Below are 59,301 nucleotides of genomic sequence, written 5' to 3' on the forward strand. Positions count from 1 at the left end.
CGCTTGGACAAAGCAACATTCTCTTTTGATATTTTGCCGCTTGTAGACGGCTATAGTCATACGGTATTTGTGTTGCTGCTTTTTTTAGTTGCTGTTCGTAATTCGGTGTTCCAGTGGAAAGCAACCGTTTGTAGTCTGTAAAAAAAAAAAAACGACATCACAAATCATTCAATATGCTTGGATGAATTGGGCCGCCCCTCTTGACACGCCCCTAAACAAACCGACCAACCACAAGTCAGAAACTATTTACAACCAGTTGTATTGGTTTGGTACGCTCAAGAGTCATTTGGACTTCGCCATATTTCCCACACTCACAAAACCATCTGCTAAACATAAATAGTAGTGACTTGCCAATTTGCTCACACAATAGTGGTTTAGATTTCGCCATGTTTAATGACGTCGTTCCTTACGCTGTGCACACGCTGGGTGATGTCACACACCACTTACTGTTCAGTCGCGAACAGCGTGTGCCTTGGACCTATGGAATATCAAGTTAAAACAGGAACTATAGCTGTTTCGCAGTAGCTGAAATTTGCCTGCACGGTCATTTTTGTAGACCTGTATGGATGTTTTTTTAATGTCGGCCACATAATTATGTGGTGGGTGTTTTTTTCCTTACGAAAACGTTTTGCTGGTTAATACATCTTACTTAATGCTCTGTGTAACCATTTCCTTGAGAATATAAAGTAAATTCAATTGCGGCACGGACAAAGCGTTTTCCTCGTTGTTGAAAACTTGCTTTAAGTACAACACCGTCGGCGAATCAATTATTTGAAATATGTTTGATTGGCATGTTGAGCAAAAAATTACGAAACACACATTACCCAACTATATATTTACGTTTTGTAGAACATGTACTGGGCTTTCCAGTTAACTTGATAAACCGTTTTCACGCTTAAAAAACGATACAGCTTGGCCAAATTAAATTGTTCTTTTTACCTGAATTTAATTAAATCATGCGAAGGTTTCATGACACCTAGAAACGTTCACATTTGATGTTGTCGGTTTTGGGGGAGAAATTTGATGTTTCGCCATACTTGAAATTAGAGTCGCAACCCTAAAATCTTCTATGACGTCATATAACACGCTCGAATGACGTTCATACCCATACTTGCTGTAACACACCTCCAACACACCCAACTAACCAACCAACCACATTTGTCAGCTGCTTCTTGATGGTTAGGCCTTAACAACCATTGTTGTCACATTGGGAACACCCCTTGCCACACATTACCTAACCGACCAATCCGCATGGAGTATGGTTTGGACTTTAGTCGGCGCCGAAGAGGGAACTAGGTTAAATTTATCGCTGGAACGTGGAAAGTTTTATCGTCGGAGTTATTTTGTTTAGTAAATAATGCGAAGTCATGCGTCCTATAGACCAGGGATGGGGAATCTGTGGCCCACTTTGTTTTCAGGGTGGCCCGTGCTAAAGTAATTTTTTAAGGTTTCCAGGACAGTAACAATTACTATATGTGTGTGAACAAATATTACTTTATGCAAATTTTGACGAATGAATTCAACCTTCCGTATTTAATATTGACGTCAATATCCATTGACGTCAATATCCATAAAATTGCCTAACATTAAACACTTGCTATATTACCGTGTAAAAGTGTTTCTAAAGTGTCCAACGCAGCAACAATTAATAAATGTGTACGAACAAATATTGCTTTGAGTTGACATGCTTTTTTGACGGATTGTCTTAAGCCTTCCTCATTAAACATTATAATGACTTTTGCCAAACACATACTATATTTTCGAACTCATGTAGCTGGCTATAGTCATGTTGTGCAATTCATTATATGCACATAGTACCAAGTGTCCTAGCTAGACCAATGCATTGTAACTTGTAACACGTAATGTGTTATAACCTGCCATAAACATTACTTTGAAGCACTGTTTGCTTGTTTAAAAAGTTAGAAACATTGTTATGCCATGCGGATAGTGTTACATCGCAACTGAACCGTTGGACATTTTGCGTTTCGAAACAGAGAATTAACTAAATGTACTCAGCACATCAAAAAAAAGAAAAAAAAGGTTTGGTGAACCCGATTGGGCAAATCAAATATTTTTTTTAAAGTAGAGTGCCTAAATGGCATACTTTTTCAGCTTACTTTCAATGTGTTGCTATTGACAACGCCACTAAATTTCACAAGCACAGGCTTCTGGTGTTTATTTTTTAAAAGAGCAAACACGAAACAGTAGAAATAAAGTGTAAGCGGAATAAGCAGAAGCATCGGAATAAATATAAAAGCTTAAATATAATGCTCCAATAAAGAAAAGGACAATATCCAGTATTGTGTCGGAAGAGCATTCGTCAAACTGGTTTCACCATTTTTCGCCTTTTACATGACAAAGAAGTGGTGAGCTGCAAGTGATACGATGCCAGGATATTGTTGTGATAACGCCCCTTTTCGTAACGCTCCTTGTCACAACGCCCCTTTTGCCACCAATGACAAGCAGCGAGGCACTTTGGACTTTGGCAATAGGAAGTGAGTCACAGGTTGTTGCGTAAGAAAAAAGCGCCGAAAGTGAGGGGTAGTGTCGTAAAGTTTGATCTATCTAAACAAACCCCGTAAACTATATGACAGCAAAACGTTATAAGAATATCAAGCCCCATACAGAAGTAGGTATCATTTTGAACGTTTCGAATACCTCTCCTTTATTCATTGTCAACATAGTGAGAAGGCACTGATTGAAAGTGTATATATACTGCTGAGACAGACGTCAGAAAGAAGGAAACAAACAAAGAGTTATTCACAACGTTCAAAATGACACCTACTTCAGTATGGGCTTTGATATTCTTATTACGTCTTACTACAACCTTTAAACAATATGCTCCAAAGTATATGAAAGCAAAAAGTAGCAACATAATAAATACGCGAGCAATGTGTGTTATCGAAGTTGTCGATTCGGAATGCACGATACAGGGTTGGCACCGCGACGAAAAGGCCTTTGTGGTTAAACAGTAATCCTCTTTCAGTAGAACTGTATTATTCAACTAGGCACGTATAGTAATAAACAGCAGTCGGATTGAGGAAGACCTCGGTGATAAATAAAAAAAGGAAAAACACAAAGAACATTGCAGTGTGGCCGCAAGTAGCCGGTTTATTAATTTTGACACGTGATACCGTGCAGACATAGCAGGAAAAAGCATCAAAGGTCACAATAGTTTACAGTCTTGTGAAAAACGCGTATTTACACCGCCGGCCGTCTTGCGGTGAATTGCCAAGTCTGAATTATGCTGTTCAAATACTTCTGCAACGAACAAAACACTTCGGCCACGCCTCATTCTGCGTGTACAGCTTCATTATCAGCGTTCGCGACAAGATGTGTATATGAATATGTAAACCAACAATGCCATACAATACAGCACCAACGTTGCGAAACAAACCTTCTGAATTTGTTTTTTGTTTGGATGGCAAACCAATGCGTACGAACAGCGTACAACTTTGTTATCGTAAAGGCAAGAGTGAATCGTATATTTACTGGACGGTTAATGTTTGTTCGCAGCACCGACGTTAATAACATACCGAACCATAGAAGCCATACGGTACGTTTTTCCACACATTCCTCTTCTCGCCTTGGTTGATTGGTCGCGAGTTATTTTCTCCAATCGGAATCTAGACACGCACTTATCCACATAGACGCTTGTAAATCGTTCCAAACGGGTTTATATTGAAATGCCTTCGCCCGGCCTTTTGGTTTAGCGTTGTCGGTCACATTCGTCCACTATGTTAATTGCGTATCTGGCTTGCCAACCCGGGACCTTTGCCACTAGTGCTAAGTCCAGTTCTTGTGCGACCAACAGATGGTTTTCGTTCAGGTATTCGAAGATTTCGTCCAGTGCAGACGGCCCCTTTCTTTCCCTGATGATTTGATACACGTCGAAGAGAAACCGTGCAGTGTCGTCTACAATTAAACAAAATTGTTCGATAAAAAATAAATCGATTGACACTTTTTCAAATAGTACTTTCCTAAAATCAAAGTTGGGGTAGGAATCTACTCTGGAGTCGACGGAGTCGACTTATCTGCTTTGGTTTGAGTCGGACTCAGACTAAGACAACCTATAAGAATATACGAGTCTGGAGTTCGATCTGCACATGACCAGCACCAGTTTACAAACGATAAGGTCGAAAGGTGAAATAGCATATTTCCTCTATATCAACGCATTGTACACCCTTTTATGGGTGGATTGTGTTTGTTTGGTATTAACTCTATTTTGAGTAAATAGCTGAAATACAGGCTGTCGAGTAGAGGTCGGACTCGGCACTGTTTTATCTTTATCCCGTGTCTTTGCGTTATGTATTTAATCCAACCACGCGTGATGAATCTGCAGCAGTACAAAACTGTACAAAACTGACCCGTTTTATGGGTTTGTTAAGCAAAGCAACACAGATGCCGAAAATTTGCTTGGGTTTTAAAAATTAAAGGGAAAATTTGGAAAAAAATTATTTCCTCGCTTGAGTAACGTTAATCTAATCCGCACAAATGTAAAAGCTTTTGTTTTGTTTTCGTCTATAAATGAAAAGAAAATAATAGGAAAAATAATTACGTTTGTGTTTATTCTCCAAGTCTCCGAGTCGTGTTGGCGAAATTGAAAAGTTCACTGCTAGAGTGTGGACTTGTCTGCTCGTGATTTGGATGCTTTCATTATCTTCAATGTTTATGAAAAAAAGTCCCGCTTGGTCGACTGTAAGAAAGTTAGATTTCAAAGTTAGACTTTGTTAATGTGAGCGTGTGGCAAAATGGGTGGTGTAAAAATAAAAAAAAAACATTTAAGTTTACGGTAAACATTTTGCCGTTAATCAGTAATTTTGCACCACCAAAAACTATAGCTTTTAATAATGACTTTGACCAGTGTTACATGTTCTTCTTCGAGTTATTGAAATTTGGGGTCGTGGTTAAGTTGTGCTGGCCTATTTTACTTTAACAGTATATTCAGAAGAAAAACGATGCTGAAACGCGGTCAAGCTAAATAGCTGTCCTCGCGACAACCGTTATCAAATTACTCCACTTACGTATTTTTGTTAGTTGGTCTAATCTCTGGGCATTTTCTCCTGTTGGAATTGGATTGTATACTGGCTGCTGACGTCCAGCTGGCGGGTCTTCGACGTTCTGCAAGCGTAACAGAGATGGTTCACATAGTGAATTTCAAAACGAAAACAAAAATGAAACGTAATCAAGGTTTTACTGTTCAAAACGGTAAAAATGCGAGGTAATTTTTGCAGGTTTCGAAATGCAGTTTTTATCATAACATTGTAAAGGGTTTTATTTACAGGAACTTATGTATGACGTAAGACTTGAGGTTTTGTTTTGACGTGCAGTTCTCAAAACATTCAAACGTTAAACGTATATTTAATGCCTGCACATGATTGCCATTAAATTAAAATATGCACTCGCCAGTTGGGCGAATATTTACCAATGAGTAACACTTGTCCAGACGAAATAAAGCTCGTAAAACAATGGCACGTTTTTTTCATGCTACTATAGTTGATTTTTAGTATGTTTAGCCTCGATTTTCAACCGGACAATTGAATGCCTGCGACTTTTACTCTATGTGATGCGCAAAGCGCGTATCTTTAGCAGTTTACGCGAATGTTTGCCTTCATTCTTCGTTTGGGTTTAACATAATTACCAAATGAAGTTCACAAGTCTGATAACAACAAGCAATGCTTGCTTAAGGTCACTCACCAGATGGGTGAGTGGTTATTAAATCAGCTTGTCACTAACCCTGCTGTTTCTATAATGAGTTTTTGGATTGCTTTATTTGATAATAGTTTTTGGGATTGCTTTATTTGATAATATTTTTTTATTTTTCGACAGAAGCAAACACTTGTCTTTGCTGATCTTATAGGTTTACATTTAGTTTGATGTCGAATGAAACTTACCCTAGGAGTTCGAGTTCTACGCTGGCATTTTCTTTTCTTGTTGTATTTGTACCTTATAAACACCACAACCAAGGCCACCACAGCAACAATCGCTAAAACTACGATCGCAACCTTCCACCCTGTAAAAGACCGCAATCAAATACTGGGTTAATTAATACGCAGCTATCGACAGACTTTAACACCTTGGACTTTTAAAGGTTTGCAAATTAAGTTTAAATTCAAACTACAGGAAAAAAATCGTAATTTGGTGTAAAAGTGCCATGAACCAACTATGCTTCAGATTTAGACCTAAAAATTTCCAAGCCTAAATTTTGTTCTCTCGGTTTTGATGTCAGGTTGTGTTATAAGTTTAAATCCTAATTGATAGTATGTGATGCTCATTTTAAGCACATCGAGTTCTATTTTGAACTTACCATTTTTGAGTTTTTTGTAGTCCTATTAAAAAACGAATATACCTATAGTTGACCACTTACTCAATTTGATTAAAGGTAAATCTACTCTAAAGCACATTGGTTGGATGTTGTAGTAAGACGCAATAAGAATATCAATGCCCAACAGAGGTAGGGAGCATTTTGAACGTTTCAAAATTTTTTTTAAACGCTTCTGTATGGGCTTGATATTCATATTCTTAATTTAACTCTAATTGTGTTGTTGATTTTCCAAGCATTAAAAGTGTGGTAAAACTTACATTCTATTGGATTCCCTTTGTTTAGTTGGTCGATCACATCACTGCTGTCGGTTGTCGTGCCATTCATTCTAAAACAGTGACCAAAATACAACGAGGTGAAGTCATTGACATGGTTTTGGAAACATTAGGCGTGGACAATTAAACAGGTCGAAAAAACGGCATCGAATGCAGAAGTGCATGATGAAATATTGGGCATGCCACGGCAAGCCACGGTCGCCAGAGCAATTGACCCAGAGTACGCCCGAGACAGGTGACCGAAGGTAACCCCTGCAGGAAAGCGTGGCGCGTGATGCGACTGACTCTGAGCAGATTTACAGGCCCCAATCACTTGTAAGTCGCATTTTAAAACAACATGCGTTGGTATACCATTACACTTGTATAGAGGAAACATACGAATTTTTACTGGAAAAAAAGGCAATTAGGTGTATGTGGTCGCCATTAAAAATCGATTGACAACAGTTTTTGTCGTGGCCCTGGGTGCATTGTCCCAAATACGAAACTATTCTGCCTATAAACCGTTAATCCATCCTTAAATAGCACACATCAAACACACAAAGTTGACAGTATTGGACCACTAGCCGCGACAGCGAATCATGAAGGAACACAAAGTGTACCTAAGCAAACCTCGAATCTCGGGTGACTCCTGGTTTAGTTAGCGTCATGCGCTGAGCGCGTGTTCACCCGCTGAGCGCGTGTTCACTTTAACAACTTCAAAACAGTAGGCGTCTAGGTCAATTTGCAGCTTTATCTCGAACAACACAGACTCCCTATTTTAACCTATTAGCTTGCGCCTTTTTTGACCAGTTTTACCAACAATACTGGCGACTGTCTTTATTCCACCTTCGTTTTAGTGGTGGGGATATATATATAAATTAGGCAATAAGTAGCAAAATTTCAGTGGTAAATTATTCGTCGCCAAGAGATGTCAGCCGCGCCATTAAAACGTCACGGTGTTTTTTGTTACGAAAAGCTTACAAAGGGGCGACATTTCGATATATTTCCCAGCTGTACAGCACCGACGGACGATGACTAAGCTATTTTACGACGTTTGTGATTGCTCAATAACGTGTTATTTACAGATTCGTATTGTTGCGCCATATTAATTCTCATTTCCGGTTCCACTTGTATAACTAGATAATTCTAGTTTTCTAATTTTACGAATAATTCTAATCTTATCTGTATGAATTTTAATTGCCGTTCTAATCTAATTTTTGATTATTTGTAAAATGCTGCTTTGTTTAAATGCTACTCCGTGCCGAATGTGTTAATTATACACAGCCTGAAATGTGATAACCTTTGGTGCTGGGAATCTTTGCCATTCACGTTTTTCTTGAAAACGAGTTGTACAGTAGTTCTAGTAGAGATTTTCTTATTTTTTAATTTTCGTGAGTTCGCTTATTCCAATTCTCTACCTAATTGGGCAAACCTAAAAATATTTGGAAAGCGTGTTGCACCATGACACCATGACTCATCGGCTTCGCGGTGAATCATGATTGGCGATACGTTGTGACCTCACAGGAAGGCCTATTTCCTTGCTTTATCAGAAAGAGGAACTGAAAGTGAGCAGAACTTGTCCCGCCTTTTGTTTACAGCGATTTGTCTCGTTTCTTCCGCGCGCGTTACCGTATTTACAACAATCGCCTATGGAAGCTGTGCACCGTGTTTGTTTATCTATTTGCGCTAACGCACATATATCCGGTAAACGGAAGACATTCGACCGGGTTAGGCCAATTAAGCCAAAGTATGAAAGAATTCCATTTGGCACCTGACTTAATCTTTGGTTTATAAATTGTGGGCATTACTCGTAAGAGGTTAGATTTAATGTTTTTAGTTGATTTTACAAGTATATTAAATTTTTGGATAGTAAGCCGAAACGTTGGTTAAATAAATTTATGCCGGAGGAACCTATTTGAAATATACTATGCCTGGTAGCAACAGCATATTTATTAAGTATATTAATGTTTGTCTTTAGCTGTATAACCAACCTAAATAATGAAACATTACACTTCTAGTTGTTCAAATTACAAGATCAAAAGGTATATGAAAATAATTGACTTGATTACTTTTTCCTTATGTGGATTTTGAAAGTTAATAAAAATCATTCGAAAAGTTCCAAATATACAACCTATACTATACTGTACGTATTTGCTTTTGTGTTGTGGGACTAAGCGTCGAATCTGATGCTATGTATTGGATGTTACGTATAACAAACCTTGGGTGTACGTAAAGCGGTTCATTGATGGCAAATGGTGTTGTGTCTGCAATTGTTCTGTGACGCAGGGGTGAAATATTTGACGTCAGTCGTCAATGTCAAATTTAGAAAAGCCTAGTTCGTAAAGACTTGATTGATGCAATGGTTTAGTCGAGGTTAGGTATTAGTTTTTACCTTATCCAAATGTGTTTTTGACACATTGGAGCATATTGCTTGGAAGTTTTAGTAGGACGTGGTAGAAATATCAAAGCCGATACAGAAGTGGGTAACGTTTTAAACGTTTTAAATATATCTCTATTCTTTTCAACATCAAACATCAAACGATGTTAACGTATGGGCTTTGATATTCCTACTGTGTTTTGACGCAATATTTATTGTTTTTGTCAATAGCCTTAATCACGATGAGTAATGCTATGTACACATTTTGTTCATGCTCATTAAAAAGTCGTTCGTCGTACCGCAGTTAGGCTGTACAAAAACACACCAGTTGCGTTGTTTTACGATCGAAAAACATTTGCTGGCATGATTAGCCAACAGAGTGGAGTAACACACATGAGCGGCTTACGAGTTTATAAAAACATTTTTAACCGTTGCAGAGCAACGTTAAACTGCTGACGTTTTTGGGAACTAGTTAATAAATTAAAAGTTATGAAAGTAGACAACTCTATTTGTGCCCAGCGTTTAATTGACACACAGTATCACAGGACTGACCGGCTCATCAGGACAAATATACTATAGTACTCTAAAACCCAAAGGTAAGAGTGGTCAAAACCCCATGCAACCGAAGGAACATGAACCCGAGTAACCCGCAACTCGTGACTACGTTTCCTGAGGAATGTCACGTCATGTTCATTCAAGCCAATCAACAAAGCGCTTGAACCAATAGAAATCCGAGAAACTGGTGAATGGATTCTGCAAATTCTTGCTTTGTCGGCAGAGCTATATTTACTGATCGGACGTGTAACTGCTATGCTTTGTTCAGTAAACTTTACCAACCTGTGGAATGAAGAGGGCGGGGACGAACACGTCCTGTCTTGGTGGGTATACTTGTCCGTGTTACCCCCAGCGGGGCATTCAACGCATTGTGTGCTCGTCATATTGCCCTCTCTGCGAAAATATATTGGTTTCTTTGTTAAAGAGTAGCTCGATGTCCATATATACCCATTCCCATCGTTGGCCAACACGTAACAACTGATTTTGACTATTTTGTTAGTTGCATGCTAAGTATGTTACACTTATTTCATTGTGAAATTATTCTATCGGAAAATTTTTATTTTCGATTACCTATTCGGACAATCTTCTTCAGGGCAATTTAGTTGCAACTATAGGCGAAAAAATATATATATATTAGCTACACAAACAGTGTAGCTCGACCAAATATAGCCATTCCTATCGTTGAGCCAACATGTGACAACTGATTTGGACTTTCCTGTTCATTGCGGGATAAGTCTGTTACAGTGACTAAAAAAATTCTTGCATTTACAAATGACGAATGACAGGTACAAATAAAATGTAAAAATATGTTATACACCCAATTAAGCCGTCGCCTAACAACATTGAAAGCAGTAAGCTTACAATGTAAAGTACTCGCCAGCGCACAATTATTTTTGTTGTTCTAAAAAATCAACTTAAAAATGTTTATTTTGCCATTATAATTGTGTGCTGGCTAGCGATCGGTTACAATGTAGTGTAGCATGGTTAAACTTGTCCCTAGGACTTTTTTATGTTTCTAATGTCAAAAGCACTTACTCGCAAATGTTTTTCAAGCGCTGTCCAGGGTTGCAGGCACAACACTGCCGTTCCGTTCCGTCTCCCACAGACATGTCCCTTAAAACAATGCCGTTGCCCTGTGGGTCAGGAGTTGTGCCTGGACAAGGGTTCGCCATATTTGCAATTTCTGCCTTGGGCATACTTGTAGTTTTGAAGAACAGCAACAACTTAACAGTAGCCCAATTGCTTCTCAGTTCTATTTTTGCTTGTAGATGTTTACTGCCTGACCGCCTTTTCAGTCTGACTCGTGACAGTCTTGAGTCTGGCGATTTTCTTTCCAGCGATTGTTCTAGAAAAAAAAAATGTGATGGCGCCACCTCTGGCGGCTTACGATTACGTAGGTAGACGAGACTCTTTGTGGCAGAATTTTATTCAAGTTTGCTGTAGTTACATAGCTTAAATCCTAGCCCAGTTGTTTAACATAAACATTCTTGTAGTTTTGAAGTACGGCAACAACTTAACAGTCGCCCAATGCGTTCTCAGTTCTATGTTTGCTTGTAGATGTTTACTGCCTGACGGCCTTTTCAGTCAATGACTGGCCACAGTCGAGCCCCGCGACCTTCTTTCCAGCGATTGTTCTAGAAAGAAAAAAGGAATGATGCAACTACCGGCGGCTCAAACGTTGGTAGGTGAGACTCTTTGTTGTAGAATTTAAGTCAGATTTTTTACGTTTACGTTGCTTAATTTGGAGCCCAATTGTTTAGAATGAAAATATTGTTAAGTGAGATACGCCTGGATTTGTCTATGTGTTAGTTGTTGAATGGTTATGATCGTTGTGGTAGCAGTTTCAATTTCATTCGACAGCCTCGCTAGTTATAAATGCCCCAAACTAATGTTTGTCCTTAAAATTGCGAAGGTCGGGCAAGTAAAATAAACCAATTAGAACTAATATAACTTATGCTTTTAAATGCTGTACTAAGCTCGTTTTGTAATGTTGCTGCTTGTTTCTCAAACTCAACTGTCGAAAAACAATAGTACACGTTTTAAAGAATGTCTTGGTATGCCTAGTTTATACTCGACGTTTTTCTTTTTTTCTGTCTGCCGAGAGTATCCCAGTTTAAACCGGTTTTGACTGAACACCTTCAGATTTACCTGGATCACCCAAAGACGGCGATCACGTGACTTGAAAAACGTCACAAAACTTTTTCAGGGGATTCCCCAAAAGGGAATGAACCACGTTTCTCGCAATGCTGCTGTAATGTCGTCGTTCTTTATGTGTTGATAGAATAATATCACGCGTTTTGCGAAGAAGCTATGAGCATGGATAATTATTTTTTTTTTAAATTTCGTGTTTATAACCATTTTGTAAGTTACTAGTCTAATTGTAAGTTTCTGCCTTTATCAAAAGTTTTTTAATCGTTTATATTATGAAGCCCAACGTAACTGAACGACTTGCGTAACAAACTAAACTAAACGATCAAAAACTTGGACTTAATTCTATATTTCAATTTGGGTAAATTATGTTATAACTGTTAACTTACATTTTTATCCTGAACATTTTTTAAAACTTTTGGACAAATTTTGAAGTTTGTATGTCAAGGATTGTTTTGTATGCCAATCATTTTGGCTTGGGACACATTGGCGTCCTTTGTTTGAACGCGTGGTATTTTAGTCGTACATTCCTTTCGAACAAGAACCAAAGCCAATAAGCGGAAAATAGTGTGGGCGCTTTGCATACGTAATGACTTCCTCAGCTATTTCTCCCCCGAGTCAATGAGTTTCTTTTTGGCGCTTGAAAGCCAGTTTACGCCTTGATATTGCAACAGCAGTATTCTTCCATTTATGTGGCGAATTAAAATCAGTGATTTTCATTCTCTCTCAATTGTTCAAACGGTTATATTTGGACAAGGCAATCGTTTATATTTGTATACGTCAACTTTATTCATACAGCTCAAATATATAGGCACACTGGTTAGAACATACATGACTTTTTTTAAAGTGCACTTTGTTTTACAAAAGAACGCCCTGTTTAAAAAATCTTACAAATAGCATAAAAATAAGTTATAGAAGATGGAAGAACTTTAATAAAAGTACTATAAGAGATAGAGCAATAAAAAAATCATTTGAAAAGAATGACTTTTTTGAACAACTATTAAATCGATAAACGATCTTTATATCTCATAAAAAAGGAATATGTCTACCCATGAAAAGGGCAGTTTTCTCATTTGTCTATTTGCAGTGTTACCAATTCAGCAGTAAAAATAGTTGGCACTGAGAAGATAAAGCAACAGTTGAAGTAAGAAAATTTTTAGAAAGCACAAAAAATATGAAACACAAAACATAAAATATGTTATGCCAATATTAAAAAAACAATAATTATTCAGTCTGGCACTTTATTGCATCTCCAACACATTTTGCAAATAGTGCACAATTAGTTTATGTACAAAAAAATACCGAAAAACGATGTCTATCTCGATTCTATTATCGGAAACCTTTAGTAAGAACTCGGCAATTCAGAGTTTCCGATTCCTGTTATTGTCACGAACGATTCACTCCATTGGTGTTTCTGCTGATGCTCACCATCTTTCTATTTTCTGTGTAAAGTTAGGGTTGCGTAACGAGTGGCCAGTATCATGTTGGACACATTGGTATGCCTTTTGTGTAACTGTGATAATTATAAGACGTAAATGTTTTTTAAGGCACAGTGCGAACCCCTCATTGTTTACTGCTAACATTTTTTCTCTAAAAAGCCTTCTAATTTGAAACCAATACCGCCAGTGTTACTTTAACGCCTTTTCGTCGCCGCACACGGAGAACACATTGCCATTTTACAAACAAGAGAGTGTATTGCCATTTTGCCACGTTTTTCAGATCTTTAACCCCTTAAAACAATTGCTCACACGTGAATAAAGCCTCCTTCACAATCCGTCTTATCCTTCCCCTTTGTTGCCCGTTTATCTCAAGGTGTTGTGGAACATAAAGGACCGAATCATTTTGATTCCCCGCAATGGAAAACTTAACATTTCGTTGCTGTATTGTCACGACTAGGATTCGTTGTTACGGTTGGATTCGTCAGACGTCGATTCTGTTTCATTAAGAAGATCTTCTCCACTTGTTCCATCCATTTCAGACGACACTTCGTTCATTGGGAGACTCTGGAACCTGGATTTGTACCCCGGGATCTTTGTCTTCAGCTCGTTGTCCAGTTCCTGGGCCAGCTTTAGAAGCCTGGCTTTTTCCAGCTTGGCAAACAGAACGTCGAGCAGATTACCATCAACGTGTTCTTTGCGGGTCGCTTGGAACACTTCGTAAAGGAAGCGAGCCGTTTCGCCTAAAAACAATAACACCGCGTTAGGCTGTTGATATAATAATACTAATATATTTGCACCAGTAAACTTATGAACAGATTCGTATATAGTGTTTCAAAATACTAATATAATTATTAATATTGTTGATATTTGGGTCTGTGTCTGTTCCAACACTGCCAATTCTTGATTGTTTATCAATATCGTAAGATCCAAGAAGAACAACAAAGGGTATTTCGAAGACAAATACTATAAAGTTACGCCAAAACGGCATTATCAGTTAAAAAACTCAAATTCGAATAAATCTAAGTTTCAATACATTAAGCTGCGTGTTACACTTAGCGCCTTTCGTACGTTATTTTACAATTAAAAAGTTTCTTCAGGTTTTCGCTGCTATAAATGTCTTACTTTTATACTTGTTGTCCATGTCGGTTAGGTTAGTGGGTCCGATTTTCAGGTAGTGTCCCAGTTTGTAAACGTCACCGGAGTTAAGCAACATGCTTTGATGACTTCCGATGTGGAGAAAGAAGTGTCCGACGGCGTTTACTGTAAAAACACGATGCAAACGTTGTTAGATTCTAACAGGGAAATAATCCCGAAAAAAATTCGCTAAACAAAATTACTATCGTCAGCTAAATATTTCAAAGTTGCGCTAGATAAAACTCAGATTAAAGATGCACCACAGGACAGCCATTTTCAGAATTATATTTATTTACATTATAATTGTGTATACATGTATTTTTTTAAGGAATTCTCACGTTGTGGGAATGCTGGCCGTGCCTGGAGGTACTAGAATACTTTAGGTCTCACAACGGCGAAAAAGTAATTGAACGTTGGTATGGTAACATTTTGACATGACGTAACCTTGTACTTTTGTAACCTCAGAAAATAAGTCACGTGGTGGTGTTCGCCGGCATTTAAAGGAAAGCCTATTGACACAAACGTTCCACCACGCGTTGCCGCGTTTGACCAAGAGTAACCCCTTGTAAGAAATCTTTTCATGTTTAATAAGGCAGCTAATGCACTAAATCGTTTAGTATTTGTAGAAATGATTTTTTTACCAAAAGTTTCTACGAAAACCAGCAAATACGCCCTTGGTCGTATTTCAATTTAACCTTTAAAAGTGAAAATTGACCATTTAATTTGCTTAAGCCAGAAATGCAGGATAAATAATTTTTGTTACTTTGAATTTGGAACTGCACAGTTGTACACTCACGTTCGGCGCAGATGTGCGCGTTTCGCTGCAGTTCCCCCGCGGGCGCCGCTCCGAATGGCCTTGACGTTTGCTTATCGCCGTCCGCGTCTCGCTGAACCGAATCTTCTTTAAACAACAGCTCATCGTCACTTCGGCCACTATCTTCAATGATCTCCGATTGCCTGTTGTCTCGAGGTTGCTCATGCTCGACGTTGTTTCGCTCTAGCACCGGGGTTGATTGGCTGTCCTGACGAAACACCACCGAGTCCACCAGGGGTTCTTTGTCCGGCAAACTCGCTTCTACGTCCTGAATGAACGTACAAAAGATGAAGGTTAAAACTTTTTTTTAAATGAACAAAATTGCAGGGTCATCGTCACTTCGTACAAAAGCGACACCGGGCAAAGTCATTTACACAAAATTGATAATAAAATTATAAATGTTGAAATAAAAAGTAAAAAACAAAACGATTGTAACTAATAGATTTTTAAATTTGAGTTTTACTTCGAAGAAGAAACCTGTATAGTCAATGGTTTCGGGTTCCATAAAGATACGCCCTTTTATTTACAACTGTGACTTTAGGATATGAACATTTTTCTTAAAACAAACACCAGTGTTGTAAAGACTCGTAAGTTAAGTGGCTTACATTAATCTTAAGTGTTTTACCTTAAGGTATAAGGTTTGTTTACTACTCGAAGGTTAGTTACGTTACTTTTCAAACGTAACAAAAAAAATGTTTGCTATATGTTTAATTTTTGAAGTTTGCTATGCAAAATATTGCTTGGAATCGAACTAATTTACTAATTTTGAAAATTTAACAGTTATTTTTAAAGTAAATAACTTGACCCGACTTGGAGTTGACTTGCGATACAAGTCACTTGGAATGGGACTTGACTTGGTTAACTAATGTCTTGACTTGGACTACGTTGTTTTGCAAATAACTTGTTTACAACACTGACAAACCCTCACCTCATTGGCAATGGTATTTCTGCGTCGTCGCCAGCAGCGAAATGCCTTCTGCAGCAAAAACCCGACGACCACCACAGCGCTAATCAACGCAAATGCGTAAACGAAGAGATGCATTTCTGAAGTGAATACAAAAGTAGGTTAAAACCTCGATGCGCATAGGTGATGTTTGAGGTTGTATCAATATCTGGCAAACCCGAGGCTTACCAGCTGCATGCGACCCTCGGCCTATTTTATGCGGCTCTCTTATACGTATTGTATTTGTGTTTTTAAGATTTTCTGAGTGTAGATTACCTAATTTGCTTAAGATACCGATTGCTGTAGGGATAATTTTATTGATTTTGTTTTTAAATACCCTTATGGTTATCACAGGTGGTTGGCGTAAGAAATAAGGGTTTGGTCGCTTACCTCTTCACGAAGTTACATAAATTAACTCAACGAGAGAGCTACCAAAATTACCGTAGGAAAATGTGAAAGGTGGCTGTCCTTCGGATTTGGTTTCATTTGTGCTTTGTTGTAAAACGGTAGAGTTTGTAGAATAGGACAGTTCGTGAGCAGTTGTCGGGTAACCTGTTGTTGTTGTTGTGCTTGCTGAAGTATCAATGTCAATGTTCGCTGGCGTCAATTGTTGTGTAGCGATACTGCAAAAAAATATGTAAACCACTTACTAGTACCAGGCTGCAGCTAAAATCATATGAACGGCGAAGAACTCTGAACTTTGGTAACCTCTTTCCTTTTGACACGAAATAACCTCGTACTTTTTTGTAACCTCATAAAAATAAGTCAGTACCGCGCCGCAGCAAGAAGATTTGCAGCGGAAGCGCCATGAACGGCGAACAACTCTGAACGCTGGTTACCTCTTTCCTTTTGACATGAAGTAACCTCAGAAAGATAAGTCACGTGGTGGTGTTCGCCGGCATTTAAAGGGAGGCCTATTGACACAAACGTTCCACCACGCGTTGTTGCCGCGTTTGACCCAGGGTTAACTCCTTGAGAAACTGGTGATAGCTTGCCGAACGTCAATGGCTGGACGTGCTCAAGCGTAACCTTAAGCAAAGTTGCCCGACAGTTCAGTGTAGTTTAGCTCAAAGCGCTATGAAAAATACATACAAGAATCTAATCGTTGAGTAAATCCCACTTTTTTTTTCAACTTAAAAATCGCTTGAATTTGTAAGGTAACGATGCGACCGTGTCGATGCTTTTTTTGGCCAAAAATAGCTTTGCTTTAATGCTGTTTTGTGGGGTTGAAATATATTTGACTTCATTGACGATCAGTAAAGATCCTCGATTCCTAAGGGCAGCCTTATATTACGAAGAAAAAACTTGACATCATCCTTTTGCGAAGAAACCAGCATGTAGACAACAATAGTTTACTCCGTTTTAAAGCATCTAGAAACTGAGCTACATTGTACAAATACATTCCCGTGAATCAAAATAATTTTCTATGTAGTGTCACATTAATGACGTCATGTATGTCGTTGTGTATTTTATTTTTATTAACAGTTTGATATTTTATTATTATCAAGTTTTAAAACCCTTTAGCTGCACTTATATGAATTGCCGAAAAAGCCACTTGGGTCGTTTAGCAAAGAGATTCTTGCAAAGCTACGCCCAACTGGCTTAGTGCAACGTGATTGGTCGAGAGCGGTTGCCTGGGGGCGCAAGTGAATGACGTCAAACGGATGACGCAAGAGTGTGACACAAAACGAATGACGCAAGCGAATGGCGCAACTTCGAAGGAACGGCTTGCTCGCTCTGCGCATGAAAGAACATTTTAGAATTTTATTGCCGAAAACGGGGCAGAATTTAGATTAAAAATTAAAATGTAAAAAGCCAGCTTCGCAGCCTTAAGAAGGTTTTTAATCATACCCAGTGTAAAACATTACCTTTGTGATTTCTGCTTGTTTTAAGTTTACAACCTAAAACCTAATCTGATGCCACAGTACATAATTAAAAATGGCTTGGCAACTTACAAGACGCCATAAAAAATAATACATGGATTGCAGCACCTCGATACTGGAATTTTCTTTAAGTGGTTTAATGTAATGCGACAATAAACAGAACTGGGAGAACACTATACAGGTAAATGACAACGGCGAGTTCAAAAGAGAAGTTTATTAGCAAAGTTTTAGATGAAATTTCGTTCGCCAGATATAGTTGAAACCAATAAGGTATGGCTATAAACAAAATATGCAATGTTTTAATCGAGCAAAAATAGTTGTATCAAGAAGCTTGAGCAAAAATCTAAAAGATTCTAAACCTGAGCATTAGAAACCACCCGGTTATAAAACCACTAGAGTAGTGCAATGTTTAGAAAAATATACTTGAATAAATTTGGATATTAGCTTATGGGCAAGTGAAAAACGAAATGTTAATAAAATCCTATTCACCCAAATGACTAACGGCCGCTATCAATATCTCCAATTCGGACGACAAGAGGGAAAAGATTATGTTTAAGAATCCATGCATACTAAACAGAGATAGACAATGTGTCAATATATTTGTGGTGTTGAGCACACTAAAACAGTGGCGCAATAACTGATAAAACTCTATGAAAGTGCGACGCAAGATACGTTTTGTTTGCTTTGTCTGATGGCAAGCAAATATTGTCGTTTAAAGATATTCTTTAGTTAATATTGACATGACTTTCCAAAACTGAAGGAAATTTAAACAGGGCTTTAATTTTTTTTAAATACGCTAAGAAAACTTAACTTTATATCGTATTGATACCTATTTGATTCGAAGATATAGTAGAGGCAAACAATTGATCGGAGCCACAACCGAAATATTTTGTTAAATTATAATGTTATTTTGTTAATTTATATGAAAATATTATATTAAAATAAACGGCCGTAAAACTATTTGCCAGGGCTGGTAAGTTGTGTCTTCTGTAAATAGACAGCCTTACAAGCTCTCTCCGTGTTCACGTTTACTCACAAGAATCCTTTACATGACATTTTGACGAAGTTTACTTTAGCGATAACACATTGATATTTCGACTTGGTAAATATCTATCATATGACCATTACGACATGGATTGCGTGCGTGCTTCGACATTTTTCTTACTCTTGGATTGTGCTGTATCGCCTCAAGAGTTTGCTTAGCGGTAACGCGCAGATATTTCAACTTGTTAACATTAAGTGTGTGCGACGTTTCGCAATTTTACTTACTCTTGGACTGTGCTGGGCAACGTTGAGCTCTGGGGCTGCGTTGGATTTGCGCCAGCCGGAAATGTACAGTAGGTTTTTTGGTGGGCAAAGTCGTAGGGGTTGCCGCCTGGAGGACACTTGGAACATTGTGTGCTGGTTAGATCCCCTTCGCTGTAAAAACAGTTGTGGATTGCGTTAAACTGGTGTGTGCACGTCGATTTTATGAGACCTGTGCGGGACATCACATTTAATGATCAACAAAGGCAAAAACATAAACTGTAATCAGTTTCTCGGCACAACATTTTTCAACAAATAAGAACTTGGTAAAAGCGCTAAACCCACCTTGACATTTTCTCGTAAAGAGTCGCAATACTCTTGCTTATAGCTCATTGTACAAACTTGTAAATGACAACGGTGAGTTTGTAATACAAGTATATAATTTGCTAAGTTTTACATGAAATTTCGTTCGCCATAGATATACTTAAAAATAATAGGGTATGGGTATCAATAATGTTTTAATCATTGTCGAGCAGTGCATATTAGGACCGTACTAGGGATGTCTGAAACTTGATATTTAATTCCGATACGGATACCGATACCCGATATTTTAAGTAAGAAAAATCGCGAACCGATCCGATACCTAGTGACATCATTACTCATGGTTAAATAAGCCAAATTGGTCAAACTAAAAAAATCTCAATGATTTTCAAGGTATGTGGCCAAAATTTGCTTTTGCGGTGGAAATCCTATTTATTTTATAATTTGAATGTAATATTATCTTGAAAATTTGCCTTAAAGATAGAAAACCGTACATACATAGGATCGAAAAACATGGCCATTAGGCACAAATTAATTGGATACCAGCCCTAGTATCGTCTATATACTACCACTTGGTCCTAGACCAGGGGTTCTTAACCTTTTTAGTATGTTTTACCCTTTTAACAAAGATGAATATCAGATTTACCCCCAATATATAAAATGGTGCTATTTCTTTTTAAAAACGAGTAGCAAATTATATCAGTTATGATGTAGCAATGAAGTTACTAAGAGATAGAGATAAGGATGTTGCCATTTAACTAAAATAGCTATCATCGCGAAAAATAATGTTACCGACACTAGATGATAAAGAATTTAACTTCGAATTAGCAGTTAATCTGAACTAGGAAAGTAGGCCACCAATCCATATGGCTTGCACACTTTTTCTTTCTTGTCAGCTGATGTGGATATTTTGATTGATAGCTCGTTTAAAAACGAAACGAGAAAAATTTAAAACGAGAAAATTTACCCCCTGGGGTAAATTTACCCCAGGTTAAGAAAGGCTGCCCTAGACCTTATAGTGGGATGATGTCCCCGCATAACAGCATGTACACAAACACTTTTGACGTTTTAAAGGAACTACAATGTTTATCTTTTAAGCTGCCACCTTTACGAATCACTACTTACTTGCAAATCTTTCTCACGTACTCGCCAGGTCCGCAAGTACAGCACTGCCGTGGAGTGCCCTTGGCGTCCATCATATCGGCCAAAACGCGATTCTTTCCACTTGGGTCCTCTATTGTGTGTGGACAGGGGTGGGGCATCTTTTTGATTTCGTGTTTACCCATGTTCGATTTTCAAGGGAACGCAGTGTGTCGACAGAAACAATAACATTCGACTAAGTTTAAGGCTTTATGGTGCCTGTAAAGTGAGTGAAAGTTATAGCTTGAAACCATTACTATAAACCAAACGCAAAATAAATAAATACGTACATCCTTAGTGTGACCAGGCATGGACAACTAGCATCTAGATTATTCTAGTTTTCTAACTCAATGAATTATACCTAAATTCGGCTAATTTTAATCCTAATAATTGGCGAATTGCTTGTTTGATCAAATTCTAGTTTTGATTTCGAACTTTACCGACGTTTAGGGTTTTGTTTTGCCTGTGAAGTGAAAATAATAGCTTGAAAACGTCAGTGTTAAGCAATTATGTAACCTTTGCTTGTATCCCTTTCGCCGTCTCAGTTATATGATTGTTAAAAACATGAGACGGGAGAAAAGCACAGCCCGCGGACTGAATCTGATGTTTTGTTGTCGCGAGTTTTACTGACATGTAAATCCCTATAGAAGTAGTTTAAGAACACAATATGTCTACGTATTTTTGGTACAACACACATATAGGCTCCATATGCTTTAGATATAACTGTTAGCGGTTTTAACATGGGTTTGTACAGGACTGCTGTACTACTAGTACATTATCATTTTTTGAAATTAATCGGGTAAACTTTACCGTAGGCCGCTGATAAGAACAGCAAACTCTACGTTATAGTTGTTTTAGTAATAAGCACTGTCGTGATTTTCCTAAAGTTGACGGTTAGCATATATAACATACCATTGTACATCACTGTTTGCCTTGTTAACATTCTCACCCTTAAAATTAAACATGTAAACTAAATTGCAGCTTTGCTGGAAAGATAATGTTAAAACTCACTTAAACAAGCTATAAGTGTTGTAAACAATTCATTTTTAAGTGACTTAAGTCTCAGTCAAGTTCTTCGTAAAATAAATCCAAGTCAAATATTTTCGAGTAAATAACAAGTCAAGTTCCAGTCAACTTCAAGTTCAAGTCCTTGTCATAAAAATCAAACTCTAAACTATTAAAACTGACAATCTCGTCCGATTATGAGCAATAACTCGCAAATTGTTTTATGTGCAAAAATTAAGCTAAATAATCCAATTTTAGAAAAAAAAAAAATTTTTACCCATGTAATTTAACAATTGCACTTAAGTCAAGTCATTTAAGTAATTACAGCACTGCTAACTCTAACGTTTAATCTGCAACGTTGGCTTTTTGTCTGCCTTGTCAAAAACGAACGAACGGCTTTGCGATTGTTTTGGCACCTCTATCCTTTGCCAAGCAGCCGATGCCTGAAGTAACTGCCACCGTCGTTTGGCCGCTCGCCTTCTTTTTACGTTCTCTTCATATTTCGCATAGAATTTTCTCGAAGGTGCGTCACGCCACTGAAGGGGAAGTTTCGATGGCGCAATATGTACACTTGCACGGTCTCGAAAGACGTTGGGTTATGCTCCGACGTGTGCGGCCAACCGTGTAATTATTGTACCCAATAGCAGGGCACGAGAACCCCGTCACTTTCCAATTAGCTTTTCCTACGCTTTGGCGCGAATCTTGTTTGATACAATTATTGTATCAGACGGACCCAGTTAATTAGGTTGGTAACCGTGAGTAAAGCTTTTTGATGGGCACTCGCCAGATTTGTTGTTCCGATAAAATTAAATAGCGTGCAATCTAACCGACCATCTGATAAGCATAGTTTAACCTACGTCACAATCTGGAAATCAGATGGCCCTGTTAAGAGTCAAATTGCGTTGCACTTATAGAACCGTAACAATGAAACCCCAGCAGCCTATATTGTAATGCAGTTATTGGCTTCATGTGGAGTAGAGTCCAAAAAAGGTTGGGTATTTCGTAACACTTAGTTCTCGCTTGTGGGCGCATTACTGTACACTCCAAACAACAGCCTTGACTAAAATTCAGTATTGTCCAACTGTTAGTAAATGAAACAAAGTGTTACATCTCTGCGGTAAAATTAACACAGATGGCAGGTTTGGTTCTACTCAAACCGCATTTACGAGTATTTCCAACGATCACAGCGCTAAGCGTTTTATTATTCAAACAGCAGCTTGAATATTGTAATCTGTGGTTGTTTTGACGCACACGTCTACCTCAGACAGTCAGTCATTTCAATGCGCGTCGCGAGATTTGTTTTGCGAACGACTGCCTATCTACTTTGTAACTCGTAATATTAAACACAGTGCACGTTTTTGGTTGAGGAACAGCGATATAGGGAGAGTTTTGGGAACACACAGTAAGACCTAAAAAGCAACAGTATCTCAAGTCAAATTATCTATAATTACCATAGTATTAAGATCGACAACTTAATAAAGCCAAATAAATACGCAGTAATATCTACGTCAGAATAATATCTAAATCTTCAAACTGAGACCTAAATGGCCTAAATATCACCAAAAACGTTAGGGGTTTTGGACAATCGGGGGCCATCGGTCTGGCATCCAAGTCAAGTCAATTAGAGCAAGTAAACTGGCCTACAAGTCAAGTCTTTGTGAATTAAAATTGGATAAAATAGTCCGATCATGAGCAATACGTTAACTAAAAATACCAAAAACACAATATACAGCAAGCAATGGGTAAAAATGAGAATAAACACAATTTTACAAAAAAATAAATAATGAAAACACTTTATTTCAACCCAAGTCATTTGTCTAAAAGTCTTAAGTCAAGTCATTTTGCCCGAAATACTTAGTCAAGTCAAGTCATTCGAAAACAGTAACTTAAGTGCATTAAGTCAAGTCATTGACGTACGTCATAACACTGGTGTGCGGCGGCCGCCTTAGTTTAAAAGGCGTCGTTATATGCCGCTGTTTTATTTACTACCGTACTGTATGCTCAGGCTTGGGGTAAGGGGTGGGCAACGGGTGGGGGTTAAAACTTGGTTTAGTGTTAAAACTTGATAAGGAAAACTAGTGATGAAAGTTAGAATTGGAGGTCTTTGATTAGGTAAAAGTAGGCGATAATTTTGGCCGTCTTAGGTGTTATTCTGACAAGTTTAGGTCTTGTTCTGATTTAGCCCTTATTCCGACTTTTAGGTAGTAGTCCTATTTTTATTTTATTTCGAACTGTGTTTTATTCCTAGGTCGATATTATTCTAATTTTCGGCCTTACGTTTACACTCGATAAAACTTTATGACTTTATCGTAGCAAATCGATGTGCCTTGTTTGTTGTGTGCGCTGTACTGATTGACATTCTTCCGCGAATAAATACTTGAGCGGATCACTAGAAACAACGTAAACTTGCGCGGATCACGAGAAACAAACACTGATTTTTAAATGAGCACAGTATTAGCCGAATGGTAAACCCATTAGGGTAAACTTAACCTTTGCTCTTAAATTATGTTTTTAGTTGGAAAAAACAAATTTTTAGAACACAAAGTTTGGCGTTCTTCTTTTTTCAAAGTTAAAAAGTATGGTCATTTAATAGAAACCAAGCTGATGCAATGTTCTGTCCCTATAATAGTTTTATGCAATACTTTTTCGAGTTATTTGCGTTTGTAGGTTGGGCCCGCTGGCTTATCGATTTTATTGTAGACTAAATATACAGCAATTTATTTCGAAGTAACATTTACGAAAATACAACGGACAAAAAATAAAAAATAAAATACATGTAGTATTTAGCCAAAAAACAATAACCAAAACTGTAGGTCTATTTACTATTTGTGTCATTTCTATACAAATTGTGATGTCGAAAATGATGATGCGCAACAAATGTAAAAATAGGGATGCAATCCACAAATGATTGGCCACAAACTATCGTGCTTCAAGATGTTTGTGTAACGTATCGCCATAAAGTAAACAGTTTTCTCTAGATCAGGGTTGGGCAAGGTTTTTAGCACTGTGGACCGGTTTAAAACTGAAATGTTATCAAGAAACGGCTTTTAAACAACTTTAAACCTTAAGCATATTTTGATTGATTGTGTATTAAATGAAGTTTAATTGAAAACATTAACGTGATGTATTAAGAATATAGTTGAATGTTATGCAACAGGTGGCCACAACACACTTGAGTTTCACATATGGCTGCAGATTTGGGAGGCTAATTTTTCAAGAAAATCAGGTAGCGTTCGTGAATCGCTTAAACTTCCCCAATCCACAGCCGTTCGGCCTTGTAATCCCATAATGCGTAAAAAAACAACTGTCAATTTGCAGACGTTAGGCAAACTGCGCCCCTCCGGAATTTTGTGGCTCTTCTTAATAAAACCATGTTCGATGGAGCATAATGCTTTAAGGTTTTAGTTAGACGTATTAAGAGTATCAAAGCCCACATAGGGTTGGAAATAATTCTAGAGATATTCGAAACGTTCAAACTGTTACCTTTTTCTATGCTGACTTTGATATTCCTTCTCCGTTTAAACGTTTATTATTCTCATATAGTTGCAGTCGGGTTACAGTTTAAAAAAAGATTTATAATTTTCTGAAAATAAGCAATGTGTACCTGGTGCAACACCACATATCTGATTGACCAAAACAGAGCAATAGCTATCACTATACTAATAATTAGGGACATTTTTATTTTAACCTAAAAAAATTTTTTTTAAACTTAACGAAATTGCTTGTTTGTAGAGGCCACAGTTCTTCCTTGAATTGATGCCAGTTACCCAAACATAATATTCTGTCGATTTCAGACCCAAACGTAATATTTTGTCGCAAAGTCACGGTGTTTATGGATTATAAAAAGTGCATCGGTTTTTTTGGCGATAGATTTAGCTTGCTTAGGAATTTTTGTATTACAGAATGTCAGTAGGCTGTTTCTAACATCCAAATAGTTGATATTCAAAAAGACCACGTTTATGAAGATAAAGTGTTTTATAACAATTTATTAAATACGTAACAATATATAAAAAAAATAGACAATTTGCGATAAAAGTTATCGCTGATCTAAGGGGGCATTGTGACATTTTGCCTACTTTTATGGTTAATATGGTTTAATTGTGTCGCAGTTCCTGGTTTACAATGCTTCCACGACGATTTTTACAAAAAATACTCTCAAGAAACACAAAAACTTTGTAAAAAGCCATAATTTGACAAATTTTGACTTTATTGTAAATTTTAACTTTATTTTAACCTATAAACTTTTTAGAAGCAGTCCCCTAGGTGCTGAAAACAACTTTCTTTGATTCGTGGACAGACGAGGTCCAATATTTTAACTTTATTGACTTTTGCGGGACCTACTAATAATGCAAGCCAAGTTCGTCATCAGTATATTCAATAAATCACTGAAAACATAACACAGGATAAAAAACTCACTATACAAATTGTACATTTCAGTTAAGTTGTTGTTGTGTTACCTTCGGAATATTGGTTTTATTAGGTTTTGGGCTGTTTCTGCTGCAATAGCACACTTGCGCTTGCACATGCAGATTTTGTTTTTAGTGTTTCTTAGTGGTTTTACGCTCCAATTATCCACAGGTTAAAGATAACCCTTATCAAGGTTTTCGGTCTGGTTCAGGTTGCTCATTGTTGATTATTGCAGTTACCAAATGTCGCTGCATAATGCAAGAAGGCTAACTTGCAAGAAATATCACGTTACTAAAAAAAAACACTTTCCAAGAAAAGAAAAGGTAAAGGGTTTTGACAAGACACCGGCAAATAAAAACATAGTATAGTGATAAGTGCTTTCTAGTCTGCATTAAACGTGTGCCAAAACACAAAAAATGCACAACTGAATGATCGGAAACTTAAAAAAAAAACTACCAAATTTATATTGCAAAGCCAGGGGTAGGAGTAGAATCATTTTCTTACCGGAAAACCGACACTTTCTTACCGGACCACATGAAACTTTTTTAAAATGACGTCAAAAAGTGTTGTCACACATCTAAAACAAGTAACCTTCGGTGTTCGTTCGATCATGCGCACAAATATGCAATTAAAATCTTTGTATGAATACATTCAAAGAGATGACGGGATGGACTGGTAAAAAGGGACATTATCTGGTAATAAAGGAACAGTTCATTTAACCGGTAAGACACAAGTATTTTCTTATCGGAACGCCGTTCCGACCAGTTCCGGCTTAGTTTCACGACTGTTGCAAACCTTAACGTATCAAAAATGTGATATTTTTGTGGACAATATAGCAAAATACACGTTAGTCAGTTGTCTTACGAGCTAATGCTGTTCGACTTTAAAAGTTATGCTGAAATCATTAGGTATTTTTACAATCATCAAACGAATTTTTCAAATTCAATCAACTAAGGTTTTAGTTTTCCTGTTGTGGTTTTTGGGATGTTAATTGTTTGCTTGTCTTTCTTCTTTCCAGAAATTCGGCAAATACTGCAGAAACACACACACAATAAAATTATAACTATATTGTATAATTTGTTGTAAACTCCACTGAAACGCTTACGGTAGCATAGAGCTGCAAAAAGTACGAGCGCTATTTGAATGTAGATCTTCTCGCGCACACAAATGCTGGTGCTCCAACCGAACTGAATTGCAAATCCGCTGAAGAACCAAAACGACCACAAAGAGTAAGCTGTGTCCTGGTTGTTGGGATAGTAGGCGGCGTATAAATCTTAAAACGTAAAAATTATAATAAACACACATTTATTAAACTTGCGCGGATCACGAGAAACAAACACTGATTTTTAAATGAGCACAGTATTAGCCGAATGGTAAACCCATTAGGGTAAACTTAACCTTTGCTCTTAAATTATGTTTTTAGTTGGAAAAAACAAATTTTTAGAACACAAAGTTTGGCGTTCTTCTTTTTTCAAAGTTAAAAAGTATGGTCATTTAATAGAAACCAAGCTGATGCAATGTTCTGTCCCTATAATAGTTTTATGCAATACTTTTTCGAGTTATTTGCGTTTGTAGGTTGGGCCCGCTGGCTTATCGATTTTATTGTAGACTAAATATACAGCAATTTATTTCGAAGTAACATTTACGAAAATACAACGGACAAAAAATAAAAAATAAAATACATGTAGTATTTAGCCAAAAAACAATAACCAAAACTGTAGGTCTATTTACTATTTGTGTCATTTCTATACAAATTGTGATGTCGAAAATGATGATGCGCAACAAATGTAAAAATAGGGATGCAATCCACAAATGATTGGCCACAAACTATCGTGCTTCAAGATGTTTGTGTAACGTATCGCCATAAAGTAAACAGTTTTCTCTAGATCAGGGTTGGGCAAGGTTTTTAGCACTGTGGACCGGTTTAAAACTGAAATGTTATCAAGAAACGGCTTTTAAACAACTTTAAACCTTAAGCATATTTTGATTGATTGTGTATTAAATGAAGTTTAATTGAAAACATTAACGTGATGTATTAAGAATATAGTTGAATGTTATGCAACAGGTGGCCACAACACACTTGAGTTTCACATATGGCTGCAGATTTGGGAGGCTAATTTTTCAAGAAAATCAGGTAGCGTTCGTGAATCGCTTAAACTTCCCCAATCCACAGCCGTTCGGCCTTGTAATCCCATAATGCGTAAAAAAACAACTGTCAATTTGCAGACGTTAGGCAAACTGCGCCCCTCCGGAATTTTGTGGCTCTTCTTAATAAAACCATGTTCGATGGAGCATAATGCTTTAAGGTTTTAGTTAGACGTATTAAGAGTATCAAAGCCCACATAGGGTTGGAAATAATTCTAGAGATATTCGAAACGTTCAAACTGTTACCTTTTTCTATGCTGACTTTGATATTCCTTCTCCGTTTAAACGTTTATTATTCTCATATAGTTGCAGTCGGGTTACAGTTTAAAAAAAGATTTATAATTTTCTGAAAATAAGCAATGTGTACCTGGTGCAACACCACATATCTGATTGACCAAAACAGAGCAATAGCTATCACTATACTAATAATTAGGGACATTTTTATTTTAACCTAAAAAAATTTTTTTTAAACTTAACGAAATTGCTTGTTTGTAGAGGCCACAGTTCTTCCTTGAATTGATGCCAGTTACCCAAACATAATATTCTGTCGATTTCAGACCCAAACGTAATATTTTGTCGCAAAGTCACGGTGTTTATGGATTATAAAAAGTGCATCGGTTTTTTTGGCGATAGATTTAGCTTGCTTAGGAATTTTTGTATTACAGAATGTCAGTAGGCTGTTTCTAACATCCAAATAGTTGATATTCAAAAAGACCACGTTTATGAAGATAAAGTGTTTTATAACAATTTATTAAATACGTAACAATATATAAAAAAAATAGACAATTTGCGATAAAAGTTATCGCTGATCTAAGGGGGCATTGTGACATTTTGCCTACTTTTATGGTTAATATGGTTTAATTGTGTCGCAGTTCCTGGTTTACAATGCTTCCACGACGATTTTTACAAAAAATACTCTCAAGAAACACAAAAACTTTGTAAAAAGCCATAATTTGACAAATTTTGACTTTATTGTAAATTTTAACTTTATTTTAACCTATAAACTTTTTAGAAGCAGTCCCCTAGGTGCTGAAAACAACTTTCTTTGATTCGTGGACAGACGAGGTCCAATATTTTAACTTTATTGACTTTTGCGGGACCTACTAATAATGCAAGCCAAGTTCGTCATCAGTATATTCAATAAATCACTGAAAACATAACACAGGATAAAAAACTCACTATACAAATTGTACATTTCAGTTAAGTTGTTGTTGTGTTACCTTCGGAATATTGGTTTTATTAGGTTTTGGGCTGTTTCTGCTGCAATAGCACACTTGCGCTTGCACATGCAGATTTTGTTTTTAGTGTTTCTTAGTGGTTTTACGCTCCAATTATCCACAGGTTAAAGATAACCCTTATCAAGGTTTTCGGTCTGGTTCAGGTTGCTCATTGTTGATTATTGCAGTTACCAAATGTCGCTGCATAATGCAAGAAGGCTAACTTGCAAGAAATATCACGTTACTAAAAAAAAACACTTTCCAAGAAAAGAAAAGGTAAAGGGTTTTGACAAGACACCGGCAAATAAAAACATAGTATAGTGATAAGTGCTTTCTAGTCTGCATTAAACGTGTGCCAAAACACAAAAAATGCACAACTGAATGATCGGAAACTTAAAAAAAAAACTACCAAATTTATATTGCAAAGCCAGGGGTAGGAGTAGAATCATTTTCTTACCGGAAAACCGACACTTTCTTACCGGACCACATGAAACTTTTTTAAAATGACGTCAAAAAGTGTTGTCACACATCTAAAACAAGTAACCTTCGGTGTTCGTTCGATCATGCGCACAAATATGCAATTAAAATCTTTGTATGAATACATTCAAAGAGATGACGGGATGGACTGGTAAAAAGGGACATTATCTGGTAATAAAGGAACAGTTCATTTAACCGGTAAGACACAAGTATTTTCTTATCGGAACGCCGTTCCGACCAGTTCCGGCTTAGTTTCACGACTGTTGCAAACCTTAACGTATCAAAAATGTGATATTTTTGTGGACAATATAGCAAAATACACGTTAGTCAGTTGTCTTACGAGCTAATGCTGTTCGACTTTAAAAGTTATGCTGAAATCATTAGGTATTTTTACAATCATCAAACGAATTTTTCAAATTCAATCAACTAAGGTTTTAGTTTTCCTGTTGTGGTTTTTGGGATGTTAATTGTTTGCTTGTCTTTCTTCTTTCCAGAAATTCGGCAAATACTGCAGAAACACACACACAATAAAATTATAACTATATTGTATAATTTGTTGTAAACTCCACTGAAACGCTTACGGTAGCATAGAGCTGCAAAAAGTACGAGCGCTATTTGAATGTAGATCTTCTCGCGCACACAAATGCTGGTGCTCCAACCGAACTGAATTGCAAATCCGCTGAAGAACCAAAACGACCACAAAGAGTAAGCTGTGTCCTGGTTGTTGGGATAGTAGGCGGCGTATAAATCTTAAAACGTAAAAATTATAATAAACACACATTTATTAATAGAGAGAGTTTGATAAATATTCACGCTTTATCGAAAAAAATAATTTAACTGTAGAAGATATAAACAGCTGATTCCCATTGGAAAACAAATATTGAAAAATAATTGTTGTGAATAAAATTACACTAATCACTTATTAAAGCTATATGGGAAATTTAAAACTATGGTGTTAGTTTGATGTTTGTGAATATACATAAATAATTTTTTGTACTCGCGAATTGAACGCTGTGTAGTTTGTCTGACATTATGAGCAAACGAACTTCAAAATGCAAAAAAATAATTGTTTTAGATTAAAATTAAACTAATCGTTTATTCAAGTTATAAGGCAATTTTAAAACTATGGCGTCAGTATGATGTTTGCGAATAAGTGATTTTTTGCACTGGCGAAATGAGCGCTGTGTGTATACGTGTCTGACATTATGGGCGAGAAAACTTCCAAAATGCAAAAAAATAAACCTGTCATAGAGACGCTCCACATAGAATCAATCACGCCAAATAAAGAAAAGAAGAAATAAATCATCCAATTGCTGCCAGCACTAGGTGTCCAGGTCAGTATTAAAGTGTAGTTAGCGAGGCAGAGAAGTACGGCGATCATCAGGGGTTTGGTACGTCCAAAACTTGATATCAGTTTGCCCGTTAGTAAACTGCCAAGAGCAACAATAAGACTGTACAGAGCACCACACAGTCCGACCTGTAAATGTACGAGTGCATTAACGACGGATTATAGAACATTAAAACTTTAATCAACGAAACTACTGGCAGCTGTATTGTTAGCCATAGATTAAAATAAGCAAACTAAATAGGTGGGATGACTTTAACGTATTGCAATAAAAGCGGAATATTGCAGTAAGAACTGGTCACAACGTTTTTTACCCGCACCATTGAAATAGGCTACACAATTGCCTTAATCACCTTGTCTACTCCAAGTAAGCAAGACGCAAAAGCCCTCGAAAGCTCAGAATGCACGAAAGCTGGCTGTAGACCGCTCAGTATGGCTAAAGGTGTGATGAGCAACTGACGAGGCGTTATTATGTGACGAAACGTAGATCTTAAGGTTTTCAAAAACACCCCAAGAATTCGAGAGAAGTTCGAAGTCGAATCTTCTTTCTACAAAGCAAGAATTTATAACATTAGGCGAAGGATGCATCGGAAATTTAGTTACATTAGAACTATTGTATTTACAAACAATAAAGAAACACCGAGCCATGAGGTAGGATTAAAACTCATGACCTCGGCTATAGCAGAACCGCTCAACCAAATGAGCTACACGGGGTCTGCAGTAAAGTTAGGAGAGAAACATCATCGCCTGCTGCATCCTGTTCGTATAACTAAATTTCTTAAACTGAAAACATGTGGCACTATTAAAAACTGATTTTCGCTGTTGACTAGCTTTGGCACAAAGGTTCTGACCGGATGAAGCACAATTGTACAAAAGCTTGTCAATCCTTATACGGCTGTCAATCAAGCAAAAATACCTGTGAATCATCCTTTTCTTGAACCACTCGTGTAATATCTTCGTTTCCTGTACAATGATCCGTTGCAGGTTGAATAACGTTGGTTTTACCAGAAGACGAGATGCTAGTCGATGGAGATACTATTGGATATAAAATGCAATCCTATGAGATTCTCGTAAATAAATTAATTGGAGATCTTATCCCTAAACATAAACTATCCTGAAACAAACAGGTATCAGTTTGCCATTTATTTATATGGTGAAATGCATATTTCTATTAGGAGTTTCAGACCTTGCTGCCTTGTTGTTATCCGAAGCGGTGCGCTTTCAAGCTATTACAAACTTTTAGAACTTTTATCGTAGGAATTATGTGTTTTGTTGAAGGACAAGATTATGTTGTGGAAATACATACTAAGCTTGTATATATGTTTGTGTTAAAAATAGGCATAGGTATTTCTATCTCTGTATTATTCTGTAATTTCTTATTATCTGTCCAGGTCTCTTTACAATGTAGTCTTGTAAGTAATGTGTGTTACGTCCTGGTAGTACACTGGCTTCCTAGTAAGACATTGTCTTCTGATGATGATAGGTGATTTTATGTAACACCATAATAGGAAAATCTATGTTTCGAATAATTTTGCTTACGTTTTCTTGGTGCTGTCTTTGCTTCGAGATTTCGATCCACTTTGTGTAACACTAAAGCGTGATCAATTGCGCCGGCTAGCGTCAGAGCTATCATAACGCCGAAAACGATGTTAGTGGTGCGCTGGTCAGGTGCGTATTGGTCGATGTTCAGGGCTGTAAGGTTCGAATCTTGACAGTCGTTGATTCCGCAGACGCGCAGTAAGCGTTGTGACCGAGTGCCGTTGAGCCCTAAGCTCGCATCAGGGGATTTCCCGGAGAAGATAATTCCGTAGCTGGTAAGACTACATATAACCTGCAACGGGAAAATATAATAATCTGTAACGAGCATATTTAGATGTTGGAAAATTAAAAAAAATATTGTTTGATGGCTTGGTAATAAATCTTAAACCAAAAAAGCTCGGGAAATCGACACCATCTTGATAAAGATGTTTCGATAACATTAACTGATGATAAAATACAAGTATGTATCGAAACGTCTATAATAAGATGATGCCGATTTACTTAATCCTTTTGACTTTAGGAGTTACTTTTAAACTACATCACAGATCCGTGAATAGTGTACTTTACCCAAACAGATTACTCAAAGTGTACTACATTTATTTCCTTTAACTGCCAAACAATCCTAAAAAATCGAAATAGGTTTTACCACGGCCAGTTTGAATGCGAACCACAGACAGCCCAAAAATTTGGCCTGGTAGAAATCTCGATGCTTGTTTTGCAATCGGGCGTAACATCTTGACAAGTGAACGCTAAAAAGCAACATTAGAGGCAGCATCATTGCTACCCCTGCACCAGTCAACAGAGCAGCCGGAATCATCGTGTAAAACCCTGTAAAAAGAAACAAAACTTTCCTACAAGGCTATAAGACTTCGTTCGATCTTTTTTATACCACTGGTTCTCAAAGGTAGACACTTGGCTTCCTTAGGGAGAAATTTTTTAATTTAGGAGGAAATTTGTTCCTAGGAGGTATTGGGGAGAAAATATGTATAAAAAGAAATTTATTTAAGCGGTTATATGCAAACAAACTCAAGAACCAGTGCTTTAGACTTTATTTGATTTGTCTTCCCACCAATTTTCTGTACTGATGAAAACCGTCGCAACAAGACCAAGTTACAGTGTTTTTACTGAAGACTTTTCTAAACCACAAACGGAAGCTAAAGAGACTAAAAATTCAAGTGTCAAATGAATGCACATAAATAACACGTGAAACACTTACTTGGGTAGACAATAGGGTGTATCTTTATAGAATCCAAAACCATCAGCGGCAGGTTATAGCCAGTCGATCACTGCTCCGCTGACGCGTATATTAACAAGTAAAACTCATAGTTAAAAACAGGAGTAAAAACAGGATCAGACGTTTTGTTTAAAAGTTCCTTGATTCGATTGAACTTCATTCATCTTCATTCAAGATTCATTCGAATTAAGGAACTGATGATGCCACTCGGCGAAATATATTTTCCTTTTAAACAAAACGTCTGATCCTGTTTTTACTCATGTTTTTAACGATGAGTTTTACTTACTTGGGTAGAAGTTTGCGAGGGCATAAGCGAGATATCCAAAGTGAGCAGTCACGATCGCGGGTTTCGCTCCAAACTCTTTGATCACGACTGGAGTTCCAATCACTGTGAATGTTCCGCTGACAGCGTAAACAGTGGCAGCGGCTGCGAGACCTGGGATACAATACAAATTTCTCCAGCGGTTTTCCAAAATGCCTAATAAATAATTCGTTTAAGCAAATATGGATATTTTTTGGTATTTAAATGAAACACTTGTGGTCTCTTAAAACTACTTAGCGGTCACCCAAACCAAACCTTAAAATAACCCTGTATAGGATCATTGTATGTTATGGAATTCACATGGGGTATACATTTCATGTCGAATTATATGGTTTTAAATTTTGATTTTTGAATTTATGTAATAATTTATATTTATAACAAACTTTTGCAATTCGTGAAGTAAGAATGACCAAAAACTAAACAATTTCCTTATAATTGAGCAATAACTAGTAGAGTTTTTACTTTTGTCCAGTAACAAGCCGTGTATTTTAAGAGGATTTTTCCTTCTAACCGTCTACCTTAAACATCTTTGTATACGTAGAAAATTTTAAACCAAAAACACATTAGGCCACCGATAATTCAACATTGGATGGCCTAAAACATGCAAAAATGATGACAAATTTTCAACCCGCTTGTGATCTATCATCCATACAAATAAAAATCGCAAGGTATAAAATCACAAAATTTTGTAAGGAGTTGAAGTAAATCTAGTTAATTTTATTGAAGCTTAAGAGTATTACCAAAAACACATTTGCTATTTATTAACTACTGAGATTTGATTAATCTTTTTAAACGTACGCAAAATAAGAATGTTTGGCAATCACTTATCTGCTCAGCAAGCCACGGATAATAATGAATTTTAGGATTAGACCACCCTGAGTGCGGGCTATCGCCTCCGATAAGGTTTTCGCCTCCGGTGTTTTTTGCGATAATCCACACTTTGAAAGCCGCTGGGTTATGCGACAGACGAAAACAACTTTCAGCTTACTTAGTGCAGCGTATCACATAAAACCACCATTCTGCGCATGCTTAACAATTAATGACTTTAGTTGGAATAGAAGTAGAAAGAGCAACACATTTAGCATTTCCGCCATAAAAATTACCCAACCTTTTGCTTGGATCCTGTTCTTTCTCACTATATAGGGAGACATAACTGTCTATTCCCTAAAAATTGTTTCCTATCAGTTTCCTATCAGTTTATTCATTGCTGCAAATAGGTCAAACGTATATTTTGATTGATAGAGCAAATTTATGGCTTCAAACCCTTAAACATGTGCTTTATCGTTTTCTTTATTTTCAAGGGGTGCAGCGTACATCCAGATAAGTAGAACGGGTACCCAGTTAAAAAAAGTTTTGATATTTCCTGGTATAATCGAACATGTTGTAACGTGTATTTCCCTTACGATCTTCGCAGCCCACTGGTTGAGGAACAGTGATTTAAGGCGCTTATATTTTAAGATGCAAATCCATGTCTATACGTTTCTAGTAAAGTTTGCCAAGCAGTCATGGGCGCCCAGACGGGGACACTTGCCCCCTCTCTGGAATTTCATAATGCGGTTATTAATAGTGTTTATAATTAAATTACTTTATATTGAGTAACTCAGTTTTACTAAGTTACTAATGGAATAATATTGATTTGTATATCAATGTATAATGATATAAAATCGATTCGTATGTACATATTAATATCATAGGTACTGAAGTTAAATTATGTGTCTATATATTCATAGTGCATATTCCCCCCCCCCCTAGAAATTTATCTGCGGGCTCCTCTGCAAGCATACGCACGTTATATTGTGTTCAATAGCACTACATTATTTCCTTAGCTAAACGCAAAATTACTGGAAAAAATTGCTGTTGGTAAAGCAAAAAGTTTTCGAGTGAATAAATATGTAATTACTTACTTCAACCCATCCCTATATTACTAGTACTTACCAACACCGCTTTCTATATGGAAGCTGGACTGGAAAAACAGCAAACTGACAAACGATCCATAAGTAATTGCTGTTACGGACAAAATAACAATATTTATATAAGTTTTCTAGGTTTCTCTGTCAAGTGCAACCATGCGTTACGGTATGATTCCTTTGTGTATTTCGGCTTTGTTTTCGCACCCCTTTTTAGTGCCGTCTTTGTTTACTTTCTGTTGCAGTCTTTGTATGGCAGTTATCTGTTGGAATCGGCTAAGTTTAGTTGTTTATATGCTCGTTAATGTAAGATAATTGCAATTTAGTTAATGTGTAGTTATGTAAAGTGTTTTGGTAACATGTTGTTTGTTGTTATTCTTTAAATGTTTAGACGATTAAACCAACACCGTAATGCTAAACACCTAGGTACTGTGAACTTCAGAAATCTCAATGTGTCCTCTACTGTATAACCCCAACATGTTCTGTATGATGTAAAGCCTTTCTATGTCATGATTTGGAATGAACCCTCTTTGGATACGAACTGTATTTGTTTATCCGTTGCCGAATTCGTGCACCGTTCTTTCACCTTCATCGCCATAATATAACACTGAAAACCACAGTTTGTGCAGTTAGAGGACAGTTGTGAATTTCTGACTCATCGTGCCCGATGACGTCACCTACGACAAAGGCAAAAGCCTAGGTTTGCTAACTTGTAAGCCTATGCGTGACAGTCCTAAAATTTTGGACGTCACATCATTTCTGAAGAAACCAGACCCCTGTTTACCAATAAACAAAGGGTCTGAAACTTGTTGTGTAGCATTTATTGTGTTGTAAAAACAATGCCTGGATCAAATTCTAGTCTATCCTCTGGGGATGCAAGACTGGCATGCAGTTCTCACCGTTCTAGAGGAGCAAGTCTAGAATCTAGATCTTCACATCACTCGCGCCATAGTGAAAAATCTTTCAGCTCGTCGTCAATGTCAAGCAGAAGCACCTCGAATTCAGTGAGGGAGCTGCGACGCGCTCAGCTGCAACAGATGCATGCTGAGGCAGAGGCACAGTTAATTATTGAAGCATCAGCTGATGATGTCAATGATGCAGTGATGAAAGCCAAAGACATTAAACGGAAGGCCAAGGAGGATGAGGAGGCCTTGAGACTTCAACTTGAAGATGAAATGGCTGAAATTGCCAGAAGACAAGAAGAGGATGCAAAGGTTCTCAAAATGAAAATGGAACAGGCAGCATCCCGAAGGAAAAGGGAAGAGGAAAGGGCTGAGGCAATGTTGGCCAAGGCAAAATTGGTTCATCGGAAAAAATCTTACAAAGCACAGTTCAAGATGCAGCGTAAGAGGCATGAGGTTGACCTGGTCGCACTCGAGGCTGAACCGGTGGGATCCTGTGATTCTAGTCATGAATACAGGTTGAATCTGTCCCCACCAAATCAGATAGATGCTTCCAGGATGGGAAGTTCTGCTCACTTACAGCAGGCTGCCCGTGACCTGGCCCAGATGGACTATATAATGCCTGGTGAAGGGCAGGCCACTCCTGCTTTCACCCCCTTGTTGCTGCCAGAATCAGCAAGTGTACCACAGCCTAAGTACCATGTTGCCCATCAAAAATCACCAAAAAATGTATCTGCCAATCCAATCTTGCCTGTACCTTCACAGGCGCAACCTATGTGCCAACAAACTGACACGATGCAGGGGGCTTTCAGTCCTTCAATGGGGCCGGTCTCCTGCCACAAACCTTCTCTCTCACACGAGAGCTTCGCCAAAGATGACATTCACTATGGAAAGGCCATTGTGGATTTGGTGAAGAGTACTAAAACCATGCTGCATGGATTTACTTTGCCCAAAAGAGAGCTGCCAAAGTTCTTTGGGGATCCAATGCAATACTACAACTTTATGAAGCGATTTGATGAGACTATCACAAAGCATTTTCCTGATCCTGCTGTACAACTTCAGTACTTGGTGGACATGTGCCAAGGAAAGGCATATGACGTTGTCAGTGGGTGTTGTGCCCAGAGCCCATCCGAATTGGGTCTGGCTACTGCTCGTGAGTTATTAAAGGATAACTTTGGGCGCACAGATTTAGTTGTAAATGCACATGTTAAAGAACTGACGAATGGTCCTGCAATCAAGGTCGGAGACAAAGACGGTCTTCGTTCACTAGCCTCACGCATGACAAATGCTCTTATGATTTTCCAATCTTTGGGCTGTGAGTCTCAGTTAGACTACCCCCAATTCTTAGTTCAAATATTTCAACGATTGCCCAAGTACATGCAGTATAAATTTGCTTCTAAAGCCAGTTCGCTTTACCAGAAGACTGGCAGTGTGACATTCGGCGACCTAACTGCATACATTTCCAAAAAGGTCAAAGAATCTAACAACATTTTCGCTGATTCGTTGACTTCCGTTGAAGATAGGGAAACAAAGGACGAGCCACAGAAGAAGAGCAAACATGATGCATTTTCGACACAAACCACTTCAGGCTCCCCAAAACGAGTCCATGCAGAAAAATCTAGACCTCCAGAGCGGTCTAGGAAGAAGGATCCTCCACCCTGTGTGGTTTGCGCCAAACCGCATCCGTTATGGGTGTGTGATGAGTTCCAGAAGAAGGAACAGCTTGACCGCTGGACTGCGGTTAAAATTAACAACTTATGCTTCAACTGCCTTTCTCGAGGCCACAAAGCAGATAAATGTGTCTGCTCAACAAAATGTAAATCCTGTGGAAAATCACATCATACCCTTCTACATAGTGATGAACAAGAAAGGGAAGAAAAAACCTTTACGCCAACTGAGGTAAAGGAGGAATCTGACAGTCCTACAGAAGAATGTCATTCATATCTTGCTGTGACTACACCCAATGTTGGTAGGAACAGAGTTAGACTCAAGGTGGTACCAGTCCAAGTGTGGGGAAACAACCCGAATCAAGTAGTGGAGACATACGCATTACTGGATGAGGGTTCGGACACTACTTTCTGTACATTGGGTCTAAAGCAAAGACTTCAGCTAGAAGGAAAACAAGTTACCAGGAGACTCGCTGGCATAAGTGGCAGCAGGGATCTGCAAGGATATGAGGTTGGGCTGTCTCTGAAAGGGATTCAGGAGACTGATTCAATCCATATTGAGGATGCCTTTACTGTGAATAGTCTACCTACACTAAAGGAGAGTATACCTACAATGGAAGATGTGCAGCGTCATTCGCACCTAAGGGGACTTACCTTTCAAAAGTTGCCCAAAGCAGAAGTGGGTATTCTCATTGGGGCCGGTGCACAAGAAGCCCATTCCATTCGGGGAGTGCGGTATGGAAAACCAAGTCAGCCAACAGCCATTCAAACTGGACTTGGATGGACCCTAGTTGGCACTGATGCGCCAGAGGACAGCTGTGGTAAACGGTTTACCACAGATGACATGTGCCCAAACGGCATCTCTACGTCCGTCGAGGACAAAGGGGAAATCACTATGATGAATTCAACTGTAAAAAAGGAAGACAAACAGCTTGCGTTACTATGTGAAGGTAAGGATGACAAGCTGTCTTTGGATTGTGGAAAAGCGAAAAAACACCCTCTTGATAAACAGAGGCAATTTGATATGGGTTGGTCGCTGTTTCAGAAGTACATTGAGAAGACCGGTCATCACCTAAAAATGGGAAAACCAAGGAAAGTACTTGGTCGGGGAAAGCCACAAGCGAAGAAGGCTCGCCATTGCATTAATCGAAAGTTTGCGATTGGGTTTGACAGGACTGCCAAGCATTCTGGCAAATCTGAGGTTTTTACGGAACCAGGTGGTAGTGACGCTCTGACATTTCTGCTCAGAAGAGGGTCTACCATTAAACCCAAGTTCACTAACAAAAGAAACTTCATTCAAGCTGACCACGAGTTACATGAAAGAAAGAAAGTACGCAAGACAGATGATGACAAGAAATTCTGGCGTGCAGTACGATGGCTTAGTGACCAGTTTTGGAAAAGCTGGTTAAAGGAATATTTGCCACTTTTGCAAAAAAGGTGGTTGGAACCGATGAACAACTTCAAAGTCGGAGATGTTGTGTTATCAATACTAACACAAAGAGAAGAGCATGGCCCATAGGACGGGTTAAGCAGGTCATTCCTGATCAGGATGGAGTTGTACGGAGGGTTCGAGTCCGAACACATGACTCAACCTTGAGGAGGGACATTCGAAGGCTGTGCTTGCTGGAACGTGGCTAAGTTTTTACTTTTGTTGCATGCTGTTTCTATTTGTAAGCTGCTCATTCTTTTTATTTCTTTATCACATCCCTCTACATATGTCATTTTTGCAAACCTGTTGCTACCTATGTGAACCTTCATCTTGCTGTACCTTTTACTTTACATGCCTGTGTTGTGAAGTTGTGTTATTTTTTAAATGCCAACATTCCGAATACCTTTCATACTTCATATTGCTGCCCACTACCCATTGTGTTGCCTGAATGTTCATTATCAAGTATTATGGAGTTGCTTAAGATAGCCTACTGTGCGTTTCTATCAACATTTCAATTTACTCATTGTGTTTCTTAAAATGTGATTTTCAAGTATTGTGAAAATGGATTCTTACTAGTCCTTTATGCTTACTCCTAATTTTCTTCATTTCGGTGGTCCTAATGTATGTTTTCATTTATTTTGAACGTGCTTTATTCTAGCCTTTACATGCCATTTTGTCATCTTTAAATTGCTTTGCCTATCTTGTCATTGCTGTTTACCTCCTAGAACAAATATTGGTGCAAATTTGTAGTTTGATATGAAGCATTTGAACTGTGCATTTTATGAAACTCCTGTCAGTGTCTTGTTGTATAACATTTGTGCCCTTGTTTCTTTTTCAGTCCAAGATTGCAATGTTCATTGTAAGTTTTATTGAGAAACTTGTAATCGAATTTTGGCTTCCCAGCTGTTTCTTTTAAACAAAACATTTGTGTTTGTGTACCATTTGTTCTTTTGTCCGCCTTTGTTTTGAAAAATGTTCTCCATGCTTTCTGACATTTTTGGGGCCGGAATGTTACGGACAAAATAACAATATTTATATAAGTTTTCTAGGTTTCTCTGTCAAGTGCAACCATGCGTTACGGTATGATTCCTTTGTGTATTTCGGCTTTGTTTTCGCACCCCTTTTTAGTGCCGTCTTTGTTTACTTTCTGTTGCAGTCTTTGTATGGCAGTTATCTGTTGGAATCGGCTAAGTTTAGTTGTTTATATGCTCGTTAATGTAAGATAATTGCAATTTAGTTAATGTGTAGTTATGTAAAGTGTTTTGGTAACATGTTGTTTGTTGTTATTCTTTAAATGTTTAGACGATTAAACCAACACCGTAATGCTAAACACCTAGGTACTGTGAACTTCAGAAATCTCAATGTGTCCTCTACTGTATAACCCCAACATGTTCTGTATGATGTAAAGCCTTTCTATGTCATGATTTGGAATGAACCCTCTTTGGATACGAACTGTATTTGTTTATCCGTTGCCGAATTCGTGCACCGTTCTTTCACCTTCATCGCCATAATATAACACTGAAAACCACAGTTTGTGCAGTTAGAGGACAGTTGTGAATTTCTGACTCATCGTGCCCGATGACGTCACCTACGACAAAGGCAAAAGCCTAGGTTTGCTAACTTGTAAGCCTATGCGTGACAGTCCTAAAATTTTGGACGTCACAATTGCTACACCCAGAATGAAGGCGAAGTACTGAAATAAGAGCCTTCGCTTTTTTGAATCTGCGTCATCTCCCATTGCTGTTGATTGGTTTTAGTTAGGCAATGAAGAGAGAACAGTTTACCTCTTAGAATACAAACTGTCGGATACTGATGTAGAAAAAAGGGTTATTAAAAATGAGTATATAAACATAACAAGTCATTATATAATATAGACCCAGTCAATTTATTTGTAAAATACCTTAAGTTTAAGTTAAGTCATATTCAGCAAATAGCAAGTCAGGTCTCAGTCATTAGTTGTTTTTTTAGTTGTTTTTTCAATTTTGACCAATATTTCGCAAAGCAAGCAAAACAAATAGCAAGTTACCGAAAACAAATAGCAAGTTACATATATTACATTTAATAATTGACTAAAATAAGATTAAAGCACCTTAGCATACCTCAAGCTTTTTGTGTAAATGAATTAGGTCAAGTCAAGTTATTTTACCATAAGTTTGTATTATTTTTTAAAGTAAAAATTGTTTACAAAATGCATAAAATCGTTTACAAAATTTGCCAAAAGAATGTATCGATATTTTATGTTTTTGCTTTTTGCTTCTTTTGGCGTCCAAAATATTAGGGAGAAGTTTTGTAATTTAGACAAGCCATCTCAACCGTTAGGCCGCAGCCTGTTAACTTAATCTCTTTTGCCTAAAAATTAGTTTAATTCGTTTTAAAAAAAGGCAATCGATTTTTAAACCTGGTATTTCAATCTAAACATTTTCTTGCTAAACTGTTTTTCTTTTAAATTTCGATTTATAAACGTAAGACTGTCGCTTCGCCTTGCTTTGTGTATCAGACACCAATAAGCTGCACTTATATTGCTACGACCTAGCCTAAAAGTTGATTTCTAACCCAGGCTGGTTGAAGCTCAAAGCTTTACGCTCCAGTAACTACGAGTGCAGCCATTAACCAAAGCCTGAAAAACTGGCCGTTAAAGATGACAAACAAGTACAACCACTGCTGGCTGAAAAGCATTTTGCACGCTATGTTGTCTATCGTGCTGCTGATGGAGAGCGTTAAAATATGCCCCATTTCGCCGGTTTTGCGGCATTTTAACGATTTAAAGTTTTCTTTCCTTGGGTTTTTGTGTTTACATATTTTAGAGCTTTACCAGCCGCAAGGAGGTGTTTATTGCCAAAATTTTCTTAATCTTCGAAACGCCTTATCGTGTTTATCGGATATTTATAAGAAAACAGGTTGTTGCAAAAACTTCTTCGAACTTCTTAAATTTGGAAATTGTGTTTAAATCGTTTTTCGAGAATGAAATGACAGTAAGGCGTAGTTTCATTTTTCAACCTTACCGTATTTGTTAATTAATTTACTAAGTATCAACGGAAGAAAAAGCGTCACTTAGGTTTACATTGTTCTTACAAAAACCCAAGTGATTTTTCACTGCCCTTGTAATATCACATGTTTAATGTTATTTGACGTTACAAACTTATTAAAAGTGCTTCTCAGCGTTTTATAAAAAGACATTTTTAAATGCGTTTTTTTGCACCTTTTTGACCAATTAACCCTAAAAACTAAGGATACTGGAACAATATTGGCAATGGTTCAGATAGGAAAAGAGAATTTTTTTTAGGTATACACTCAATGCATTCAAATATTTTAAAATAGTTCTAATGCAACGTGCTTCATAAACACAGAGATGGTGTATTGATCTGTCATACATCTCTTTTAGAAATATGCCTCTCAAGTTTTCAACAAATGTCATTTGGTGGAAATGCAAAACCTAAGAAGCCTTAGATTGGCTTTTTAGATCGCGTGATGTTTTGCTCCTTTGCTTATCGGATGCTCGTTTATTCGGGATTGAACGACTTCTGCCAAGAGTCCTTGATTTTTATCCATGAAGTATTTGAAGATTTCATCGGCTCGAAACTGTCTTCCCTTTGTGTTGTGAATGTACTTTATAACATCGGCAAGCAGTTTACCAGCATCCGCTAAACACATATTATATTTTCAGGGATAGGTTTAAAGTTATACACTTATACAGTAAATTTGTCAACCTTTCATTATTTGTTGCTACTTTTAATAAGCTCTTTTTGTGCCCCCTCTACCTTTAGAACAATATGTTACAGGGAAGTAAGCACGAAAACCACAAATAGCCTATGTGTTTAACTGGCAAATAATTAAAATATTATATTCCTGTGGCCCCTGAAGACCACTGGGTGAGCGATCATGCTTGATGCGATAGGATAACCCATTGAAGCAAATCAAGGTTCGACCTACTGTATTTTGTCTTCTTAAGGTTGTCAAGGTGCTCTTCTGGTAATTTGTAGTCTTTTGCCATTTGCATGGCGAATTCCTTGCATATGTAAACTCCTTCGTCAATTTGGAAGATCTCAGTCAGACAGCTTTGAATCCGAACGACTGAAAAGATACTTAGTGATCATAAGTCGCCATGTAATGTTAAAGTCATTTTTGTTTTGTTTAACGTGGCTGCAACACATTTCACCAAGCATACACTTAGGCTTCAGTATGGTTTTGAGAAGTTTAATTACCATTATCAATTGCCAACCAGCTATTTTTTAAAGAAACGTTTTATATGTAGAATTCCCGTATTTGATAGCCAATCATAGTTGAAATTTCTATACTAATTTGGTAGCAGGTAGGCAGCGATACTACCCTAGTATCGAACAAGTTCCACTATTACCGTTTAGCTTCGGGTATTTAGGGAAAAAATTAAAACAAAAAAATGGGAAAAATTAGAAAAAAAAAAAAAAAATGGGAAAATTAAATGTTAAAAACCGCAATTTAACCGCCACTTGAGTTAAAGAATTTTCGGGTATCGGCTACGATCCGATATTTTGTAGGATATTCTTACTAGTGAAGTTGTTTTCCGAATCTCTCAACGCATTAGGGTCGCATACAGCAGCAGCAGCAGACATTGTCCTTCTGTTGTCGTTGAAATGTGTTGGGCCGAGGAGGAATGGCTTTGTGTTGCTCGTTTTTCCTTGATAGAAGTCGGGGTCGAAAGCCTTACCATCGCTGGTGTCGTCTACCTCCTTGTCGTAGTTGCATTCGATCGACGAAAGACGTTCTGTCGGTTCTTCGATCTGGAAATTTGTTTTAGTCCAACAGTTCGCCATATGCTTTCCGTGATTACAACGCGCGTGATACTCCGATAACTATAACAGATAAAATTATTTGGGATATATTCCGCTGACAATAAAATGTTAACAAAAGCTTCTTGCTTTAAGACTTGATAATAAATAGACCGGAAAACAAAGAAAAGTATAACATCGTTTCTTAAAATTTGCAAAAATAAATACATTTAGCCCATAGGCATTTTCAGTTTTTTTTTTCTAATTGAGTCTTATTTATTTGAATGAAAAACTAAGGATGTTTAATTTGGCGAAATATATATTTCTGCAAATTTTAAAAAACACCTTTATGCTTTAAGTGGCCTATCTGTTTTTACTAAACAGTTTATATATTACAAAATAGGTTTTAAATGTATTTTAAATTAAATCAACGCTCCCTTTAGGTCTAGCTCTGTTTATTATTTGTGAGTTTTTCCAGTTATAACTAGACTATATGATTTTACTAAACAGTCTATACATTACAAAATGGGTTTTGATTAGTTTTTAAATCAACGCTAACTCCAGCATTGTTTAATATTTGTGAGTTTCTCCAGTTAGTACCCTGTCGCGGTCATGCTAGGACAATATGTGAAATAATCAAAACTCAAACCAACCGTCGTGGGGCTCGTAGGAGATCCAAGGCTTTCAGTGTTCTCGTTCAACAATATGCCGCTTTCCACGCTGTTCACCTTTATTCGATGTAATCACACAGTAAGGGTAGAATATTTGCCAATTTAAAGTAATGCGCCATTAAACTTCTAGGAAACCCTGTTGGGATGTCAAAACGAAGGGTTATTTCCAGATACGACGAAGTAGTAACTATGGTTTATGTTAGCAAATCTGGCCTAGGTTATTCACACAAAATTTAAGACCTCCGAAGAAAATAGTTTGGTCCTATAATCCAGCGTTACTGTTACGCTTAAACAGCATGGTAAATATTAACTGCCGGTTTGTAATAGTGCGTTTATCTGCTTGGGCTAGCTATTTGCCCTTTATTTGAAATATTTTCTTATTTTAAAAGAAAAACGGTGTGGCTGTTTATAATATCGATTGATCGAGTTTCGCAAACGTATAGTGTAACGTTTACTTGTGTATAACACAGTGGTTCTCAAACTTTTTTAAAAAAATTACGCAACGGTCCCCCCAAATTTTTTTAAATTGCTCACGGTCCCTTGAAAAAATAAACATATAAACACAAAATAACACGCTGTTTTAAATGGTATCAAAATGGGACGGGTGCACTTGCTTCTTTGCTATCAGCTCGGCTTTGTTAACCTCTAACGAATCACGTTATTTAAGTAAAGCAATCATGGACAGTTTTAAAACCGTTACCGTACAGCTCACAGTGGCAACGCAGCAGCTGTAAAAACGTAATTCCCATTAGCACAATGCAACACTATGACGTCACAAGGCACAATTTAACTCGAAGCGTACAATAACGTGAATAAACAACTAATCAGCTTGTTTGGAAAAGTAAGTTGCCTGAAAATTTTAATGCATAGAAAAATTTCTTCTTTAGGAGTGTCATGTTGATTTTTGTAAGGTGCTTCGCGGTCCCACAAAATTGTCTCGCGGACCCCAAAAGGACCGCGGACCTCAGTTTGAGAACCACTGGACTATAACAGCAAGCAAATGTTGTATTAAATAGCCAATAGTGTGTATAAACGCAAGCGTTGTTGTGTGTATAGTAACAAGCAAATGTTGTAATAAATAGCCAATAGCAATGTTTTTTTTGGTTGAAATAGGTATTGTTCAGTGATATAATACACCCATTAAGCCACGCCATACTTGTAAATCAAGGTTGGTGCGGGGAGGTTGTGAAAATAAATCATGTTCGTTGCTGCTTGTGTCAATGCTGCTGTCCGGTGTTCCACTATTAGTAGAACAATCTCCGGCTGGCAATGTCGGCGACATTGGCTGTGTTTCTTTAAGGTTACATTCCTCAGTTTTTTCCTTGGGTTTTGTGTTTTTCTAGATAGAAAACAACAGTGAATGAAAAACAACTAGGCCATGAAAAGTTAAATCAACAAACAATTAAACTCCAAGTTTAAAATCACGATTACAACCAGGTACCACAATCAGATCCATTCTAAGGAACTGACGATTCCCGTATTGGCGAAATATATATTCCTTTTAAAAATGTCTGATCCTGGTTTCTCTTGAATTTTTAAAATTTGAGTTTTGCAGTTTGTTTGTTTACTAAAGTAAATGAAAAACAACTGGGCCATGAAAACTTGAACATTTTCTGTAATCTAGCCTCGAGGAAGCACTAATCAACAGCTACGGAAATCTTATAATATACTGGGTGCCTATAGAAATATTATCATTGATATTTCGAGTCTGGCTTTAGCTTGCATTACAGTCAGCGGTGGAATTCAATTTTTTTGTCAGCCGGTTGTATCACAAAAGTCGGCTAATATATTTCAGCCGGTTCTGTTACGAAAGTCTATTTTCCGTAAAATAATTGAAGTAGTTGCAAAAACAGGATGCAACCCCAGGTTCAAGCAAATGTTGACAACTGCGAACCGGCTGAATCCCATCAGGGCCATCACTGCTAACAGCCTCACTAAAAAGCAGCAGTCGTCTCCTGACTTGTACTTATGACGCAACAATTAAATTTTCGCCAAACCATCACAAAGGAAAAATGACTACAATTATAAAAAATAACACAATGTATGACCGTTAGGTGCGATCATTGCACATTTTGAAAAAAACAAACACGTAAGCTACTTGGATCTCAAAAAATCAATGTATGAAATCAGATGCAAAAATCCATTGACAGTAACCAGTAATGCTAACCGGTTCGCTGATCTCATAAAATTCCGCGAGACGGTTCTATAGAACCGGTGCGAACCGGATGAATCCGACCACTGATTACAGTCCCTTTAGGGCCAGGCCAACTGATTTTCGGTAGGTTTTTTGAAGGCGCACCGTTGAAAATAAAGGGTTATATCTAAGGTTTGCAAAGTGTGGTTCAGACATGACTTTGTGCACTTAAGTCACCCTTTAAAAATTATAATGACTGGACTTGAATTAAGTATATTGGGAAAAATGATTTGACTTGTCTTAAGTCTTTAGGACAAATGCCTTGGGTTAAAATAAAATGTTTTCATCGAGAATTAAAAAACAAAATTGGTTTATTTATCTTAATTTTTCTACATAAAATACATTGCTTGCTTTGTATTGTGTTATTGTTTTTCGTTTGAGTTACTACTTGTAATCAAGCGAGTTTCCCAATTTTAGTATTTTAACGTTTAATTTTATTACAAGGACTTGAATTGCTCTAATTATCACTTGAATGGCACTTTACTTAAGTTCAAAAAGATTTCGACTTTAGTTATTTTACGAATGACGTAACTGGAACTTAAAATTTTAAATGACTTGTTTACGTCACTGGCAGTCTGGCAGACACTTATGTCTGAAACAAAAAAATGAGATATAAAGCGAAAATATAATATTCATGACCCCCCACGTTGGAAATGTAAACAGTCCATAAACATCTAATAACACTTCAAATTTAGAAAAATATATCTGGTAATTGTCAACGAAACGCATAATGCTGCCTCACGTTTTCAGTTGGTCTAGGCTGTGCTGGTAAAACTTCTGGTTGGGGGTTGCTGGTGTTCAAAGAACTGTCGTTGGTAACGCAATCTCCATCTGGTAACGTAGCCTTGGTTTCTGCTGGCTCATCGGCATCTGTTCGCATGTTGACCACCATCTTTAAATATTAAAAATTATTATGTGTTAAAACAGCAGGAAGACAAATTGATGTTTTAATGCAGGGGTTCTTAAACTTTTTTTACCGCGGACCCCTAAAATTTTTTTTGCTTTGCATGGACCCCGGTAGACAAGAAATGCTCCAAAATGACGTCACCAATTGACGTCACAATACAAATAGACTTCATGACTTTGTTATTTCGGTCCGAAAAATGTGAAAGTTAAATGGAGTCTAACTATACATTCAGTGCAAAACCGTTTAATTTTGAATTAAAGTGTTTTATTTTAAAATTTAATTACTTTAGGTATACACTAGTTCTTTAATTAGGCCTTCATGGACCCCCTAATATCAGTTCACGGACCCCCAAGGGGTCCATTGTCCCCAGTTTAAGAACCCCTGTTTTAATGTCTTAATTGAACAGTTTTTGTAAACGGTAACCGAACTGACATTTGCAGTCATCGTATCAAAAAAGTCTCGTGACTCAATTGTTTGCTAACACTGAAGCATAACATATTTTGACTTAAATACCATAAGTTACAAATATGGACACAACTGCATTTCGTTCCTGGAAATTATTTTTAAGATATTTGTTGTTGGCAAATAGCCGTTACTTAACTTTCAGTCAATCACAACCAAACTTATACATTAATATACACCCAAAAAGCAATTCTAGCATTAAATTAAATGCGAGATATTACAGTTTGCGTTGGTTGCTATTCTTAAAGACACAGCGTCCCTTTTTTTTGCTAATGTCTTATTTTTGCTAATGTGTTATTTAAACCAAGTCTGGTTGAAAAGTGGTTGAACCATTCCCACATAAAAAAGTTTGCGAGGAAACAGCAAAAGATTACATGAAGAAAACTTACACTTTCCTTACGAATTTCCGGTTGTATCTCTTTTTTGCTCTTGCCGTCATCAAGTCTATCGCTTTTGTTGCGCGAATTCCCCTTTTCCGGTAAAAGTTTTTCTTCTTCCTCCATAGAGTCGTTGTGATGTTGATCTTGTGTAGTCCTATCATTTTTCTAAATTAAATGCCAAACAGTTATATACGCTTTCATGCTTCAATCAAAGTTTTGAAACGTTATCACTCTCCACAACAAAGATAGCTTGTATTTTGTAAGCTATACCTCTCTATTTTCGTTTTTCTCTTTAGGCATGCCGTCATGGAAAGTTTTCTGTCGTTGATTGTGATTTTCTTCTAAAATAGTTTCCATTTCCACATTATTTGTCTTTCTCCTTTTTTTCAAACACTTCAAAAAATGTGAAGAACTTATGAAGGCAAGGTCGAAATTTTGTTTGTCGAAGAGCTGAAATTGCTTACCTTTTTTACTAATCGCCAGATGAGAAACATTATAACACCCAAAAGAATCGTGACCAGCACCGCTAAAAAAATCATAATGCAATAATATAAGTTTAACAGTATGGCACCACACAATGATTTATTTTACAATGTATAAAAAAACATATGGATTTATCTGTTAGTCATTTCTAAAGTATCAATTGGGTTAAATAAAGTAAACTTGTTTTTTTGATTCTCGAAATGTTTATAATTGTCAGGTAAATCACTAACACGTGTTCCAGCGGTTTATCTTAAAAGATTTTTGGTGGCTTAATTCTTCCTGGCATATGCACAACACTTTACGAAGCTTTCATAGACTCGGTCTACCATATTTTCAGAACCCAAAAAGAGGACATTTTTTTGCCGGCAAGTAAAACGAAAGTAGAATTGTTACGTTTGAGTTTGTTGATTTTTTATACTATTTTGGGGATGTTCGGTTATTTTAGGATTCTCGGCTACGAAGAGAAAATCCTACGTTTTAAAGTGAATAATCACTCACCTTTGCTTTATTAATGGGCCTTTTTACATGTGAGGTTCGGTTGCAATTTTCTTAGCGCAATGTTTGCAATAACATTTAGGAAGGTAGGGCTGGTAGGGAAATTTGTCAGAAAACCTTTTTTAAACCAGCAATTCAGCATGCTTTGTGGCTACAGTTTTTTCTTGGAAATAAATACAACGTCTCGCCTAAAAGTCCTGTTGAAAGTATAAGTAACTAACTTGAAATGCGAAAAAAAGGACAATTTGGCATTTTTGAGCGTCCTCGTAGGACCATTCACTTTTCTTGAGAAAAGAGGACAAATCCTCCTAAAAGAGGACATATGGTAGGCCTATTATAGGCGCATGTGTAATTACATTTATATGGATAGTGGCGGATGCTTTTGTGTTTGAGGGGTATGAAAAACACAACAAATTCATGAGTATCATGTTTAAATCGCCCAACTTTTTATTTAGAGTAAACGTAGCGTATGGCAATCGAGATAAGTTGACCAAAAATTAATAGACCTTTACCTGACATAAGGACAGACAAGATATAGTTGCACGTAGACCAAGTTTGCGCCTAACGCAATAATAACAAATAGTAGCCTACGTTTCTATTGATAATTTTAAAGTGAAGTTAGTTAGGATACAATTACAAAAAAATAAATGCTTTTAATAGATTAATTTAGTAGTTCATATTTGGAAGACGTGAAACATTCTCGCAAAGCGCGGAAAAAAATGTATTGGATTAGTTTCGAAAATTGTGGGAGAGTTGCTATGATACACACGGTACATTTAGGCAGAAATACGGGTAAATATATAAATATCGAAATAAGATTCGCAGGAACCGCGAAGCAGTTTTGAATTTACGTACACTATAAAGGTAAAATAGGTAAAAAGTATCATAAATCTGCGTTGGATCTGCCCCTGATGATGGAGCGTATTATTTTACTTACCAATAACTATCATCAGCGTGTTACTTGAAGAATCACCTCCACGCTTTCCGATATTTGACAACTCGAGACTGTTTAAAAGCACAAATTCATTATTGTCAACGTTTTACAAGGGAAAGGTATGAGATAAATTAAAAAAATCATATATGAGGATATTTGTATTGACGTAATTAGATAACAGTTCAACAAAACTTTGTTGTAGTGGCTGAAGTTTTGCTCTCATTTTTTGAGGCAAAACTTAGTAACAAACCAAATTAACCACATTATCTTCTTAACAAAACAAGGAACAAACTACATGAAAAGTTTTGCAACTTTCGGCTATTAAAATTGTGTCACTTTAACGAATGCCTAATTTATTTGTTTTCCTTACAACCAGTGTTGTAATAACTTAATTCAGTGACTAGCCTTAATGTCAGTCTCTAAATGGACTTAAGTCTCTGTTTTCAAATGACGTGACTTGACTTAAGTATTTTGGGAAAAATGACTTGACTTGACTTTACAGTCTCTTGAACAAATGACTTGACTTGCTTTGACTTGTTTACAACACTACTTATACAACATAACGAACCTGGTAGTTTGTCCAGAAGTTTTATGCTTTATTGTCGTTGTTATGGTTGTTGTTATTGTGGCTACTTTTGTTGTTGTTGTAGGTTTGCTTGGATAAGGGATACACTCGGTTTGTACATGTGCCGTTTTATCCAAAAAGGTGCCATCTTCACAGATTTCGCACACTGTTGTGTTGTACTTTTTCTTTCTGTAACGGAATTGGGGATTGAAAGTTACATTAATGTTAACTGCATCGCAAACCTTTGTTGACCAATGAGTTCAGTGCAACACAGTATTACAAAACTCAGTTTGTCTTTTATCAAATCCCATCGGCATTTTTACTTTTTTTATTTAATTGAACAGGGTTGGGATGCTGTCTTTTATCTTTTTTTTCGTGTAACGTCGGCCAATCTCCGGTATAGGCGATTCCTGTTATATTACTTTACAGCCGTTTGAAAACCTATTAAGGTGTTTACTGGGCCTCTTCAAAACTAGCTTGTCGGATTATTGACCCATCCTGTTTTGGTATCGTTTTTTACCCTCGTGAAATGTAAAAGTCTCATGTAAAGCTGCAATGTAATCAACACGGTGGTGGTCAAAGGACACCCAGTCGTTGGAAATAGATTCTTAGCAATCAACAATTACAAGATATCGTTTCGGTGAAGCGTTATAATAAACACTCCCAATGTTTGTTAAGGTTTGAGAAAACAAACAAGTGCGCTAATGAACTGATGAACTGAAGAGAGGCATTCCGAGACGACGCCAAACAAAGACGGGAAAAGCTCGATTTCACTTTGTGTAGCGCAAAATAGTAAAGAGAAATTCCACTTTGGCCTGTCTGCCATTCGCGCACGTTTGGAGATGCCCTGAGGCCTACACTGTTTCATAAGCTTACACCTTTATAAAATAGGTCAAATAGCTACATAACATATGTCAAACTGTCCGTTTTCGACAAATATTATTGTAGATGACACTGTCCGCTTTTGAAGCAACTAATATTGTAGATGAACCAACATTAGGTATATCATAGAAGTAAATGGACTGATGTATGCTGACAAATGTTGGTGCACAGTCGAAAGAAAATGTCATAACAAAATCATGCAAGTCGTTCAATCTTTAATGTGCTGTATATCAGTCACACAAAGCGCTAATAACTTGAATTGACTTACAAATGACTTCACTTCATTCTTTCAGGCTAAATGGCTTTACTTCACTACAGTCATTCATACAAACATCTTGACTTGGACTTCAGACATTTACGCAAAGACCTTACTTGAATTAAGGTGATTTGGTGAAGTATAGTTGAGTAAAATTGAGTTATTTAGGCCATATATTTAATGTAATAAAATATCAAATTGCTATTTAGTTCAATTTTTGGTGTTTGCGAACTATCGATCAGAAGTAACCCCGTCCACCAGTTTTTTCAAGATATATTTGTTTTTGATGACAATGCTGTGACACGGATTTGACTTGCTTTGTCAGTGACCTGAACTCAGACTTGACGTGACTCAAAATGGACTTCAGCTCATTTGCGAATGGCTTGGCTGGGAATCACTTTAAAATGTGTTGTTTACAACACTGCAATAATCCACAACAATATTTCTTGTTTTTAGCCTTCTACATAAAAGTTTGTTGTGATGGACCGACGAAAAGCGTTAAACAAAGCATTTATAAAAAAAACATACATTGCAGTTTTTGTATACTTTTCTTCATTACACTAAAAATGAAACAACCTATTTGTCCACAAATGTCGATGAAATGATTTCTTCGAAATGCATTACGTCTAAGTAAATGTACTTACATACAGGGTCGAACGTATTTGTATCCCGAGGGGCATCCACAACATAAATGCTCCTCTCCAACCCGCCGCAGTTTCCATCCTTCCGGAGTTGCTCTGATGTTAGGACAAGGGTCGTTGTCGTCTTCTGCAACAGCTGAAACCTGTTCCCATGAATTAAAAAAAAAAATATGTCACACTTAAAATAATTAACTGTCATTGTCAAACGGATTGCGGTAAAGATATTTGGAAAACCTTCATGGATATCAATAAACTTTGGAACAAAAACAAACCAAACCCTGAACCTAATTCTAAGTTCTGTACCACGCTACCTGCGAAGAGAACGCCGGTTTTTCTTAGTAATTTTTTGAAAATAGTAAAGTCATATATCCATATACTATGTTTGGGTCACGGCATGTCAGATATGTCTATATTTGCTAGAGTCTCTGGCGATTAAACAGCGCAAACCGGACTTTAACGTTGGTACCACCTCGGTACCATTGTATCTCTTTAACACATAGTGCTACTAACTGACCTATGTATGACCCTTTTTCCCGGTTACTTTTGCCGGATATGTGGGATTTTGGTTTAAGATGTCGGGGCTAAACACGTGAGACTTGACTTACTCGGTTTTTCTGGCTGAAGCGGACTGGGACTTGCCTTTACTTTACCGCTCGAAGTTAGACTCGAGAGTCGAGTTGTTAACGCGAAAAATCTAACGCTAGTAATCTTTGCCCCAAATTTTTTCTGTGTAAATTCTCTCCGTACTTACCCCGCGCGCAACTATAAAGGCACTTAGGATGAATGATGCGTAGAGAAACAGCACTGCTGGTTGTATTCTTGACGCCATATTTTAACTTGCAATTTCAAAATGTAGTGAAAATCATATCCCTTACTGAAGATTCATCTAAATAAAGAATCATTTAAATAATGGAAAGCACTTTATGTTAGTTATAAAACTGGAATAAAAACTTGAATGGCACAATACAAAAATGACAGAGTAAGTAATACTGAAATATCACGTGCACAAAACAAAACAAACCCTGACCCTTACTCTAACTCTAACTCTTGTACAATGTTGGCTGTGTAATCAACAATATACGTATTCTCTAAAACTGACAAAGCTGAAGCGCCATGTAATTTAGAAACATTTAGAAAAGATGGTGTGGTTGATAAAGCATCACCTGCCAGCAATAACATTAGCAACTAACAGTTGACGACGAGAGAGAGTTAGTTATCCATTTACCGGCACGTTTTCGTGTGATGGTAATCACCTCTCTGACGTTGCTGTTTAAAGAGCCTCCACATGCTATGTATGGTTCCAGTTGATTTACTTTTATACGGCAAAGGCATTTACGTTAGCTGTCTCATTCAGTTTCGCTTGGCTGATTCGCTGCAGGTTGTCTGAGGCTTACAATCCAGCCGTCTCAAGTGTTTGTCCACACTTTAACAAAAGACGAACGTTTAGCGCAGCGTTGTTTGCTCGGCTTGCGATGATAAACTATTTGTGCCTCTAGTATTGCTTGCTATAAAGCTAGTTTCTTCATGCATCTTCACAAAAAGCTTCTCAACCTAAACACAGTTTTCCTAAGTGTCTCAGGACATCGCGAAACGATTACCCTTTCTTGACTGGTCGTTCTGATGATTCTCGTTTTTACTCCTTCCTAGCAAGGCTATTCCTTGAAATACCCCAACAGCGAAAGATTTTAATTGAAAAGGGTATATTTACCCACCATCCATATACCAGACCGAATAACAAAACTTTGGTTTATTTTTTCACTGCTTTTGAAATTGTGTCCAAATTAGTTTTGAAACACACTCACAGTTTCTCGATGACAGCGTGGTGCTGCCTAACTGACTGTACTTCGAGACCGCAAATTTTGAGTACTAACTGCTAATTGCCTTATTTATGTAGTTACATAAGTAGGCTATATTGCTTGAAACGGTTGAATAAATGTAAAAGTTTAGGGCCGTTTTTATCATTGCAAAACATAAGGCCACTTTTTATCATTGCAAAACAAGCTGTTGTTCGGCAGTGTTTTATTTTTAGCTAGGCTTCATGTAACTATCTGGATTTCGAAATGCTGTCGTCTAAGGTCTAAATATCGATTTAGATAGCATCTGAATTAAGTCGTTATTACCCCTTTGCCATATAAACTAGCTTCCATGTAATTGAAAACTTAAGATTTAAGTCTCTTCTAACTGGCAGCCATATCATACAACCTTTTTACATCTCTAGTCACGCGACTGAACACTCTGGACCTCAAACCGCACATAGGAGTTTTTAGTCGCGGGACAATGGTAGGGGAATCACCGGGCGGTAAATTACGCTGAGCGATAACCCTGCACACCGACGAAACGACTTTTACTTGCTGGAAACAACATGTTTTTTTCAAGGTTGTCAACAAGTTATTTATAAAATCCCGGGCAAGTCTTATTGAACAACTGCCAAGTCATGCCATGGGCGACAAAAGTGTTAACACTGTTAAAACTGGTTATCTACTAATATCCTGGACAATAGTTCGCATGGCGAAATTGGAATCAGTAACGAACAAGCTGTATTTAAAGGAAATTAAAGTTTTCTTTACAAAAATGAAGTCCAATTGAAGGGTAAGAATGAATTCATTAAGACCAAAATTGTTTTTTTCGGGAAAACATTCGTATTTATTTTCTTGCCCTTTCCTTGCGTGAGGTGCATACTTCTACCAATGCTTAAAAACAACATTTTTGCTACTGAGAAATTTTGGACCCAATACATGCTTCTTACAAACTAGCTTAGAATTAAAATAACCGAGGTTTTAATTTAATTATAGATATATACATATATAGTCAAGGCAAGTCATTTGGCCAAAAGAATTAAGTTGATTCGTATAAAAACAATGGCTTAAGTCACAACAACACTGATGTACTTTTTCATATGTTTGAGATATCTTTCTCAGAACCAATTTCAATAAGTCTAGTCAATTTCACCTACTGTAGTCGGCGACTCATCCAATCCTAACGGTGACCAAAGTTTGGGTGGCGACCCCTAGGTTGAGAAACAGTGCTCTACAAGCTGCATTTACCCAACCGCCCACGCACGGCTTTGTGGTTCAGTGCGCACTAAGCCACCTGCTCGCTATCCAACCAAACGTTAGGCCCACGCCTTGTCAGGTTGAGTTTATCATGACGTCATTCGTTTGCGGAAATTCCCGACATTGCGAAACGCGCTTCGAGCGAACTTCGGCGGTTGCGCATTTTGTAGCGAGAGCCTTCAGCAGCGATTTTATCATAAAATTGTTGTCCTATACTTAGTATTTTTGTTCCAATACCAATGTCATTTGTTTATTAACAAAATTCGGTCGTCTGTACCGATATCAAATAATGGGCACTCTTTCACTATTGTACGTGAAAAGTTATGCAAAGAAACAAATAATAATACCGCATACCACAACGCATATTATTTGGGTTAGGGTGCGGGTTAGCGTTAGTTAAATATCAATATAACCAGGTATTAAAACGTCTGTGCCGCGAGACCATGTCAGGGGTGCCGCGACGTCCCCGTATGTGTGTTACTTGTGTTTTTTAATTGTACTTTGCACAGCAGATTATAACGAAAATGATGCATCAAGGCAGACATTTTAACTCTATGCAATAATCAATGTAAACTTTCCTTAATTTATAAAACCATGAACTATTACGTTCAATCGCCGGAAGTCAAATTTTAAAACATCTTTGTAACTAACTCAATAACAGGAGTATAAATTTTCAGCAAATGATTTCTAACCACGATATAATTAAATCTAAAATCGTCGAAAAAAATGGCTAAACCTGACGGAATAAACCTAAAGTTGATGGAAATCAGGCCTAAATTGACAATAATGCCTAAAAATGTAACGAGAGGGTATGGAATGATCGGGGGTCATCAGTTTGACATTGGATGTCAACGTTTCGGCATTCTGCTTTGAACGGCGATTACGGCGCTGTTAAGTCGCCGCTGTTTTAGCATTGGGTTGTTTCCCCTGTTTGGGGTAAGTGGTGGGTAGTGAGTGGGGTTAAATATTAAGTTAGGGTTGGGATTGAGGAGTTCGTGAGGAATTTAGGGGTTGGGTTTGAGGTTAGGTAAAAGGTTGTATAGGCCTTATTCCGAAATTTAGGTCTAATTTCGACAGGTTAGGACTTATTCCGATTTAGACGATATTATACGACTATGGGTATTAGTCCTATTTCGGTCTTATTCCGAACTGTGTTTTATTTCGACGTTGAGTTTGTTCTAATTTCGGTCTTATGGCTGAAGTCCTTTTGGCCGTCTTAACATATTTTAAAAGACCGTAAAACCGTAAATTCAGAAGATAAAAGAATGTAAAACGTCAAATTTTCGGCGCGTTAATCGTAAATTATTCTCTGGACAACCTGCTATTATGCTTTTGTAGTCTATTGTCAATCGTCATATATTTCGTAGGTGTGCCGCCGATTTTGTTTACCTGTGTGGGTGTGCCGCAAGTGAAAAAAGGTTGCGGAGCACTGCTCTAGAGTCTAGACCACGGACGTGCAACCTTTCATACTGCCCGGCCAAATATGTGTATTCGGATTAGACCACGGGCCACTTGCAATGTCTCGTCGTCTATACCTGTTATGGCAGTGGTCGGCAAACTTTTTGTTGCGGCACAAAGTACCCTTTTCAGAGCTACTTAAAGGCCCACTACGTAAAACCACTACGAAAACAGTGGGGATATTTGGTTTCAAGGTGAAATATTCTACGGCGCTTAATGGCCAAAACAATGCCATATCATAATGTAAAATATACTATAAAAGAAGAATATAGGAAAAATTTACATAGAGTTAAAGTTGGCAAAAAATATAGTTCTCACAAGACCACGTTTGGCACGTTGGTCTTTCCAAGCTGAGCCAATTTAAAACATTATATGCCACACCAATTGTTAAAATAAATTGCAATGAATGTACGGCTATCATGGGGCCAACAATACGGTACATGATAAGACCAAGCTATTCGAAATTAACTCGCGGTCCATAGTTGGCCTACCACTGTGTTAGTGACTTCCACAAAAAAATTGCTCACACACGTACGTTGAACCGCACAATGCCACCTTAAAAGCGACGAATTTTCTCAGCTGTGGAAACTTATTTAGATCGAGATGTTCGCGGTAAAAAACTACTTTTTAGCTGCGCAGAGAGAAATTTGTTTCTGTTTTTACAACTCACATGAATATTGAATATAAAACAATTACATTTCAAATGAGCGAAAAAGATCAAACGGACATTTTTAATACGTTTCTTTACATGGCCATAAGTAGCTATTCGAAAGCATTTCAAGAACAAAAAAATTGCAGCGCTCAGTGCAATTCACTTTCACACAAAGTTGTACATTTTGCGCAACAGCATCCAAAACACATTTTGTAGTTTTATTTAGTTAGCAGGTCACATTCTATTCTAATAAACTAAACATTTACATGCTATATAAGGCGACTTAGACTAAGGAACAGTCAGGAAGTTTATTTCGTTGGTCGCTTATTATTCTTACCGCTACATTGTTTAA

At 37.3% G+C, this 59,301-nt stretch overlaps 4 protein-coding genes across 5 annotated transcripts; all 4 read right to left on the bottom strand.

Annotated features, from left to right (window-relative positions):
- Positions 1–2,159: 2,159 nt before the first annotated feature.
- LOC146139343 (uncharacterized) lies at positions 2,160–11,108 on the bottom strand. The gene is made up of 7 exons (XM_083391328.1): positions 10,544–11,108; positions 9,791–9,901; positions 6,583–6,650; positions 5,895–6,013; positions 5,025–5,121; positions 4,559–4,696; positions 2,160–3,915 (listed from the first exon to the last, which is right to left on the bottom strand). Exons 1-7 carry the CDS (start codon positions 10,702–10,704, stop codon positions 3,710–3,712), a joined length of 900 nt encoding a protein of 299 aa, XP_083247454.1. The 5' UTR covers positions 10,705–11,108; the 3' UTR covers positions 2,160–3,709.
- Positions 11,109–12,381: 1,273 nt separating this feature from the next.
- Positions 12,382–20,996, bottom strand: LOC146139344 (uncharacterized). The gene is made up of 7 exons (XM_083391954.1): positions 20,561–20,996; positions 19,139–19,288; positions 16,428–16,609; positions 15,972–16,087; positions 15,026–15,311; positions 14,218–14,355; positions 12,382–13,835 (listed from the first exon to the last, which is right to left on the bottom strand). The coding sequence occupies exons 1-7, from the start codon at positions 20,719–20,721 to the stop codon at positions 13,549–13,551; spliced, it is 1,320 nt and encodes a 439-aa protein (XP_083248080.1). The 5' UTR covers positions 20,722–20,996; the 3' UTR covers positions 12,382–13,548.
- Positions 20,997–29,388: 8,392 nt separating this feature from the next.
- Positions 29,389–41,976, bottom strand: LOC146139345 (protein unc-93 homolog A-like). Of its 2 annotated transcripts, XM_083392227.1 has the most exons (10): positions 41,835–41,976; positions 36,202–36,265; positions 34,231–34,380; positions 33,357–33,538; positions 32,711–33,002; positions 32,088–32,206; positions 31,525–31,719; positions 31,069–31,303; positions 30,408–30,575; positions 29,389–30,334 (listed from the first exon to the last, which is right to left on the bottom strand). In XM_083392227.1, the coding sequence occupies exons 1-10, from the start codon at positions 41,907–41,909 to the stop codon at positions 30,261–30,263; spliced, it is 1,554 nt and encodes a 517-aa protein (XP_083248353.1). In that variant the 5' UTR covers positions 41,910–41,976; the 3' UTR covers positions 29,389–30,260. The 2 variants fall into 2 exon arrangements, with proteins under 2 accessions (XP_083248353.1, XP_083248354.1); XM_083392228.1 differs by lacking the exons at positions 34,231–34,380; positions 36,202–36,265; positions 41,835–41,976 and adding an exon at positions 33,927–34,057.
- Positions 41,977–43,588: 1,612 nt separating this feature from the next.
- On the bottom strand, positions 43,589–54,928 carry LOC146139346 (uncharacterized). Its single transcript, XM_083391737.1, has 11 exons — positions 54,538–54,928; positions 53,790–53,929; positions 52,011–52,196; positions 51,446–51,513; positions 49,995–50,056; positions 49,801–49,923; positions 49,540–49,695; positions 45,570–45,644; positions 44,697–44,928; positions 44,102–44,242; positions 43,589–43,812 (listed from the first exon to the last, which is right to left on the bottom strand). Exons 1-11 carry the CDS (start codon positions 54,613–54,615, stop codon positions 43,628–43,630), a joined length of 1,446 nt encoding a protein of 481 aa, XP_083247863.1. The 5' UTR covers positions 54,616–54,928; the 3' UTR covers positions 43,589–43,627.
- Positions 54,929–59,301: the final 4,373 nt, after the last annotated feature.

Source organism: Ascidiella aspersa, chromosome 6 (genome assembly GCF_963924565.1).
Source record: "Ascidiella aspersa chromosome 6, kaAscAspe10.2, whole genome shotgun sequence".
Lineage (NCBI taxonomy): Eukaryota > Metazoa > Chordata > Ascidiacea > Phlebobranchia > Ascidiidae > Ascidiella > Ascidiella aspersa.

Coding starts and splice junctions, on each gene's coding strand:
- LOC146139346 (XM_083391737.1), bottom strand. CDS start 54,615: ATGGCGTCAAGAATACAACCAGCAGTGCTGTTTCTCTACGCATCATTC. Junction 49,924..49,994: donor TCTGGCGATTAGTAAAAAAG/GTAAGCAATTTC, acceptor CATTTTTTGAAG/TGTTTGAAAAAAAGGAGAAA. Junction 49,696..49,800: donor AGAAAAACGAAAATAGAGAG/GTATAGCTTACA, acceptor CATTTAATTTAG/AAAAATGATAGGACTACACA.
- LOC146139345 (XM_083392227.1), bottom strand. CDS start 41,909: ATGGGAGATGACGCAGATTCAAAAAAGCGAAGGCTCTTATTTCAGTAC. Junction 36,266..41,834: donor TCATTCTGGGTGTAGCAATT/GTGACGTCCAAA, acceptor GTAACAGCAATT/ACTTATGGATCGTTTGTCAG. Junction 33,003..33,356: donor TCGCATTCAAACTGGCCGTG/GTAAAACCTATT, acceptor TTCCCGTTGCAG/GTTATATGTAGTCTTACCAG.
- LOC146139344 (XM_083391954.1), bottom strand. CDS start 20,721: ATGGGTAAACACGAAATCAAAAAGATGCCCCACCCCTGTCCACACACA. Junction 16,610..19,138: donor TTGCCCAGCACAGTCCAAGA/GTAAGTAAAATT, acceptor ATTTTTTTGCAG/TATCGCTACACAACAATTGA. Junction 13,836..14,217: donor CATGGACAACAAGTATAAAA/GTAAGACATTTA, acceptor TATTGTTTTTAG/GCGAAACGGCTCGCTTCCTT.
- LOC146139343 (XM_083391328.1), bottom strand. CDS start 10,704: ATGCCCAAGGCAGAAATTGCAAATATGGCGAACCCTTGTCCAGGCACA. Junction 6,651..9,790: donor CCGCCCTCTTCATTCCACAG/GTTGGTAAAGTT, acceptor TCACTGTTTTAG/AATGAATGGCACGACAACCG. Junction 3,916..4,558: donor CTTGGAGAATAAACACAAAC/GTAATTATTTTT, acceptor GTTTAATTGTAG/ACGACACTGCACGGTTTCTC.